Raw genomic sequence first — 72,089 nt, 5'->3', positions numbered from 1 at the left:
TGAGGGGATTCAGTAGTCTCATGAGCGGTGCTGGAGGCATTGGCATTGGTGCGTGCAGATCTTCTGAGAAACATCTTCAGTAGAGTTCTAATTGTCGAGAAAAACATGTTAGAACTTACCTTAATAGGCTCTAAAACAAAACTTAATCTAAGCAAACATAACTCAGACCTATTAATTATGATTTCTTATGAAATAAGCCTTCTTTATCATTAGGGTGTGTTTCTATACTTAGAAAAATAAGCCATCTTTATTATTTTCTAAGTCTGTTTCTAATCATCCTATATGACTTAATTCTCAGGCTCGAAACTTGTCGTTGTTCCAAATTTAACTATATTGAGGGAAGGCTGGGATCAGTAAAATCGTTCCCACTACTATGGCCCCCTAACTCTCAATATAGGACTCGGTCCATTGATTTGTATCCACCCTCACCAAACTTGGTCATTATTTATTAAATTTATTATTTATTATGATTGTAAAAAAAAAAATCAAACTCATACATGTCAACAAAAATAACAATGATATTTATTTGGAAAAAGGTTTTCACTATGTACAATCATAATTGCAAAAATAATAAATAAACTAATCTAAAAATCAGGATATTCTATATCTGACCCTTCATCTAACATATCATCATCTATCTCCTCATAATCATCATTATCTTGAGCCTCAAAATATACTCGAGGAAGATTTCTAAAGATTCTATGTTTTTGCTCATTTGTGAATTGCAATTCCATCTTAGATGAACCTAAGTATGATAAAATAATATCTCATAGCTACCGATAATTCATCTTCATCATCTATAGTCTCCCATATTTCTTCTAAAGCTGCAATTACAGTAGGATAATCTTTAAAAAGTCTAATCACTAAAACATATTGCTCCGTAGCTTTCATCATGATTTGCATAGTTGTTTGGAGGTGAACTATCTCCCTGTGGAATAAGAGTAATCTCCGAGTGATTCTTTCTAGCACTCCTACTGTATTCCTTGGCTCTCTAATCCTTTTTAGTGCCTTAATGGCTCGGATATCCTCATAGGTTAAGCTCCATCCATTCTTAACTGAAAGCATAATGACTAAAACGTTAGCTAAACACATAAACATAATAACTATAACATAAACACTTAAATTGGCGGTTAGATTTGGAGCTTGACCGTGTGTATCAAGGAGAACTTCATGCACATGAATCATTGCTCTGATACCAACTGTAATGACCCAACTATTTCTAAGACCTTGGACCATTAAAACTACTAGACAAAGCTACTATTTTTGAGAAAACATACATAAGAAAATAATCATAACTTTATTAAAACCCCAAAATAAATATTGTGCAAGTTAGAAAATAAGATGTCAAATATGGTATGGGTACCCATTGTTTAATAAAACATTAAAACATAAAACATAACTTTAAATACTAATAGCGGAATTACATCAAAACATAATTTAAAAGACATAAAAAAAAAACGTCGTCCTCGATCAACACGCAGTCCATTGAATCCATTCATCCTTAACACACAAGCCATGTCATATTATTTTATAATATAATGTAATATTATATTATAATATAATATAATGTTTTAGATTAAATAAATGTGACAAAGAGTGTCACATATTGTAACATATAATAGAGAGTTACAATATTTAGATATATGAGATATATCCAAATATGTAACATATTTGGTGTTACAAATTTGTAACTTCTAAATATTACCCTTTATTGTGTAAATTTGGTGTTACACAATATTGAGATGAATTTCATAAAGCCATATGAGAAATGGCTGTTAGAGATATGATTTTAACTCCAATAATGTGTTTTGGGGGTTACTAAACCAATTGGGAGGGTTTGGAACCATTCGGAAAAACAGCACAAAAGTGTGTGCTGAAAATGGTCAGTGGCCGCAGCCACTGAATGTTGGTGGCCGCGGCCTGGGGGATAGAGAGCAGTGGTCGCGGCCACAGGTGCATTACATGCCATTTTTTTTTAGTTTTTTCAATCATTGTTTAACGGCTCCAAGAACCCAAATAACTCCCAAATCTCATTTTTAATTCCATAATAATCCAATTAATTATTGGTAACAACCATGGGGGTTGACGGAATTTGAAATTCAAATGGTGTCTCTAAACTCTATAAATAGGAGCCTATAACTCAATTGAAAGACACAACATTTCTATCCATTAGAGCACTTGGCTAGAAACACCTTAAGGCTTGATAATTCCATAAATCATTTCCAATATCTGAGCGAGATCCCTTAGTGCTTGAGTTAGGGGGAAATAAGCTTTTGGACAAAGGTTTTAAACCTTGTTCAATTTGGTGATCCCCAACCTTCTTCACTTAGGTTGTGTAAGTGAGAGTTTACTTTTGTTTCTGTTCTTACATTTTATTCTATTGATTTTCTTCTTATTCTCTTGTTATATTTACTTGTAATTTTATTTAGAGTCGTAATCTTCCTTTCTTTTGTTTTAAACACATTTACTTTACTTGTAATCTTTTGCTTAGAGTTGTATTCTCACTATTCTCTTCTTCTTCTTCTTCTTCTTCTTCTTCTTCTTCTTCTTCGTCTTCTTCTTCTTCTTCCTTTTCTTTGTTTATTTGTATTTTCAGTTATAGAGTTGTAACTTTATTTAATCAATCATTATTTATTTGTAATATTATTGCTAAGAGTTGTATTATCTTACCATTTCCATTGAGGCAAATACTATTTTTCCTAACAAGCCAAGCTGCCAAGAATCCTTCCGCTTCCATAATCATTTTCCTGCATCACCCTAAAAATAAAGGAGTGAGCCTAATACCCAGCAAGGAAAATCTATTAAAACATTCATCATAATTTATAAGCATAAGACTATATCATATACTATAAAAAATATATATGACTACCAAAAACATATATCATATAGGACTACAATGGCCATCATACTTCTGGGGGCTTGCTAGCTAAACAAGTCATATGCCCATAAATTTGTGGGGCTTGTTATCTAAACAAGTCATATGCCCAAAGACTATAAAACATATTCTATACATATACATATCATAAAATAACATATCATAACATAAACATATCATAACATATAAGCACATAAAATCTATCCTATTTTCCTTACCAAAAGTCGGGATATTTGGGAACAAGAATGGGATTAGAACACTCCTATAAACCAACTGTAAAATGGTGAGAATCTAAAGAAAATGAGATGAAAAGAACACTAAACCACCCAAGAAGAAACTTAAGTTTCAAGAACTTAAATACCTAATCAAAAATCAATAACAAGAGTTAGGATCTGAATAAAAGAAAACTAAAGAACCATATAGAACTGAACTTAGGAATAGGAATACCTAGAATGACCTTATGGATTGGTCTAAACCTCAATATCAAAATCACACTATTTCTCACTTCCCAAGTGTTTATAAAAGCTTAGAATGATAAAGCTTTAACCCAAAATCCAAGTGTATCTCTCTATAGTAACACTAACACCTTGGAGGCTCTGATCAAATGCTTGAAGAATGAAGAAAATGGCTGAGCACTAGGTGCTATTTATAGAGTTCAAGGAGTGAAACTAACCCCTTTTAATTTGAATAAATAAATGATTATAAAATGAAAAAGATTTGAATTTTTATTCAACAAATGCCCAGAACTCGGTCAAAATCGTTCAAAGGCAAGTCTAAGTGGTTAAGGGTATTTTTAAAATTCAAAAATCAAACTTTCTAAAATACATACATGGAGCCGATATATCGCCCCCTATAGGCGATATATCGCCCCCCCTGTATTCCTGAGCCTTGTTCGTGCAAAGTCGACGTGTTTTTCGTATCTTCCGTAGGCGATATATCGGCCCTATGCTGCGATATATCGGCATACGGTGATATATTAAACACGTATTTGCACATTTTCAGCATAATTTTGAATTGGATAAACAGCTTTGACTGAGTCATAATACGATCCTAACCGCTGCTGGAAGGTTCTAGAGCTTCTAGATCTTTCGTTTATTAAAACTATCCATTAAAATACTTAATTCCTTAATAATCATAATAATGACATGTGTCACACTCTTATTAGCTCTATCTAAACCATAGGTTATAATAAATATATATCTATGACCAGCAATATTAATCAAACCTTATGTTATAATTAATATTCTTAAACTATAGGTTAAACTTATAAAATCCATAACTGTTGCTATGAGTTTCCAACTAAGTCCTGGCATAAACCAAAATCCACGGTAACTAACATACTACTAACTAATACTAACTACTACTACTACTACTATCTAGCTAGCTAAGTAATTATTCTGGGACACTACAAAGATATACGAGTGTGTGGCTCCCGAATCAAATAATACTGAACATACATTATTGAGGATAGGAATCTGACCTGTGACCACTTTATTTCTAGCTTCAGGTTCTCCCTAGGTCAAAGAAAAGACTCTGGTGTGAACCATCTAGTTGTCCATTTTCTCTTCTTTCTTGAGCTGGGGACATTCTTTCTTTCGGTGACCTTCCTGACCACAATTGTAGCATCCCTTGGTGTTTGCATGACACTCACCAAGATGTTTCTTTTGACACTTACAGCACTACGGGTATTCTACATAACCCGACCTACTACCTCCATTGTTTGTTCGTGCTCATTTATCATTGTCGGACTGCTTTTTGTCAGGATGCCTTCTCTTCTGACCATTATTGTTGTTGGACTGATGGTTGTTGTTGTGGTGGTTGTTCCGACCATTCTAAGGATGACTCTGTTGTTTAGGCTCAGGCTTACTGGCCTCCGCCTTACTAACATTCGCTTGAAGCCTTTCTACTTCTATAGTCATTTCTAGAGCATCGACATAAGTAGTAGTTCCAAGGTTTGCTAGCTTAACCCCTAGCTCAATCTTTGGTCTGAGTCCTCTTACAAACTTGGTAACCCTCAGAAAATCGGTTGGGAACAGCTCTGGAGCAAACTTGGCTAGTTGATCAAACTGTTGAGCATACTCTGCTACTGATAAGTTACCCTGTTTCAGACTGGTGAACTCATCGACCCTTGTAGCGATGATTGCCGAATTGTAGTACTTCTTGTGGAACAGCTCCACAAATCTAGTCCAGGTCATAGTGGCGACATCATGAGTCTGCTGAACTAGGTCCCACTATATTCTAGCATCTTTCTTTAAAAGAGACGAAACGCAGGATATGCGATTCGCATTGCCGAGGTTCGTGTGCGCTAGGATCGACTCTACATTTCTGAGCCATTCTTCTGCCTCAAAGGGTTCGGTTGTCCCTTCCAAGTTTGGAGCGTGTTGCTTACGAAACCGCTCATAGATTGGCTCCATGTACTGAGCTGAGTAGGGTGCGTAGTTCACCATTGGCCATCCCCCATAAGGACCTACTTGTTGGGGTGCTTGAGCCATTTGCTGAGGCTGCGGTTGCGGCTAAGGCTGAGGCTGAGTCTGAGTCTGAGTCTGTGGCTGTGGTTGGGCCTGCTGTCGTTGTTGCTGCAGCAATTCCTCCACTTGTTGTCGTAGCCTGACAATTTCTGCAGTGTTGTCAACCAAAGGCAGTGGTGCACTTCTGTTAGCAGTAGTATTGGTAGCACGTGCTCCCCCTCTGCGAACTGGAGGGGATTCAGTAGTCTCATGAGCGGTGCTAGAGGCATTTTCGTTTGTGCGTGCAGACCTTCTGAGCAACATCTTTAGCAGAGTTCTAACTGTTGAGAAAAAACATGTTAAAACTTACCCTAATAGGCTCTAAGGCAAAACTTAATCTAAGTTAACATAACTCGAACCTATTAATTATGATTTCTTATGAAAAAAATTATGTAAGCCTTCTTTATAATTAGGGTGTGTTTCTGTACTTAGAAAAATTAAGCCATCTTTATTATTTTCTAAGTCTATATCTAATCATCCTAAATGACTTAATTCGCAGGCTCGAAACTCATCGCTATACCAAAGTAAACCATATTGAGGGAGGGCTGGGATCAGTAAAATCGTTCCCACTACTATGGCCCCCTAACTCTCAATATAGAACCTGATCCATTGATTTATATCCACCCTCAACGAACTTGGTCATTATTTATTAAAATTATTATTTATTATGATTGTAAAAGAAAATCAAACTCATACATGTTAAAAAAATAACAATAATATTCATTTGGAAAAAGTTTTTCACTAAATACAATCATAAATGCAATAACAAATAAATAAATAAACTAAAATAACATAACTACGGTGAATCTAAAAATCAGGATCTTTTACATCTGACCCTTCATCTAACATATCATCATTTATCTCCTCATAATCATCATTATCTTGAGCTTCAAAATTTCCTTGGGGAAGATTCGTAAAGATTCTATGTTTTTGCTCATTAGTGAATTGGAATTCCATCTTAGAGGTGAACCTAAGTATGAGAAAATAATATCTCATAGCTACTGGTAATTCATCTTCATCATCTATAGTCTCCCATATTTCTTCTAAAGCTGAAATTACAGAAGGATAATCTTTAAAAAGCCTAATTACTAAAACATATTGCTCTGTAGCTCTCATCATGATTTGTTTAGTAGTTTGGAGGTGAACTATCTCCTTGTGGAATAAAAGTAATCTCCGAGTGACTCTTTCTAACACTCTTACTGTATTCCTTGGCTCTCTAATCCTTTTTAATGTCTTAATGGCTCAGATATCCTCATAGGTCAAGGTTCCATTCATTCTTCATAAGGACTAAAACATTAGCTAATAACATAAACATAATAACTATAACATAAACACTTACATTGGCGGTTAGATTCGGAGCTTGAGCGTGTGTATCAAGGAGAACTTCATGCATATGAACCGTTTCTCTGATACCAACTGTAATGACCCAACTATTTCTAAGACCTTGGACCACTAAATTTACTAGACATAGCTTCTACTATTTTGATACAAACATAAGAAATAACATAACTTTATTGAAAACCCAAAATATTGTATCAAATACAAGATAATATAAAAATATAAAATGTGATAGATATGGTATGGAATTCCATTGTTTATAAAACATAAAACATAAACTTTAATTCAATTGTTCAAAAACTAAGTGCGGAATTACAAAAGAAACATAATTCAAAAGACTAAATAACGTCATCCTCGATCGACACGCAGTCCATTCATTCCATTCATCCTTAACACACAAGCCAAGCTGCCAAGAATCCTTCCGCCTTCCATAATCATTTTCCTGCATCAAGCTAAAAATAAAGAGTGAGATTTTCCTAAAGCATAAATCATAAGACTAAATCATAAACATATACTATAAAATATATGACTATAAAATCATATATCATATAGGACTACAATATTAATGGTCATTAACTCATTAACATGGCATGTGATAAACCATCTAGGTCCTCTGTCTACTAACTGAGGTAGGTTAGATTACATTGTAGTATATGATAACCCATCTAGGTCCTCTACTAGTCGAGGTAGGGTAAATCATAACCCTAAACCATGAAAATGATAAATAATCTTGGGATTTGCTATCTAAGCAACTATAAGCCCCAAGCGACATAAAAGATTGGGGTTTGCTAGCTAAGCAACTATAAGCACCAAAGAATACAAGACATATTCATCATAAATATACATATTATAACGTAAAACATATAATAACATAAACATAAAAACACACATAATCTATCCTATTTTCCTTACCAAAAGCAGGGATATTTGGGAACAAGAACGGAATTAGAACACTCCTATAAACCAACAGTAAAAATGGTGAGTATCTCTAAAGAATAAAGATGAAATGAGAACTAAACCATCAAGAAGAAACTTACCAAGAAGAACCTTAAGTTTCAAGAAACTTAAATACTTAATCAAGAATCATAAACAAGAGTTAGGATCTGAATAAAAGAAAACTATAGAATCATAAAGAACTGAACTTAGGGATAAGAATACCTTGAACGATCTTATGGATTGATCTAAACCTCAATACCAAAATCACACTATATCTCATTCCCAAGTGTTTAGAAAAGCTTAGAATGATAAAGCTTTAACCCAAAACCCAAGTGTATCTCTCTATAGTAACACTAGCAACTTGGAGGCTCTGAAGACTGCTTGAAGAATGAAGAAAATGGTTGAGTATTATGTCCTATTTATAGATTTCAAGGAGTAAAACTAACACCTTTTAATTTGAATAAATAAATGAATATAAAATGAAAAATATTTGAATTTTCGTTCAACAGATGCCTAGAACTCGGTCAAAATCGTTCAAAGGCAGGTCCAAGTGGTTAAGGCTACTTTTAAATTTAAAAATCATCAACATTAAAAAATCATGCCTTGGAGCCGATATATCGCCCCCCCCCCCCCCCCCCCCCATAGGCAATATATCGCCTCCCCCAAATTCCCGAGCCCTATTCGATTGTTCGTGCAAAGTCGACGTGTTTTTCGTATCTTCCGTAGGCAATATATCGGCCCCTATAGCTGCGATATATCGGCACACATTGATATATCAAACACGTATTTGCACTTTTTCAGCATATTTTGAATTTGATAAACATCTTTGATTAAGTCTAAATATGATCCTAGCAGTTTCTTGAAGGTTCTAGAGCTTCTAGATCTTTCTTTTATTAAAATTATTCATCAAAATACTTAATTCCTTAATAATCATGATTTTTACACGTGTCATGCTCTTAATGGTTCTATCTAAGCCTTAGGTTATAATAAATATATATCTAAGACCAGTAATATTAATCAAACCTTATGTTATAATTAATACTCTTAAACTATAGGTTAAACTTATAAAATCCATAACTGTTGTTATGAGTGTCTAACTAAGTCCCGGCTTGAACCAAAATCCACGAAATCTAACATACTACAAACTAATATTAACTACTACTACTATCTAGCTAGCTAAGTAAACATTATGGGACACTACATAATACAGATTTTTAAAGGACAACAATATTTTTTTATTTTTAATTTTAATAAAATAAAAAGAAAGAGAAGTCATTGATGCTAATGCGATTCATTGGGTGTTTGGACGGAGAATTATTCTCATTCTTTCCCCCTCGCTCCATCTACTTCTCTCATTCATGAGTTTAGTAAACATATGAATGGAAGTCATTATAAAACATATTATTCCCATTCCCAAACAACTTATATTCCATATATGGTATATTCATTATAGTTGATGTCTTACTAAGAAGACAATACCTCTAGATCAGTTTGTATATTAAAATAATTTTGTCTTTTTATGCTTGAGAAGATTAGAGAATTTCATTTTAGTGTTAGCTAGCAGGTGATTAGTATCAAGATTAGTTAAATAATTTAATATTTTATAATAATTTTTATAATTTGTCCAGGTAATCACTCCAGCATTTGTAGTCTAACGGTTAGGATAATTGCCTTCCAAGCAATAAACCGGGTTCAACTCTCGGCAGACGCAACATTGCGTATCTTATTCTCCTTTTTTATATAAAAAAATGCATAGCATATTTAAGGGTATATAACTATGAGGAAATTACATTTTATATGAGATTTTTAATAGAATTTGCAAAAATATGGCTTTTTTTTCAAGAAAAGTTAATCTATGGCTTTTTTTAATAGTTTTCACTTTTATTGGTATAGTTTTCCATATTTTGTATAAAAGTTTGTTTATGTCATAGTTTTACTCTTAATCAAGTTTTATTAATTTGGAAGGGTATGTTTGTAATTTGATTATTTTGTAGCTTATTTGATTTTTTTTATATTAATTTTATATAACTATTTTTATATTAAATTTTTCTTTGATTGTTTTGCAATTTTTTTTATTTTTGTAATATGAATGGTGTTTATTATTATTTTTTATTTATTGCAAACATTTTTTTCCTTTTTTTATATTGTACGTTAATTTCAAAGTCTGGGTAAGATAACCAGTTACTTGATTAATTTTTCACAGTTATGTAAAAAAAAAAATCTAGAGCTAGGTTAAAAAACATGTATCAGGAGGGGTAACCAGTTACCCTAAGAAGAGTAACCTTCTGCCATAAGAGGGGTAACTAGTTACCATAAGAAGGGTGACGGGTCACTCATAATAGAAATGAAAAGAAACATCAAATTTGAAGGAAAAAAAGAAAGAACACTTCATTAAAAAAGGAAGAAGAAGTAAGTATGATTTTAGTAACATAGGTAACCAGTTACCCCCAGAAATATACACACAAAGAACGTTAAGGTAACCAATTACCACAAACCTGAAGATAGAAAAAAAAAACAAATTTGACAACGAACCACCCTCCTCCCTCGCCTCCAGCTACCACCAGAACCCCCCACCCCCTGCGCGCATAACCCCATCGCAACCCCAACCATCCCCGTTGTTTTGCACAGCTCCGAGCACCACAAATCGCACTCAACCCAGGCACCACCTTTCTCCCTTGCCTCCGACCACCACTAGTACTTCCCTTGCCTCAGCCTAGCCCCGTCATTTTGGATTTGGGGGCTCGCGAATGGAATCGCGCAGAGATTCACAGATTGGGGCTAGTTTTGTCGATGGTGCAACTGGTTAATCTATGGCTATTTTTTTTAACAATTTTCACTTAATGGGTTTATTTTTCCATATTTTTGTATAAAAATTTGTTTATGTCATAGTTTTACTCTTAATCAAGCTTTATTAATTTGGAAGGGTATGTTTGTAATTTGAATATTTTTTTTAGCTTATTTGATTTTTTTATATTAATATTATATAACTATTTTTATATTAAATTTTTCTTTGGTTGTTTTGCAATTTTTTTTTTTTTGTGATATGAATTGTGTTTATTATTATTTTTTATTTATTATAAACATTTTTTTCATTTTTTTTAGATTGTACTTTTTTTTTTCAAATTCTAGGTAAGGTAATTGTAATGCCCCAAATTTCCTAATAAGGTTTAGGACCTTGATTAGGAGGTTGGGAGGGCCACAATTGATTTATTATGCTATTTAATGATAATATGCATGTGTTAGGTATATTAAATATGCATGTGAACCCATTTTTGAGTAATTGGGTGATTTTCATATTTTGGTCATTTCGGGCATATTTGGCATATATTTTATATGTGTGTGGTACTTTATTATTATTTGGTTATGCTAGGGTTACTCAGCACGAGACAATCCTAGGAGGTAAGCTAGTGGGAAAGTCACAACGGGATTTATGCTTGACTCGGAGTGAGTCAAGGGACGAGTCAAGGGGTATTTAGAGCATTACCAGGTTATTGGGTAATGGGAATAAATATTTGGTGATAAATTGGGAGTAAGTAAGATTAGGGAGAAATTGTGGAGGTTTTGAGTATTTTGTCCCTGGGAGTGTTTTCGGGACCCCGAGCGTTAGGATTTGGTTGAGGCTACTTAAGCTTGAAGTAACCTTTTAAGAAATAAAAAGAGCGTTCTGTACGTTCTCTCTCCCTCTAAGTTCCATTTTCGTCTCTCGATCGCATTTTCGAAGGAAACTTGAGTTCTAGGACTCGGATTCAAGCGAGGATCGAGGCATAGTGATCCTAGGGAAGATTAGAAGCTTATTAGCCGAAGGATTTAGTTGGAAACAACTCAATTGGAGGTAATTCAAGTTTTAAGTTCTAAGTATTTTAAAGTTTTTAAGCTTGAATTGGACCTTGTGTTTTGATGAGTTTTTATTAGATTTGAGACTTGGGTTTTGTTTGTTTTTGATGATGGGGATGTTTGGGAACTTTGATTTTTGAGTTTGGAGATGTTTGGATAGGTTTTGGGAGGTTTTAAAAGGTTAAAGCCGGAGAAAAATGGCTGGTCCGAGGTTGGGCCGCGGCCCTATTCTTGGGTGCCGTGGCCCAAGCTCGATGAAGCAGGTGGAGGGTTTTGTGAGCTCTGAGGGCCATGACACTAGGTATAGGGCGTCGCGGCGCTTGCCCTTGGTGCCTCTATTTTGGCTGGGGGTCGCGGCTCAGTGAGTTGGGGTCGCGACGCTTGAGGGTATTTATGGCCGAAATGATGTTTTAAGCTTGGGAACTCAAACCTTAGGCCTCAGGATCATTCCTACTACCCGGTTTAGTGGGATTGGATGTCTCGGAGGCTAGGTCTTGGTTCCAGGATTGGTTTTAGAACTTGAACTCATTGGAACACCGTTCATTATTGTGACTAGGTTATCACTAAAGGCTTGGAATCGGAATCGTGCTTGTGGCTCGTTTATTGGTAACCTGTGCTTGGACCAAAGGTAAGAAAAATGCACCCTGTGTATATGACATGCATGGTTATTCTTGATGCATGTGGGATATTTAAATGTTACATGCATGGTTATTGTTGAGGCATGTCAAGTGATTAAAGGTGATGCATGTGTTGCACGAGAAACATATGATTAGGGCATGCAATGAATATTGAATATGAGATTGTTCAGAGCTTGAGTCTCTTTGTTTATGCATGATCCTAATTATGCTAGCAATTGTTAAGTAAGCATGCTAAATGCCCTATATTCAGATATTTGACATATGATATATGTTTGTAGCATTGCTTACTTGTGTATGGCACTGACTAGTCAGAGTCGGCACTGGTCGCGTATTACTGACCTAAGAGCCAGAAACGGCACAAGCGTCATGAGCGCAGGGCCGATAAAAGATTAGATCTAATCGATATCAATGTTGAATGACTCTAGGAGCATTAATGCTGGACTGGCCCTAAGGTCGATGAAAATTATAAACGCTTGACTAGTCTAGGACTAGTTACTCTCTGCCAGGGCCAATGGCCTAAGTGACTGTTTGTCACGTGGCTAGGGAGCAGAATCCCATGGCTGTGACTCTATGGTCATGCAGTAGGTTATATTGGTGACTATTTCATCGAACACCTATCTTGTTTAAGCTAGTGAAATGATCACTTATCTACAAAGCCCCGGTGACCCTATCGTCACATGGCTAATGGGAACAGAACCCACCTTAGTGACTATTTCAATTGTCACTTTCTTATTTTGGACTAAAAGTCATGGATGATTATTATGATCATCGGTTGATTTTGTATATTCATCATTACGTGAACTCATTTGCCTGCTTGAATAGGGATGTATTTGCTAGGCTTGTGCCTTATGATTTGATGACATGTTATTACTGTTCATGAGCATATTAAGTTTTCTTGCTGGGGTTCGGCTCATAGGTGCTATATGGTGCAGGTAAAGGAAAAAGAAAGTTGGACCATCCTTGAGTTGGAGAGCTTAGGTGACGATGTGTACATATGCAGCTGCTCAACCGCCACGGCCAAGGTTTGAAGGAGAGAAACTAGGGTTAAACCCTGTTTTGCCGCTTAGATCGGCTGGTTGTAAATATTTTCTTGTAATAGACCTTTAAATTATATTTTTAGGATTCCAACGTATACAGTAAACATTCTAATAAAACGTTATATCTTAACCACAAATTTTAATCCCTAAACCGCTAATCTTACTTAGTTACACGTTTATGGCCAATTGACTCGATTAGCGAGTTTAGAACTGTTTATAATGCGCACCGTAACAGTCCCTGGAGTTTAGGGCATTACAATTTGGTATCAGAGCGAGCCAAGGTTTATGGTTCCTGAAGAAAAGCTGGGCATGTCATTCTTCACTGAAGATAGCTTCACTCAGGGAATGGTTACTAATTCTGTAGTTATGTACTTAACTGCTTAAATAGAATGTAAATGCTTTACCTGCACATTGTATTAGGGAGCATGAGATTTCGATAGAGCCTGGCTCTTGACTATATGATTATATGCTCCGTGAATATATATATATATATATATGAATGCGATTGTATGATTGCCTGCTCCATGAATATATAAATGTGATATATGCATGCTGGAGTTGGAGGCATGGTGGGATTATTTTTTGAAGTATGAATGCCATGGGCATGTTTATTGCATTGCAAGTGGTTTGTAAATGTGGTGTGGTAAGAATGTTCCCGTGGGGAAAGCTCTTGATATGCTTATCCTAATTAATGGGTCAAGTTATTGTCTGCAAATCCAATCAGTAGGTTTATATCCAAGGCAGATAATGAGGCCTGGTGGTGGTTATACAAAGGCTGGGAGTTACAGCTAGGGGTTGAGTTCTTCATCTGCTCCTATTAATTTTTAGTAGATGTTCACATATTTGCAATCAAGATTGCAGAGGCATGAGGAAGAGATCAGGTGTCTGAAGCAACAGCGGAACCTATCGGGAAACACTTCTTCCTTGGTTATGCCAGGAGTGGCATCAGCTTTGGCTCAGCCTAGGGTTGAGAACAGATGGGAATTTCTCTGTGGAAGATTCCAGGAGTATTACCCTCCAATCTTCGAGGGAGGCCTAGATCCATTCAGAGCTGAGCAATGGATGGGCACGATCAGTTCCATTCTTGATAGTATGGGGCTGGTGGGTCACGATAGGGTGGCTTGTGCGACAATTGTATTGCGGGATGATGCCCGGACGTGGTGGGAAGTAGTATCCGAAACACGAGACACAACTGTGATGGACTGGAAAGAGTTTAGGCAGCTGTTCAATGAAAGGTATTACTGTGATGAAGCCAAGACTGCTAAGGTGAATGAGTTTGTGAATCTCGTTCAGGGAAAGGCATCAGTAACCGAGTATGTTAATAGATTTGATGGAGGGAAAAGTTCTCTTTTGACAAGGTACCCACAGATGTAGCACGGAAGGAAAGGTTTATTCAGGGGTTGAATCCCATAATAGCTCGGGGCATTAGAGTAGCCCTAGTGCATGAAATCTCTACCTATGCTCAGGTGATAGGGAAGGCTCTTGCTGTTGAGAGCATATGAAATGAGAAAAAGAGTGTCAGAGAGCACGAAGCTCTGATAGTGGTATCTCCACTTATTGGAGCAAGTAAGAATGAAAGTTGGAAGACTCGTCCAGTATGCACTCAATGAAAAAGGCATGTTTCTCATGTAAAATGTTTGGACATCATAAGAAGGATTGCCCAATGCTATGGAAGGATGAGCAAAAGGGGATGGACAGCTCGACTCTAGATCGAGTGTTTATTTTGAGGCAGTCTGAGATTGAGACTAGTTCCTTAGGGTGGCAGGTCAGCTTTCTAGTTCTGATTTTTGAGTTATGCTAACTGGTTTTGGTGCCATGCTATTCCTTTGTTTGTTGCATATAGAGAAGCATAAAGATGATATGCAGATCACTTGGTTATGATGTGATGGGAAGGCAATACTATATTGGTGACTTAAGAGATGAATTGGATTATGACTAAAAAGGAGAAGAGACTCATCAACAATTTAATAAAGCTGGTTATGACAGGCTTGGGTATGGTTTGGGATATGGATTGGTTAAGTAATTATGGGACAATGCTAAATGGCAAGGAAAGTATTGTAACTCTTGAGCTTGAGAGTGGGAAGCCTTGTGACAGTTGGCACCGTGCATGGATTTGGTATGCTTATGACATCTGTAGTGAAAGCTAGAGTTTTATGGTAGAGAGATGCATGGAACTCTTAGCTGGTGTGGTGGATACCACTTAGATGGTGCCAGCGGGATCAGGACAGACTTGACTAGTCTGTGAGTTTCTGGATGTGCTTCCAGGGAACTTGCAAGGGTTTCTTTTATATGGAGAGATAGAATGGCAATTGGATTAGTGCAAGGAATGGAGTCAGATTTAGGGCACTTTTTTGAATGGCTCAGTGAAGTTGTAAGAATTAAAGGTTCAGCTAGTGAGTAAGATGGTATTCTCTAAGGTGGATCTTGGATCTGGTTAGCACCAGCTAGAGATCAGGGAGAAGGATAAGCAAAAGATTGTTTGTAGCAGATAAGAGCACTGAGAGTGTTGAGTTATGATTTGAGGGTAATTAATGTTGAGTTGTCTTGATGAATTAAATGGACAAAGCATTCAAAGGTTTATTTGAATGGGATTTGTGATCGTCTTGGACAATGGTATTATGGTGTATTCTCTGCGGAGATTTGCCAAGGTCAAGGAACGCCTTAGGGGCAAGAGTTTCCTTGGGTGGTAAGGATATTACAGGTGCCTTGGGAAAGAGTTATGAGTCTTCTTGCAAATCAGAGTCAGTTTGTGGGTTGTTATGACACCTCAGTGACAGAGAGAAGTAATTGCCTATGCAACATGTTGGTTAAAGGTTCTGACCAGAATTAGAGTAGAGTTTCTGGTGGGCCAGGTGGCCAATTTTATGTTTGAGATTATCATTTCGGAAAGGATCAAAAGGAAAGATGACTAAGTGAACCACAGATAGGAAAGATTGAGTGAAAAGTCTTAGCTAGATTAGCTAAGGGTTTGACAGTTTCAGGCATGGGTTTATTATGGTATAAGGATCAGATTTGGAATCCTATGGACACTGGGATTAAATGGGAGATTCTGGATGAATCCCATGATATTATTTTATTATCTTCATTCAGGCATCATAGGAATGTAACAGAATATGAAAGCTTTATAGTGGTGGCCTAAGATGGAGAGGGATGTAATGGAATGCGTGGTAAAGTTCTTAACCTGTTAGCATGTTAAGACAAATTATCGGAAGTTAGCAGGGCCATTGCATCCTTTGAGTATTTCATAATGGAAATAAGAAAACATCGCGATGGGTTTCGCAGTGGGATTGCCCAAGTTAGTGGGGCAGCGTGAATTGTTTTGGGTCATTGTGGTTCGACCTTATCTTCGGCAATGTCAAGTGTACGCAGTGTATTATGTATTTCCATGCTGAGGACATGGGTTGAAAGAAACTCATGAGTTGAATTATGAGAATCTGGGGAATTGAGGCTAAGTTATCCTGTAAAGAATAACCAGTTCAGATATGAAACAGAAAGAATAAGGTTCTGAGGAACAAAGTTATACCTTGGGTTGAGGTATGTTACAGAATTAGTGAGGTCGAGGGAATGACCTGGGAAACTGGAATCAGTTGTGCGGAATTCTTATTCCGGGCAGTTCAGATAAATTTCGGGGACGGAATTTCTGTAAAGAGGGGATAGTTGTAATGCCCCAAATTTCCTAATAAGGTTTAGGACCTTGATTAGGAGGCCGGGTGGGCCATAATTGATTTATTGTGCTATTAAATGATAATATGCATGTTTAGGTGTATTGAATATACATGTGAACCCATTTTTGAGTAATTTGGTGATTTTCATAGTTTGGTCATTTCGGGCATATTTGGCATAAATGTTATATGTGTGTGGTGCTTTATTATTATTTGGTTATGCTAGGGTTACTCAGCACAAGACGATCCTAAGAGATAAGCTAGTGGGAAAGTCACAACAGGGTTTATGCTTGACTCGGAGTGAGTTAAGGGGTATTTACAGCATTACCAGGTTATTGGGTAATGGGAATAAATATTTGGTGATAAATTGGGAGTTAGTAAGATCAGGGGGAAATTCTGGAGGTTTTGAGTATTTTTTACGGTGAGAACTCATCAACGAAGTTAAATTATAAAAATCAAAGTATAGAGCTTATCAATGAAGAACTTCAAAAATCTAAACAAAAACTTAGAGAATTGTTGCAGAAAGAAAATGGTGAAAAGAACTTGTATTTCTTGTGGTATGATGCTAAAGTCTTTTTTCCAACCCCCTCTTATGTTGAAGAAGGGTTCCCTTTATAGTAGGCTCTAATAGCCCTTGATACAGTGTGGTCCAAGGGACCGGATTGTACACAAGTACACTATCAGGAAAGTGGTATCTGGTGTAGTGGTGTTGGGAGAGTGGTGGTCGGCTCTAGTGCATGTCAGAGGCATGGAGGTGGTGTTGCCACTCCTCGTACTACCCCTTACCACCACTACTTGTTGGATATAGGTGTCAGGTCTATGCCTTGATCCTTGCAGACGTGTATGTACCTATTTAGAGGTACCTTGGTCGTATTTCTTGTCTCTTGTGGGCCACCTTGAATGACATGTCTGGTTGGCCTTCTTGTAAGTGGTCCCAATTGGCTAACTGGAAAGGGTGTATTTCGTTGGGGGCCCCAACCTCACCAAGTCACGTAGGGCCTTTTCAACGAGGTGGGTATAGCATGCTATGAGGCTAGTGAGGTCTCGCGAGGACATGGGGAGGTCCTAGAACCGTGAGCACCCGCGAGGCGTGGGGTGTCATATACACCTTTGAAGCATCATGGGCGTGAGGCTGTGGGAGCACCCATGCGAGATGGCTCCCGAGCGAGGCCCTTTGGAGAGAGGCCCTTATGCATGCGAGATGGCTCCTGGGCGAGGCCCTTTGGAACGAGGCTGCGCGCACGCGTCCCAGGTGGTGTCGCGAGGACCAGCGCGCGCGCATCCCAGGTCGTGTCGCGAGGCCCAGCGCGTGCATATCCCAGGTGGTGTCGCAATGCCCAGCGCACGCGCATCCAAGGTGGTGTCGCGAGGCCTAGCGCGTGCATCCCAGGTGGTGTCGCGAGGCCCAGCGCGCGCATCCCAGGTGGTGTCGCGAGGGGAGGCGTGCGAGATGATGGGTCTCACGAGGTGCAGGGCAAGGCGTGGTGAGGCGTAAGACTGGGCTCTTGGGCCATTGGCGGGAGACACCCGCAGCACCCCAGGTGCCATTTTGCTAGACGTGGCCTCGCGAGACGTGGCCCTGGGACACCTCCGACACGCCCGTATGACCTTCTTAGCACGAAACGCCCAAAGCACCCTTGGTGCCATTCATGAGATGTGGGTTATAGGCTCGCGAGATGGGTGGCCCCCACGTTTCCACTAGGAGCGACGTGAGACCATTTTCATTTTCCTCAACAAGGTGGATTTTTAGCATCCACAAGTATTTTGTCCCCGTGAGTGTTTTCGGGACCCCGAGCGTTAGGATTTGGTTGAGGCTACTTAAGTTTGAAGTAATCTTTTAAGAAATAAAAAGAACGTTCTGTACGTTCTCTCTCTCTCTAAGTTCCATTTTTGTCTCCCGATCGCATTTTCGAAGGAAACTTGAGTTCTAGGACTCGGATTCAAGCGAGGATCGAGGCATAGAGATCCTAGGGAAGATTAGAAGCTTATTAGCCGGAGGATTTAGTTGGAAACAACTCAATTGGAGGTAATTCAAGTTTTAAGTTCGAAGTTTTTTAAAGTTTTTAAGCTTGAATTGGACTTTGTGTTTTGATGAGTTTTTATTAGATTTGAGACTTGGGTTTTGTTGGTTTTGGATGATGGGGATGTTTGGGAACTTTGATTTTTGAGTTTGGAGATGTTTGGATAGGATTTTGGGAGGTTTTAAAAGGTTAAAGTCGGAGAAAAATGGCTGGTCCGAGGTTGGGTCGTGGCCCAAGCTCGATGAAGCAGGTGGAGGGTTTTGTGAGCTCTGGGGACGGGGGCACTAGGTATAGGGTGCCACGGCACTTGCCCCTGGTGCCTCTGTTTTGGCTGGGGGTCGCGGCTCAGTGAGTTGGGGCCGCGACGCTTAAGGGTATTTATGGACGAAATAATGTTTTAAGCTTGGGAACTCAAACCTTAGGCCTCAGGATCATTCTTACTACTCGGTTTAGTGGGAATGGATGTCTCAGAGGCTAGGTCTTGGTTCCATGATTGGTTTTAGAACTTGAACCCATTGGATCACCATTCATGGTTGTGACTAGGTTATCACTAGAGGCTTGGAATTGGGATCGTGCTTATGGCTCGTTTATTGGTAACCTATGCTTGGACCAAAGGTAAGAAAACTGCACCCTGTGTAATGACATGCATGGTTATTCTTGATGCATATGTGATATTTAAATGTGACATGCATGGTTATTGTTGAGGCATGTCAAGTGATTAAAGGTGATGCATGTGTTGCACGAGAAACATGTGATTAGGGCATGCTATGAATATTGAATATGAGATTATTCAGAGCTTGAGTCTCTGTGTTTATGCATGATCCTAATTATGCTAGCAATTGTTAAGTAAGCATGATGAATGCCTTATATTCGGATATTGGACATATGATATATTTTTGGTAGCATTGCTTACTTGTGTATGGCACTAAATAGTCAGAGTCAGCACTAGTCGCGTATTAATGACCTAAGAGCCGGAAACGACATAAGCGTCATGAGCGCAGGGCTAATAAAAGATTAGATCTAATCGATATCAGTGTTGAATGACTCTAGGAGCATTAATGCTGGACCAACCGTATGTGGTATTATTTATAATTCTCCCACATGCACGAAAATACACAATTACGCCCTCAACGGGCCAGATTACCAAAATGCCCGTATAATTAGATGAACCCATATGCATGCATTTACCATCATATAATAATATAATTCACATAAACATGCATATAATCATTAAATAGCATAATAAATCAATTATGGCCCTCCCGGCCTCCTAATCAAGGTCCTAAACCTTATTAGGAAATTTGGGACATTACAACTATCCCCTCCTTACAGAAATTTTGTCCTCGAAATTTATCTGACTTGCCCAGAATAAGAATTCCGCACCACTAATTCCAGTTATTCAGGTCGCTTCCTCGGCCTCACTGTTTTTGCAACATACCTTAACTCAAGGTACACTTTGCTCCTCAGAACCTTATTCTTTCTGTTTCATATCTGGACTGGCTATTCTTTACAGGATACCTTAGCCTCAATCTCCAGATTCTCATAACTCAACTCATGAGTTTCTTTTAACCCATGTCCTCAGCATGAAAATACAAAATACATTGTTCACAACCGACAGTGCCAAAGATAAGGCTGATCCAAAGTCAACTTGACCAGTCCTATCCAGAATTCAAACTGTCAAATTACTCTAGGGCTCAACTTGCCTCAACTCCTCATCCATTTCCATGGTGATACTTTTAAGGAAAATACAATCTTCTACCTGGAACTCCATAATTCCTACTTTTCAATTCACTAAAACTTTTCCATTTACTCTGAGAAGTGAGCATCCAAGTTCCACCCTCTAATAATCTCAATAGTCCCCTGAACCACCTCAGGATCCAGATATATATTAACTCATTCATCTTATAAGATGTTCTTCCAATAATAATTGGATAACCCTCTCTCTCTGATTTACAATCAATCTGAGAGTAATAAACTATACTGATTCCCATCTATATACTCGTCGCCTTCCTTAACCCTTCTAAAAACTGGAAGTCGCAATAGAGTCTTCATCTGATAAGATAGACCTTGAGTTTAATGAAGGCGTACTATTTCTTTCTCATATAGAGATCTGAATACTGATCAACTGTACTATTTACTCTTACTGATAGAAGTGGCTCACTTTAAATACTAGTCATAATGAACCGATGCTACTCAAACTGGCCCACTAACCTGGGCAGCGCCACCACGAAACCCATCGTGATGTTTCCTTATTTCCACTATGAAATACTCAAAGGCTACAATGGCCCCACTGATTTCTGATGCTCTGTCTTGACCTGCTAACAGGTTAAGAACTTTACCACGCATTCCATTACATCCCTCTCCATCCCAGACCATCAATATAAAGCTTTCATATCCTGTTACATTTCCATGATGCATGAATGAAGAGAATAAAAGAATAGCACGAGATTCATCCAGAATCTCCCAATTAATCTTAGTGTCCATCGGGTTCCAAATCCGGTTCTTATACCTTAATAAATTCATACCTGACACTGTACAACTCTTAGCTAATCCAGCTAAGACTTTCCACTCAATCTTTCCTATATGTGGTTCACCTAGTCATCTTTCCTTTTTATCCTTTCCGAAATGATAATCTTAAACATAAAACTGGCCACCTGGCCCACCAGACACTCTACTCCAGTATAGGCGATTACTTTTGTCTGTCACTGAGATGTCATAATAACCCACAAATTGATTCTGATCTACAAGAAGACTCAAAACTCTTCCCAAGGCACCTATAATATCCTTACTACCCAAGGACACTCCTGCCCCTAAGGCGTTCCATAACCTTGGAAAATCTCCGCAGAGAAAATCATCGTCCAAGACGATCACAAACCCCATTCAAATAAACCTTTGAATGCTCTGTACATCTGATTCATAAACACTTGGCATTAAACAATTTCTCAAATCATAACTCAACACTCCCAGTGCCCTTCTGTTATAACGGCAGACTTCTGCATATTCTTTTCCCTGATCTCTAACTGGTTTTAACCAGATCCAAGACTCACCTCAGAGAATTCCATCTTACTCACTAGATGAACCTTTAATTCTTACAACTCCGCTGAGTCAATCAATACAGTGCTTAAATCTGATTCCATTCCTGGCACCAATCCAGTCACCATTCTATCTCTTCATATAAAAAGAAACCCTGGCAAGTCCCCTGGAAACACATCCAAAAACTCACAGACTAATCCAGTCTGTCCTGATCCCGCTAGCACAATCTAAGTGGTATCCACCACACTAGCTAAGAGTTCTATGCCTTCACCTGCAATAGAATTCTAGCTCTCAATACAGATGTCATTGGCATACCAAATCTATGCACAACGTCAACTGCCACAAGGCTTTCCACTCTCAAGCCCAAGGGATGATATTCTTTCCTTGCCATTTAAAATTTCCCTATACTTACTTAACCAATTCAAATCCAGAATCATACTGAGCCAGTCATAACCAGCTTTACCCAAAACAACTGATGAGTCTTTTTTATCATAACCCAACTCATCTCTTAAGTCACTAATACGGTATCACATTTTCATCATAACACAACCACATGGCTTGTGTAGCAACTTTATGCTTTTCTATATGCAACAAATAAAGAACAGCATGGCACATCTTCCCCATAGGACACCAAGGCTTGCAACGAACCTTTGCCTGGACCAAAAGCTGACCTGCCACCCTCGAGGAACTAGTCTCAGACTCTGATTGCCTCGGAATAAACACTCGAGTTGGAATCGAGTTGTCTATCCCCTTTTTCTCATCCTCTGTCCCTCGACTTGGGGAATCCCTTTTTATATGCCCAACCATTCCACATAAGAAGCATGTCCTTGGTCGACACCCCTTCAAATGACACCTCTTGCACCGAACACATATTGGATAAGTCCTCCAGTTCTCATTCTTGCTTGCTCCAATAATTGGAGGTACCACTATCTGAGCTCTGTGCTCTTCAGCACTTTCCTACCCAATCTGATTTCCTGCGCTCTCAATAGCAAGAGCCTTCCCTACCACCAAACTATAGGTAGAGATTTCATGCACTGGGGTAACTCTAATGCCCCGAGCTATTCCAGGATTCAATTCCTGAATAAACTTTTTCTTTTGAGCTACATCTGAGGGAACCATGTCAACAGCAAACTTGGCCAATTCATCAAATCTATTAACATACTCGGCTAATGTTGCCTTACCCTGAACGAGATTCAGAAACTCATTCAACTTAGCGGTCTTAGCTACATCACAATAATACTTTTCATTGAACAGCTGCCTAAATTCTTTCCAATCCATCACAGTTGTATCTCGTGTCTGGGATACTACTTCCCACCACGTTCGGGCATCATCCTGCAAAACAAACCTCGCACAAGCCACCCTATTGTGACCTACCAGCCCCATACTATCAAGAATGGAACTGATCATGCCCATCCATTGCTTAGCTCTTAATGGATCTAGGCCTCCCTAAAAGACTTGAGGGTAATACTCCTGGAATCTTCCATAGAGAAATTCTTGTCTATTCTCAACCCTAGGCTGAGCCAAAGCTAGTGCCACTCCTGGCACAACAAAGGAAGAGGTGCTCCCCAACAGATTCTGTTGTTGCTTCAGACACCTGATCTCTTCCTCATGCCTCTGCAATCTTGATTACAAATCTGTAAACATCTACTGAAAATTCATAGGAGCAGATGAAGGACTGAAACCCTGGTTGTAATTCCCAGCCTCTGTATAACCATCACCAAGCCTCACTATCTGCCTTGGATATAAACATGATGATAGAATCTACAGTCAATAACTTGACCCATTAATCATGATGAGCATATCAAGAGCTTTCCCCACGAGAACAATCTTACCACACCACATTTCACAAAACCACTTACAGTGCTAAAAACATGCCCATGGCATTCATACATCAATCATAATTCTTGCTCTTCCAACCTTCACACCATGCCTCCAACTCCAACATGCAAATATCATAATTGTATAATCATGGAGCAGGTAATCATATAATCACATCCATATATATATATATATATTTATGGAGCATATAATCATATAGTCAAGAGCCAAGCTCTATCAGAATCTCATTCTCCCTAATACAATGTGCGGGTAAAGCATTTACATTCTATTTAAGCAGTTAAGCACATAACTACAAAAATAGTTACCATTCCCTGAGTGAAGCTATCTTCAGTGATGAGTGTACATGCCCAGCTTGTCTTCAGGAACCATAAACCTTGGCTCGCTCTGATACCAAGTTGTAACACCCCAACCCCAGGGACCGTTACGGTGTGCCTTGTAAACAGTGCTAAACTCGTTAATCGAGTCATTTGGCCAAAATCGTGTAACTAAGTATGATTAGTGGTTTAGGGATTAAAATTTTTGGTTAAGATGTAACGTTTCGTTAAAACATTTATTATATACATTGGGATCCCAAAAATATAATTTAGAGGTCTATTTCAAGAAAATATTTACAACCAGCCGATCTAGGCGGCAAAACAGGGTTTAACCCTAGTTCCCCTTCAAACCTCGGTCGTGGTGATCGAGCAGCTGCATATGTACACATCGTCACCTAAGCTCTCCAAATCAAGGATGGTCCAGCTTTCTTTTTCGTTTACCTACACCACATAGCACCCGTGAGCCGAAGCCCAGCAAGAAAACTTAATATGCTCAAGAACAGTAATAACATGTCATCAAATCATAAGGCACACACCTAGCAGATATAGCCCTATTGTAGCAGGAAAATGAGTCCACGTAATGTTGAGTATAACACATCAACCAATGATCATAATAATCATCCAGGGTGTAATGTTCCAAATTTCCTAATAAGGTTTAGAACCTTGATTAGGAGGTCGGGAGGGCCATAATTGATTTATTATGATATTTAATGATTATATGCATGTTTACGTGAATTATATTAGTATATGATGGTGAATGCATGCATATGGGTGTATTTATACTTATAAGGGCATTTTGGTAATTTGGCCTGTTGAGGGCATATTTGTAAATTGGGTGCATACTGTAATTTTTGAATGAGATTTCATTATTATGGAGATATATTCGAGCTATTCGGCATGAGACGGTCATATATAATGGATTAGCGGTTTCGTCATAACGGGGTCAATTTTGGGGTAATAGAAATGTTTATTTGGTGATAGATTGGGAATATTTGAGATCAGGGTGACATTCTGGAAGTTTTGACTATAGTGTCCCCGGGGGTGTTTTCGGGACCCCGAGCACTAGGTTTTATTTGAGGTTACTTAAGCTTGGAGTAGCTTGTCAGATAAGAACGTACGTTAGAAAACCTTTCGTTTTCTCTCTGACGGTCCGTTATACCGTTTGAGCATTTTTGAGGAAATCTTGAGTTCTAGGAGTCGGAATCAAGCGAGGGTCGAGGCATAGTGATCCTAGGAAAGATTAGGAGCTTCTTAACCGAAGGATTTGACGGAAAACAACCCAATCAAAGGTAATCTAAGTTTGAAGTTTTAAGTTTTTAAAGTTTGTAAGCTTAGAATTGGACTTTGTTAATTGTTTAGTTTTTGGTCGGTTTGAGCCTTGGGTTTTGAGGGTTTTGGAGTATTGGGAAGCTTGGGAACTTTGATTTGATGATTGGGGAATGTTTGGGTATGTTTTTGGAGGATTTGGAGTGCTTAAAACACGTTTGGAAATGGCCCAGGGTTGGGGGCCGCGGCCTTGTTCTTGAGCGTCGCGGCCCTAGTTCGATGAAGCAGGTGTCAGGAAATTGGCCTTGCTGGGCGCCGCGGCCCTTGATGGAGGGCGCCGTGGCCCTTTCCTCAGAGAACCCTGGGGGCCGCGGCCCAAGGTGCTAGGGCTGCAGCCCTTGCCCTGTTTTCACCCTGTTTGCTCGTTTTGACCCCGAGAACTTAGCTATGGGCCTCAGGAGTGTCCCTACTACTTGGATTAGTTTGGATTGGTCTCTTGGAGGCTAGATATTGGTGTGGAAACCTTTGATTATCATGTTATTGATGGTGTTCCATATTTGGTTATGATTAGGTGACCGCTAAGGGCTTAAAGGTTGATCGTTCTCAAGGGTCGTTCTTATATTGGTTCTAGCTCGAATCTGAGGTAAGAAAATTGCACCCTATGTATATGTGACATGCATGGTTATTATCGAGGCATGTTGGTTGATTATTGAGTATGACATGCATGGTTATTATTGATGCATGTCGGTTGATTATTATGTATGACATGCATGGCTATTCTTGATGCATGTTGGTTGACGATTAAACGTGACATGCATGGCTGTTATTGGTGCATGTTGGATTGCTGGATATATTGCATATGATGCATGAGAAACTTGTGATTAGGACATGCTTCGTATATTGAGTATGATATTATTCAGAGCTTGTGCCTCTGTGGTTGTGCATGGTCCTAATTGTACTAATACCTGTTTAGTAAGCATGCTGAATACCTTGAACATGTGATATATGATTGACGGCATGACTTACTTGTGTATGACACTGACTAGTCAGGGACCGACTCTAAAGTCGAGAATCACGCATTGAATGGCTCTATGGCATTAATGCTAGACCGACCCTAAGGTCGATGAATCATGCATTGAATGGCTCCATGGCATTAATGCTGGACCGACTCTAAAGTCGAGAATCGTGCATTGAGTGGCTCTAAGGCACTAATGCCAGACCGACCCTAAGGTCAATGATCACGCATTGAATAGCTCCATGGCATTAGTGCGAGACCAACCCTAAGGTCGAAGAACTTATAAGCGCTTGCCTGGTCTATGACCAGATGTTTATAGCCAAGGTATATGACCCCGGCGACTGTTTGTCACATGGCTAGGGGACGCTGTCCATAGCACGACTCTAGAGTCGGGAGGAAGGTTATGTTGGTGACCATTCACCATGCACATGTCCTGATCAAACATATGAAAGAATCACCTATCAGTTAAGCCCTGGTGACCCTATCGTCACATGGCTAGAGGGGAGCTATGCTCATTACTGTGACTTTTGGCTATTGTCACCTATTTTCTTGGACTGATAGTCCTGAGCGGTTATTATGATCGTTGTTGATATTATATCATGTTTTGTTGTGTTTTCTTGCTGGGCTTTGGCTCACGGGTGCTACGTGGTGCAGGTAAAGGCAAGAGGAAGTCGGACCATCCTTGAGTTTAAGAGCTTAGGTGATGATGTGTACATATGCAGCTGCTCGTCCACCACGACCAAGGTTTAAAGTGGAACTAGGGTTGAACCCTGTTTTGCCGCTTAGAACGGCCTGTTGTAAATATTTTCTATAATAGACTCTGAAACTTTATTTTTGGGATCCCAATGTGTATATTAAACGTTCTAGTGAAACGTTACATCCTAACCAAAGTTTTTAATCCCTAAACCGCTAATCATACTTAGTACACGATTTTGGCCAAATGACTCGATTAGCGAGTTTAGCACTGTTTACAAGGCACACTGTAACGGTCCCTGGAGTTTGGGGTGTTACAACTTGGTATCAGAGCGAGCCAAGGTTTATGGTTCCTAAAGACAAGCTGGGCATGTACACTCATCACTGAAGATAGCTTCACTCAGGGAATGGTGACTATTTCTGTAGCTATGTGCATAGCTGTTTAAATAAAATGTGAATGCATTACCTGTACATTGTATTAGGGAGCATGAGATTCTGATAGAGCCTGGCTCTTGATTATATGATTATATGCTCCGTGAATATATATATGACTGTGATCATATGATTACCTGCTCTGTGAATATATATGATTGTGTTATTTGCATGCTGGGGTTAGAAGCATGGTTTGAGTATTGGAAGAGCAAGGATTATAAGTAATGTATGATTGCCATGGGCATGTTTGCAGCACTGCAAGTGGATTATGGTTGTGGTGTGGTAAGATTTATCCCGTGGGAAAAGCCCTTGATATGGTTATTGTGACTAATGGATCAAGTTATTGACTGCAGATTGAATCAGTAGGTTTATATTCAAGGCAGATTATGAGGCCTGGTGATAGTTATACAGGGGCAAGAAGTTACAGCTAGGGTATTAGTTCTTCGTCTGCATCTCTAAATGTTCAGCAGACGCTTACAGATTTGCAATTAAGATTGCAGAGGCAGGAGGAAGAGATCAGGTATTTGAAGTAACAGCGGAGTCTGTTGGGTAGTACCTCTTCCTTTTCTATGCCCGGGGTGGCATCAGTTTCAGCTCAGCCTAGGGTTGAGAACAGATGGGAATTTCTCTATGGAAGATTCCTGAAGTACTATCCTTCAGTCTTCGAGGGAGGCCTAGATCCATTCAGAGCTGAGCAATGGATGGGTATGATCAGCTCCATTCTTGATAGTATGGGACTGGTGGGTCACGATAGAGTGATCTGTGCTACATGTGTACTGCGGGATGATGCCCGGATGTGGTGGGAGGTAGTATCCCAGACACGAGATACAGCTGTGATGGACTGGAAAGAATTTAGGCAGCTGTTTAATGAGAAGTATTATTGTGATGTAGCTAAGACTGCCAAGATGAATGAGTTCCTGAATCTTGTTCAGGGCAATGCGTCAGTGACCGAGAGTTGGCCAAGTTTGCCTTAGACATGGTACCCACAGATGTGGCTCGGAAGGAAAGATTTATTCAGGGGTTGAATCCTGGAATAGCTCAGGGCATTAGAGTTGCCCCAGTGCATGAAGTCTCTACCTATGCTCAGGTGGTAGAGAAGGCTCTTGCTGTTGAGAGTATAATTTACACCCTCTAATTCCCGTTATTCTCAACATTCTCAAATGCTAATAATTCATATCTCGTTACCCTTTAATTCCCGGCAACATTCTATTCACCAAACTACCCCGAGACTCACCACGAGCCCCGAAACTAACCCCGTTATGACTAGACCGAAAACTTGCATTCCATGATCGTCTCATGCCGAATGGCTCGAACCAATCCACATATAATGTGATATTATTTATAATTCACCCACATGCACGAAAATACACAATTACGCCCTCAACGGGCCAATTTACCAAAATTCCCTTATAATTAAATGAACCCATATGCATGCATTTACCATCATATAATAATATAATTCACATAAACATGCATATAATCATTAAATAGCATAATAAATCAATTATGGCCCTCCCAGCCTCCTAATCAAGGTCCTAAACCTTATTAGGAAATTTGGGACATTACAGAAAGAAGGGGTTGACTATAAAGAAACATTTTCTCCTGTAATAAGGGGTTGACTATGAAAAAACCTTTTCTCCTGTAATAAGGGGTTGACTATAAAGAAACATTTTCTCCATTAGCCATGCTAAAATCCATTGGTATACTCTTGTCCATAGCTGCGTGCATGGATTACGAGATATGGCAAATGGATGTCAAAACAACTTTTCTGAATGGCTACCTTGACGAAACCATTTACATGTCTCAAGCAGAAGGGTTCAAATTAAAAGATCAAGAGCAAAAGGTTTGCAAGCTTCTTAGGTCCATTCATGGACTGAAACAAGCTTCTAGATCTTGGAATCTTAGATTTGATGACACAAGTAAAACATTTGTTTTTTGAACAAAATGTTGACGAACCTTGTGTCTATATACAAATCAAAGATGGTATAGTAGTATTCCTCATTCTTTACGTTGATGATATATTACTGATTGGAAATGACGTAACATCATTATCAAGGGTAAAGAACTGGTTAGCTGAACAATTCCAAATGTAAGATTTGGGAGTAGCCAAGTATGTTCTGGGCATTAAGATTCTTAAGATAGACAGAAAAAAAACTTTGGCACTGTCTCAAGCAACTTATATTGATAAGGTGCTAGAATTCTTTAATAAGCAAAAATTCAAATCGGGTGATATGCCAACCCATTCTGGAGTATTCCTTTCCAAGGAGAAGTGTCCCAAAACACCTCAGGAAGAGGAACACATGAGACAGTATCCCCAGGCCTCAGCAGTAGGCAATTTGATGTACACCATGTGTGTACGAGACCTGACATTTGTTATGCAGTAGGGATAGTCAGCCGTTATCAATCCAATCCTGGAATGAGTCATTAGATTGCAGTGAAGAATATTCTCAAGTATCTTAGAATACTAGAGAAACTATATGCTAGTATATTCAGGTGGAGACCTGAACCCCACTGGTTACACTGTATCTGATTTTCAATCAGACAGAGATAGTCGGAAATCGACTTCTGGATCAGTGTTTATTCTTGGAGGAGGAGCATTAGTCTGGCAAAGTATTAAACAAACCAGCATTGCAGACTCCACCATGGAAGCCGAGTATATAGCGGCTTGTGAAGCTGCTAAGGAGGCTTTGTGGCTCAAAAAGTTCTACTCTGATCTGAAAGTTGTTCCAGAAGTGGAGAAACCACTTGTTCTTTACTATGACAACAGTAGAACAGTGGCTAATTCTAAAGAACCAAGAAGCCACAAGAGGGGAAAGCATATAGAGAGCAAATACCAGTTAGCCAGAGAAATCGTACATAGAGGAGATGTGCCCATTCTGAAAATCGCATCAGAACACAACCTGGCAGACCCGTTCACGAAGACGCTTCCTACAAAGCAATTCGAGGGTCATGTACGTAATATGGGATTGAGAGAAATGCCTCACTTGGTTTAAGTACAAGTGGGATATTGTTAGGAGTGTTTCCTAAAAGCATGTAAAAGACACTTGTTATTTCTATGAATAAATAAATACAATGGTCTATTATTGTTATATTTAGATTATTAAATTATTGTTTGAATAATTTTGTAAATATTATAAAAATTCCACATTCATTATTGAGGATGTGATCTTGTATTAGTACGAGAGAATTAAGATCACATGAATGAATAAAAATAGTCAACAACAACAAATTAAAGTTATGGAATTCTTTAATTGGGATTGTAAGTACGGTTTGCTGAGTATCATGTTGATACAAATAATTTAGATTCGGATTATTGATGTGGTAAGACATCTCGGTAAAGGTGCTTTATATAATATGATTATATATGGCATTGACCGATATGAATAAAAGTCTTTATCCAAAAACCATTTAACAATAAAGACTTGTAATTCATATCATAACTGATGATCATTTATAGATCAACCTAAATCCTGAGTGTTTATGAACTCCTATTCATGTTTATTAAATCTTTTGATTCATTCGTGAAGGTCTCTTCATAGAATGAGGCTAATGACTTTTGTTTTGGAGATTTAATATCATGGATGGCTGGGAACATGTATCAACAATACAGAATCTAATATTTCCTAACGGATCGTATATTAGTTCCCTTAAGGGTTAATTCTGGAACTGAATGATTTTGAGCTCAAATCTATAATTAGATTATAGATTAATTATTCACTAGTGAATTAATGGTACTTAAAGAATAAGAAGTAAATTAGAAAGGTAAAATGGTAATTCTTCCATTCTAATTTATGAACTAGTTAATTAGAGGGTTGAACTATTATAAGATGATTATATCAATGGACAATTTAGAATAAGATTTCTGTAAAAGTATATCTATAACATAAATAGTGCAATTCTAAATTTATAGTGGAGAAATATCAGAATTAATAAATTAACTATTATAATTAAAGAGTTTAATTATTTAGTTACAATTTATTGGAGCTTAATGTTATAGGTCCATTGTAATGCCCTAAACTCCAGGGACTGTTACGATGTGCCTTGTAAACAGGGCTAAACTCGCTAATCGAGTCATTTGGACAAAATTGTGTAACTAAGTATGATTAGCGGTTTAGGGATTAAAAATTTTGGTTAAGATATTACGTTTCATTAGAACGTTTATTATATACATTGGGATCCCAAAAAAATATAATTTAGAGGTCTATTACAAGAAAATATTTACAACCCGCCGATCTAGGCGGCAAAACAGGGTTAAACCCTAGTTCCTCTTCAAACCTCGGCCGTGGTGGTCGAGCAGCTGCATATGTACACATCGTTACCTAAGCTCTCCAACTCAAGGATGGTCCAGCTTTACCTGCACCACATAGCACCCGTGAGCCGAGGCCCAGCAAGAAAACTCAATAAGCTCATGAACAGTCATATAATGACATCAAATCATAAGGCACACACCTAGCAAATAAAGCCCTATTCAAGCAGACAAACAGATTCACGAAATGATGGGTATCCAGGATAGAGAATCCTTCCCTCCTGAATGGATGACTATCAAGTCAATCTCAATCAGATAAGTGATAACACTGGTGGTTCCGGTATCCATACCGGGCTTATAGCCCTAAGTAGAAGAGTGACAATTGAAATAGTCACTAAGGTGGGTTCCGTTCCCAATAGCCATGTGACGATAGGGTCACTGGGGCTTTACAAATAAGTGAACCTTTCACTAGCATATATAGGATAGGTGCATGATGACTAGTCACCAACATAACGTACCTCATGACCATAATGTCATAACCATGGGATTCCGATCCCTAGCCATGTGACAAGCAGTCACCTAGGCCTTTGGCCCTGGCTCTGAGTAACTAGCCTAGACTAGTCAAGCGCTTTTGATGTTCATCGTCCTTAGGGTCGGTCCTGTTGGATTAGCTTATACAGGATCTTTATTTATTTTCATGTATATCTAATATTAAACAAATTAATACGAGATAGCCTAAAACATGTTTCTAAAATTGAATTCAATGAGAAACAAATAATATAATACTTACAGTATACGCAGCGGAATTAAGAGTCCTTCCTTCAGTTTCTCTAACTCTTGTATCCTTTCTGTCGCAGAGTATTATCAAGAAATTGAACCGATCTTCTATTTTCTTCACGATCTTCCAATGTATCCTTAGAACCACCTAGACTAGTGTGGGCAATTCTCAACACATGAGATAGATATAGAGAGAAGAAGAGAAAATAACAAAGTGGCTTAGAAAAGGACTTGTGTTTAGAGAGAATATAAAACTATCAGAAAATCTGACTTGTGACTTATCTGTCGTCTCTCTAAGCACTCCTTTTATAGACTCAATTAGGCCATTTAATTTAATTAAAAAATCAATAAAATAACAGCCATTTTGAAGCCCTAGGTCGAAATTATCATGGGCTATAGGCCCGTGAAATTTCCCATTTGATTATAAGCTCATTGAACTTAAAATCAAGGCCTGTATTATTTTCTATTGATTTAATTAATTAAATAATTATTTTAATTATTTATAATTTGAACCTTGATTTAAACTTATTTATTAATTTAGATACCAATTTATCTTAATTAATAAATCTGCCATAATTTCTCTTTTCTTCCCAAAATTACACAACTCTGTGAAACTATCCAAAATTGACCTGGTCAACTTTGATAATTCTAATTGATGATTAAATCAATTAATTGAGACTATCTAGATGATTTTATCCAAGGTACAATGGGGACCATGAGCCTATGAAATCAAGCTCCAATAAGTTATCATAAATCTAACAAATAAATTTACTAACTTATTAATTCCTCGTGACTCCATGTTCCCGAGGTCAAAACGCTCAAACGGGCTCAACACCCAACCTGAGTCGCGGCCCTAGCACCTTGAGCCGTGACCCCTAGCCATCCCAGGAGCAAGGGTCTCAGTGCCCCTCACACAGGGCCGCGGCGCCCAGCAAGGCCAAAATGCCTCCACCTGCTTCTTCGAGCTAAGGCCGCGGCGCCCAAGAACAAGGCCGCAACCCCCCACCCAGAACCAACCATAAACCCGATTTTAACCTTTTAAAACCTTCCAAAAACATATCCAAACATCTCCAAACTCAAAAATCAAAGTTCCCAAACATCCCCATGATCCAAAACCCATAAAACCCAAGCTTCAATTCAATAAAAAACTCATCAAAACACAAAGTCCAATTCGAGCTTAAAAACGTAAAAAACTTAAAACTTGAATTACCTCCAATTGAGTTGTTTCCAACTACATCGTTTGGCTAATAAGCTTCTAATCTTTCCAAGGTTCGCTATGCCTCGATCCTCGCTTGAATCTGAGTCCTAGAAACCAAGTTACCTTCGAAAATGCGATCGGGAGACGAAAATGGAACTTTGAGGGAGAGAGAACATACAGAACGTTCTTTTATTATTTTAAAAGGTTACTTCAAACTTAAGTAGCCTCAACCAAATCCTAATGCTCGGGGTCCCGAAAACACTCCTGGGGAAAAAATAGTCAAAACCTCTAGAACTTCCCCCTGATCTTACTAACTCCCAATTTATCACCAAATATTAATTCCCATTACCCAATAACCCGGTAATACTCTAAATACCCCTTGACTCACTCCGAGTCAAGAATAAATCCCGTTGTGACTTTCCCACTAGCTTACCTCCTAGGATCGTCTTGTGGTGAGTAACCCTAGCATAACCAAATAATAATAAAGCACCACACACATACCACATATATGCCCGAAATGGCCAAAATATGAAAATCACCCAATTACTCAAAAATGAGTTCACATGCATATTTAATACACCTAAACATGCATATTATCATTTAATAGCACAATAAATCAATTATGGCCCACCCGGCCTCCTAATCAAGGTCCTAAACCTTATTAGGAAATTTGGGGCATTACAACTATCCCCTCCTTACAGAAATTCTGTCCCCGAAATTTATCTGAACTGCCCGGAATAAGAATTCCGCACAACTGATTCTAGTTTCCCAGGTTGTTCCCTCGACCTCACTGATTCTGTAACATACCTCAACCCAAGGTATAACTTTGTTCCTCATAACCTTATTCTTTCTGTTTCATATCTGAACTGGTTATTCTTTACAGGATAACTTAGCCTCAATTCCCCAGATTCTCATAATTCAACTCATGAGTTTCTTTTAACCCATGTCCTCGGCATGGAAATACATAATACACTACGTACACTTGACAGTGCCAAAGATAAGGTCGAACCAAAGTCAACCTGACCAGTCCTATCCAGGACTCAAACTGTTATACTACTCTAGGGCTCAACTTGCCCTTAATTCTTCACCCCTTTCCATGGTGATACTTTTGAGGAAGATGTAATCTTCTACCGGGAATTCTATGTTCCTACTTTTCAATTCAGCAAAACTTTTCCATTTACTCTGAGAAGTGAGCATCCAAGCTTCACCCTCTAATAAGCTCCATAGTCCCCTGAACCACCTCAGGATCCAGATATATATTAACTCATTCATCTTATAAGATGTTCTTCCAATAATAATTGGATAACCCTCTCTCTATGATTTACCATCAGTCTGAGAGTAATAAACTGTACTGAATTCCATCTATATACTCATCGCCTTCTTAACCCTTCCAAAACCTGGAAGTCGCAGTAGAGTCTTCATCTGATAAGATAGACCTTGATTTTCATGAAGGCGCACTATTTCTCTTTCTCATAGGGATCTGAATACTGATCAGTTGTATTATTTACTCTCACTGATAGAAGTGAAATCACTTGGAAAAACTGGTCCATAATGACCCAATGCCAATTCACGTTGACCCACTAACCTGGGCAATCCCACCACGAAACCCATCGCGATGCTCTCTTGTTTCCATTATAAACTAATCAAAGGCTACAATGGCCTCACCGATTTATAATACTCTGTCTTGACCTGCTAACAGGCTAAGAACTTTACCACGCATTCCATTATGCCCTTCTCCATCTCAGGCCACCACTATAAAGCTTTCAAACGTTGATACACTGACATGATGCCTGAATGAAGAGAAAAAGAGAGTAACATGAGATTCATCCAGAATCTCCCAATTAATCTCAGTGTCCATCGAATTCCAAATCCGATCCTTATACTTCAATAAATTCATATCTAACACTACACAACTCTTAGCTAATCCAGCTAAGACTTTCCACTCAATCTTTCCTATCCGTGGTTCACTTAATCATCTTTCCTTTTGATCTTCTCTGAGATAATAATCGCAAACATAAAATTGGCCACCTGGCCCACCAGAAACTCTACTCTAGTTCTGGTCGGATCCTTTAACCAACATGTTACATAAGCAATCTTTTTTTCCCTGTCATTGAGATGTCATAACAACCCACAAACTGATTCTGATCTGCAAGAAGACTCAGAACTCTTTCCCAAGGCACCTGTAATATCCTTACCACCCAAGGACACTCCTGCCCCTAAGGCGTTCCTTAACCTTGGCAAATCTCCGCAGAGAAAACACCACAATACCATCGTCCAAGATAATCACAAATCCTATTTAAATAAACCTTTGAATGCTCTGTTCATCTGATTCACAAACACTTGGCATTAACAAATTCTCAAGACATACTCAGCACTCCCAGTGCCCACATCTGATACAAAATAGTCTTCTACATATCCTTCTCCCTGATCTCTAGCTGGTCCTAACCAGATCCAAGATCCACCTTAGAGAATTCCATCTTACTCAATAACTGAACCTTTAAATCTTACAACTCCGTTGAGCCATTCAATTCAGTGCCTTAAACCCGATTCCATCCCTGGCACTAATCCAATCACCATTCTATCTGTTCATATAAAAGAAACCCTGGCAAGTCCCCTGGAAGCATATCCAGAAACTCACAGACTAATCCAGTCTGTTCTGATCTCACTGGCACAATCTAAGTGGTATCCACCACACTAGCTAAGAGTTCTATGCATCTCTCTGCCATGAAACTCTAGCTCTCACTACAGATATCATAAGCATACAGAATCATGCACAGTGCCAATTATCACAAGGCTTCCCACTCTCAAGCCCAAGAGTTACCATCCTTTCTTTTCCATTTAGCATTGCTCCATACTTACTTAACTAATCCATATCCCAGATCAAACCAAAGCCAGTCATAACCAGCTTCATCAAAACCACTGATGAGTCCTTTTCATCGTAATCCAACTCATCTCTTGAGTCACCAATACAGTACCATCTTCCCATCACAACATAACCATGTGATTTGGATAACATCTTTATGCTTCTATATATGCAACAAACAAAGGGACAACATGGCACCAAAACCAATCAGCATAACTTAGAAATTAGAACTAGAAAACTGACCTGCCACCCCAGAAGAACTAGTCTCAGACTGCCTCGGAATAAACACTTGAGCTGGAATCGAGTTGTCCATCCCCTTTTGCTCATCCTCTTTTAGCCTTGGGCAATTCTTCATGATATGCCTAACCATATCACATGCAAAACATGCCTTTGCTCGACATTCTCCCAGATGACGCCTCGTGCACTGACTGCATATTGGATGAGTCTTCCAACTTTCATTCTTAATTACTCCAATAAGTGGAGATACCAATATCTGAGCTCTGTGGTCTCTGGCACTCTTTCTCTCATTTCTTATGCTCTCAACAGCAAGAGCCTTCTCTACCATCTGAGCATAGGTAGAGATTTCATACACTGGGGCAACTCTAATGCCCCGAGCTATTCCAGGATTCAATCCCTGAACAAATCTTTCCTTCCGAGCCACATCTGTGGGTACCATGTCTAAAGCAAACTTGGCCAACCCATCAAATCTGTTAACATACTCGGTTACTGTTGCATTACCCTAAACGAGATTCAGAAACTCATTCATCTTAGCAGTCTTGGCTACGTCACAATAATATTTTTCATTGAACAGCTGCCTAAATTCTTTCCAATCTATCACAGCTGTGTCTCGTGTCTGGGATACTACCTCCCACCACGTCCGGGCATTATCCCGCAAAACAAATGTCGCACAAGCCACCCTATCGTGACCTACCAGTCCCATACTATCAAGAATGGAACTGATCATGCCCATCCATTGCTCAGCTCTAAATGGATCTAGGCCTCCCTCGAAGACTGGAGGGTAATACTCCTGGAATCTTCCACAGAGAAATTCCCATCTGTTCTTAACCCTAGGCTGAGCTAAAGCTGATGCCACTCCTGGCATAACCAAGGAAGAAGTGCTCCCCAACAGATTTCGCTGTTGTTTCAGACACCTAATCTCTTCCTCATGCCTCTGCAATCTTGATTACAAATCTGTGATCATCTGTTGAAAATTCATAGGAGCATATGAAGAACTGATACCCTGGCTGTAATTCCCAGCCTCTATATAACCACCACCAGGCCTCATTATCTGCCTTGGCTATAAACCTGCAGATTGAATCTGCAGTCAATAACTTAACCCATTAATCTTGACGAGCATATCAAGAGCTTTCCCCACGGGAACAATCTTACCACACCACAATCACAAACCACTTGCAGTGCTAAAAACATGCCCATGGCATTCATACTTCAATCATAATCCCTGCTCTTCCAACATTCACATCATGCCTCTAACTCCAACATGCAAATATCACAATTATATACATTCATGGAGCAGGTAATCATATGATCACATCCACATATATATATATATATTCACGGAGCATATAATCATATAGTCAAGAGCCAGGCTCTATCAGAATCTCATGCTCCCTAATACAATGTGCAGGTAAAGCATTTACATTCTATTTAAGCAATTAAGCACATAACTACAGAAATAGTTACCATTCCCTAAGTCAAGCTATCTTCAGTGATGAGTGTACACGCCCAGCTTGTCTTCAGGAACCATAAACCTTGTGTTGACCGCGTTTTTGGCCAACGACGTGTAGACGTCAAAAACGATAAAAACCTTCAAGAAAAATAAACGACACAGACGATTTTATAGTGGTTCAACCCCAATATGTTGGTAATAGCCTAATCCACTTAGAGTTGTGATTATAGATCTGCACTCAAGATCATATGAACCTGAGTCAACTGAGTTTCTTCAGTGCAGATTACAAGAATACAAGAATTCTCTCAAATACGAGTACTCTCTCTCTCTCTCTAGAAAATTCGGATCAAAAGTTCAAAAGTCCAAAAGTCCTCTCTATGATGCCATAAGCCTTGTATTTATAGGCTCAGGATTGTATAGATGATATCCCCCATAATCGAGATATTTTATTATTCTCATTATATTAAAATTACAATAATATTCAAAATATAACAATACACTAAATTTGTGGGATAAATTGAGAGATTCCCGCGTATGCCAAGACCGATTCTTGTTGAAGCCATTTCTGGGAATCTTGACATAGTCCTGCTCTATCTAGTCGATCCATATCACATTCAGTCTGGTCGGCCAAACCTTCACTGGGCAAACACGCACTTGGCTGGGCATACAGGTCATGACTGGGCAGACATGCACTTGACTGGGCAGACATGCACTTGGCTTGGCAGACATGCACTTGGCTGGGCAGACAGGTCATGACTGGGCAGACATGCACTTGACTGGGCAGACATGCACTTGACTGGGCAGACATGCACTTGGCTGGGCAGACAGGTCATGACTGGTCGGACATGGTCATGACTGGTCGGACATGGTCATGACTAGGCAAACAAGGTCATGCCTGGGCAGACAATCATATGACTGGTCGGACAAGGTCATGCCTGGTCGTTCATGACACTTGACTGGCCAGTCAAAATTCTTCATTGGTCTACCAGGTCACTCCTAAGCCAGATCACTTTATCACAACTCTGAGGAGCCAATATATTTATTGATTATTAATGTGTCGTTTACGTACCATGTACTGCCACTTGTCACCTCTATCGCCACGTCATCGATCTCCAATTTTTGGGGATAACATTTGCCCCCCAATTTTATTATACGATTTTCTCATATGATAAACTTTTCTTCTAGCAAAATGTTCTTGAGGTCACTCAAAAGCTCCCATCCGGTTGATAACTTTCACGTAAACTCCCACGACTGAACTTGTCTTGTGATTTCTTCAAATTCTATTTTTTTTTTTTTTTGGTCTTGTTGTAGTATGTGTTTTGGATGAGAAATGGTGTTTGTGCTAGATGGAATTTAGGGCCTTGCTTTTCAGAATGGGTTTATGGTATGTTGGGGTATGGCCGATTGGCCATTGTTCTTGGAATTGTTCGAAAATTCTAGTCCGATCGGATGCCTAAGCATGGGCTCGGACTAGGGCCCTCGGCACCTCGGACACGCACCCTCGGATGCTTGAGCTGCTCGGACTAGATCCCTCGGCTCCTCGGACCAGGCACACAACTCGGATGAGGCGTAGCTCCTCGGACCCCAGGCGCGCATCTCCTCGGACCTAGGTGCGGCAGCAGCTCGGATGGCACGCAGCATCCGCTCGGACAGGCGCGGCAGCAGCTCGACACCCAGACGCAGCCCCTCGGACACAAGTGCTGCTGGTCAGACACCTTCGGCGTGCCCCTCGGACACCATGCAAGCCACTCGGACACCACGCACATGGGTCACTTTTTAGGCACTTTTAGGCATTCTTAGGCACTAAATTTATTTTTTCCCATGCATGATAAAAAATTTCTTCTTAGATAAATTTTTTCTAAGTAGAAAAATAAACATTGCTCTATTGAATTATATTTGTATGGTTACTCACCTCCCCATTTTTATTTTTTGTAGAGGAATCGCTTCGACTATAGGGGAGGTGATAACCACACACATCCTGATACTTTGATCCCGCAATCGAGCGATACTCCTCCAAGTAGCGACTCTTCATTGTTAGTCATGCTCAACAATAGAGGTTCCTACTCGACCAATGATACATGCTCAGCTGACCAGGGAAATTGTATCCCTCCCGACCAGGAAAACGTTGCAACTGATCAGCTAGACTTTGTACCTTGCCAGGAGTTCTCTTTTTTGTTGTGAAGACAATTGTTGCTTAGCAGCTTTGATATTTTTCTCGTACAACCGAGCTGTTGGCATTTATACTTTACTTTTATTTATTAACTTAAAACATTCTAAGTCTTTTTAGACTTAAAAAGTTATAAGTTTTTTTTTTGAATAGTAAAGTCACTCTGATGTATGCCTTATATTTTCGCATGAGTACTTAGTTTTCTAACTTAGAAATTTTAGACATTTCATAAGTCCATACTAAGTATACTTTCTCACACTCTTATTACTCTAACATTTTATGATCATAATGTTTATTGTCACACGAATATCTCATTCTAACTTGAAATTTTAAAAAATTCCAAGTTACTTAAGCTTTGTCAAAAAAGTTAGCTTAATGGCCTTTTTGGACTTTGAAAATTTACAAGTCAGCCTAAAAACAGATATATTAACTCGTGCTCTTATTGCCTGTGTTAAATTATATACCAGTATACCCCATGTGCCCCCCAGGTGATCCTTAGTCACTTGCTACTTGACCGAATCTGTTCGAGCAATTAATTACTCGTGAAACACATAGACTATATGGAAAATATTCGAGCAGTTGAACACTGCTTGAACGTATCGACCAGTTGAACACTGTCCGATTTTACCGACCAGTTGAACACTACTCGGATAACTAACACACATGCATATTTGTAACCACGCTGCGCGTAGTCTCTTTTATTACTCGTAAATTAAAAAGGACAAAACATGTCTAATAACGAGTCTTAAACAACCAAAATTGTTCAAAAATAAAATGATTGGTTAGCAAATAACCAGTTCATAAACCAAACTTAAATAACAAGTCAAACAACTCGAAATCAAGCTACCACTCTGAAAGCGGTATTTAGAAATAATATATCCTTCGATGCTCGCCACTCCAGTGGTTTCTGATCCTAGCACTCCCGCTCAGCATACTTCTCCTTTGCTTCGTTGCTTTCCTCAGCCAAGTGTAAACCTCCACATATAGTGTCTAAGGTAAAGTCCACAGGTCCGGGCTGCAAGGGTGGAGATCTTTGTCGCTTGAAACCAGGATTGATGCTACCTCCTTCTCCTTGGGGTGTCTCTGCCCGGTACTTCCTCAACTTGCCCGACCGGAGAAGAAATTCTATCTCGTCCTTGAGGTGATTGCATTCATTCATGTCGTGACCATAATCTCCATGGAAACGACAAAATTTATTCATGTCTCTCTTCCTCATCTCTTTCCTGATGGGTGGAGGTTTCTTGTAGGGAACCTCTTCATGACTAGCAAGATATATTTCCACTCGGCTAGCCGAGAGAGTGGTGTAGTTAGTGAATTGAGGCTCATACTTGGTTGGATTTTCACTTGAATTCAACTTTGCTTTCTTTTCCTCATGGTGGTCAAACCCGTTATTTCCACTTTTCCTTCCACCAGAGTCAATTGATCCGCCCAGATTGTTTATGCCATTCTCCTCCTTCTCTATTGCATCATCCAATTTCATATACTTGTCCACCCAGTCAAGAAATTGTTGAAGTGTTGAAATTGGATTTCTATGTATACTGTCCCACAAAGGGCTCCGATAAGTTATCCCAGCAGATATGGCAACCATCTCCCCTCGTCTCCTACAGTAGTTGCTCTATTGGCTTCTCTCATGAATCTCTGTATATAGTTCTTTAGAGACTCATCTTTTCCTTCTTTGATATCTGCCAAGTGGTTTACATAAACTGGTGGAGTCCGGGCAGTGTTGAATTGTCTACAAAACTTCTTCCTGAATGCTTCCCAAGAGGTAATGGAGTTCGACTTAAACTTCCAATACCATTCCTGGGCAGTATCCGATAATGTAGTCGGGAAAACTCTACACCGATAATCGTCACTTACTCCTAGCAATTCCATCTGGTCCCTCAAACTTCCCAATATGTCTGATGGGATCTACCTTTTTTGTATATACTGGCAGTACCGGTGCTTTATATTTTGCCGGTGGCTGGGCTGCTCTAATCCGGGCACAAAAAGGGCTGCCACTGCGGTGATCTATTGCATCTATCCCGGAAGGTCGTTTTGACAAACCTTGCACTGCGGCTGCTAGTACATCCAGCTGGGCTTGGATGGCTAGTGCAACTAATGGAGTTCCAAGATCTTGACCGCCTGCTCGGGCATTACCATCTGGTGCACCATCGTCAAGTATTTCTACTTGACTGGCAGGGCGGTCCAGATTTTTCCCTTCGACCGAGACGGTCCTCCTCTTGTTGGTGATAACATCCCTTAGATCCTTCCGGGAAGCCTGTTCTCCTACTCGATCGACCACCGTACTCTTCGATTTCCCAGAGGGCTTACTACGTGGGACTTGCGTTCTCCCACTACGCTGCTGGCCGGGGTACAGTGGAAGCCTTTCGGTACGCCCTGGGCAGTCTTTTCCTCCTTGTTGGTCATTGCCCTCCTTTTCCTTTGACTGGTCAGTGTGATGACTATCAACCTCATCACGACCATGCCCATCTTTGAATTGTGAAGTCCTCTTCTCTCGAGGAGTCTTGGTTTGATCCTGCTTGGGTGGAGTCTTTTTACTCCCCGACTGGTGACTTCCTGATCTAGAAGTCTCTGATCGGTGGCTCCTGGAGGGGGTTCTAGAGTGCTCCCTTTGCATCGAGGCAGTTCTAGATTGGTCCCCATCATCTTCCTGACCAGGGGGGTTACTCCTGATTCTGCCCAGTCCTCGAGAATCGGCTCTGTCAGTGGTCCTCCGACCAGCGTTATTATTTCTTGTTCCTTAGGTGGCTGCTTGTGCAACGACTTGAGCATTGGCTTTGCCCAATTGGGTAGCTGCTTCTAGAGCAAGTGCTGCTTCACGATGTCTCCAGTTGACCTCCTCCTGTTGTTGTCTGAGCTCTTCGCTTCTGGCCTCCATATCGCGCCTTTGCTGCTCTAACGCGGCTTTTTGCCTGGCCATCTCTTCAGCGAATGCCTCCTGTCTGGCGTGGAATTGTGCCATCTCCTCCTGGAAGGCCCCCATGGCCTCCTGGAGTTCTTCGACTTCTGGAGTCACGTCCTCGAGCATGACCCTAGGCTCAGTTTCACGATCTTGAAGGCTAGGACCTTCTGATCTGGTAGGCTCTTTAGAGGAGCCTGTCTTCTTGGAGGCCGCATTGGTGTTCTTAGCCGCCATAATACTTCAGGGACCGTCTGTCTTTCTCTTCAGGCTCTCAATGAAAGCACCAAAATGTTGACCGCATTTTTGGCCAACGACGTGTAGACATCAAAAACGAGAAAAACCTTCAAGAGAAATAAACGACACAGAAGATTTTATAGTGGTTCAGCCCCAATATGTTGGTAATAGCCTAATCCACTTAGAGTTGTGATTATAGATCTGCACTCAAGATCAGATGAACCTAAGTCAACTGAGTTTCTTCAGTGCAGATTACAAGAATACAAGAATTCTCTCAAATACAAGTACTCTCTCTCTATAGAAAATTCGGATCAAAAGTTCAAAAGTCCTCTCTATGATGCCATAAGCCTTGTATTTATAGGCTCAGGATCGTACAGATGATATCCCCCATAATCGGGATATTTTATTATTCTCATTATATTAAAATTACAATAATATTCAAAATATAACAATACACTAAATTTGTGGGATAAATTGAGAGATTCCCACGTATGCCAAGACCGATTCTTGTTGAAGCCGTTTCTGGGAATCTTGACGTAGTCCTGCTCTATCTAGTCGATCCATATCACATTCAGTCTGGTTGGCCAAACCTTCACTGGGCAGACACGCACTTGGCTGGGCAGACAGGTCATGACTGGGCAGACATGCACTTGACTGGGCAGACATGTACTTGGCTTGGCAGACATGCACTTGGCTGGGCAGACAGGTCATGACTGGGCAGACATGCACTTGACTGGGCAGACATGCACTTGGCTGGGTAGACAGGTCATGACTGGTCGGACATGGTCATGACTAGTCGGACATGGTCATGACTGGTCGGACAAGGTCATGCCTGGGCAGACAATCATATGACTGGTCGGACAAGGTCATGCCTGGTCGGTCATGACACTTGACTGGCCAGTCAAAATTCTTCATTGGTCTACCAGGTCACTCCTAAGCCAGATCAATTTATCACAACTCTGAGGAGCCAATATATTTATTGACTATTAATGTGTCGTTTACGTTCCATGTACTACCACTTGTCACCTCTATCGCCACATCATCGATCTCCAATTTTTGGGGATAACACCTTGGCTCGCTCTGATACCAAGTTGTAACGCCCTAAACTCCAGGGGCCGTTACGGTGTGCCTTGTAAACAGTGCTAAACTCGCTAATCGAGTCATTTGGCCAAAATCGTGTAACTAAGTATGATTAGCGGTTTAGGGATTAAAAATGTTGGTTAAGATATAACGTTTCATTAGAACGTTTATTATATACATTGGGATCCCAAAAAATTATAATTTAGAGGTCTATTTCAAGAAAATATTTACAACCAACCGATCTAGGCGGCAAAACAGGGTTAAACCTTAGTTCCTCTTCAAACCTCAGTCGTGGTGGTCGAGCAGCTGCATATGTACACATCGTCACCTAAGTTCTCCAACTCAAGGATGGTCCAGCTTTCTTTTGCCTTTACCTGCATCACATAGCACCCGTGAGCCGAGGCCCAGCAAGAAATCTCAATATGCTCATGAACAGTCATAGAATGACATCAATTCATAAGGCACATGCCTAGAAAATATAGCCCTATTCAAGCAGGCAAACAGATTCACGAAATGATGGGTATCCAGGATAGAGAATCCTGCCCTCCTGAATGGATGACTATCAAGTCAATCTCAATCAGATAAGTGATAACACTGGTGGTTCCGATAACCATACCGGGCTTATAGCCCTAAGTAGAAGAGTGACAATTGAAATAGTCACTAAGGTGGGTTCCGTTCCCAATAGCCATGTGACGATAGGGTCACTGGGGCTTTACAAATAAGTGAACCTTTCACTAGCTTAAACAGGATAGTTGCATGATGACTAGTCACCAACATAACCTACCTCATGACCATAGAGTCATAACCATGGGATTCCGCTCCCTAGCCATGTGACAAGCAGTCACCTAGGCCTTTGGCCTTGGCTCTGAGTAACTAGCCTAGACTAGTCAAGCGCTTTTGATGTTCATCGACCTTAGGGTCGATCCAGCATCAATGCTCCCAGAGTCATTCAATGCTGATATCGATTAGATCTAATCTTTTATCGGCCCTGCGTTCATGACGCTTATGCCGTTTTTGGCTCTTAGGTCAGTGATGCGTGACCAGTGTCGTCCCTAACTAGTCAGTGCCATACACAAGTAAGCAATGCTACCAAACATATATCATATGTCAAATATCTGAATACAGGGCATTCAGCATGCTTACTTAACAATTGGTAGCATAATTAGGACCATGCATAAACACAGAGGCTCAAGCTCTGAACAATCTCATATTCAATATTCACATCATGCCCTAATCACATGTTTCTCGTGCATCACATGCATCACATTTAGACATCCAAGATGCATCAAGAATAACCATGCATATCACATATACACAGGGTGCAGTTTTCTTACCTTTGGTCCAACCACAGGTTACCAATAAACGAGCCACAAGCACAACCCTGATTCTAAGCCTCTAGTGATAACCTAGTCAAAACCACAAATGGTGATCCAATGAGTTCAAGTTCTAAAACCAATCTTGGAACCAAGACCTAGCCTCTAAGACATCAAACCCCACCAATCGGGGTAGTAGGAATGATCCCGAGGCCTAAAACCATGTTCCCGAGGTTAAAACGCTCAAACGGGCTCAACACCCAACCTGAGCCGCGACCCTAACACCTTGAGTCACGGCCCCCAGCCATCCCAGGAGCAAGGGTTGCAGTGCCCCTCACATAGGGCCACGACGCCCAGCAAGGCCAAAATGCCTCCACCTGCTTCTTCGAGCTAGGGCCGTGGCGCCCAAGAACACGGTCGCGACCCCTCACCCAAAACCAGCCATAAATCTAATTTTAACCTTTCAAAACCTTCCAAAAACATATCCAAACATCTCCAATCTTAAAAATCAAAGTTCCCAACACATCCCCATGATCCAAAACCCATAAAACCCAAGCTTCAATTCAATCAAAAACTCATCAAAACACAAAGACCAATTCGAGCTTAAAAACTTAAAAAACTTAAAACTTGAATTACCTCCAATTGAGTTGTTTCCAACTAAATCGTTCGGCTAATAGGCTTCTAATTTTTCCTATGATTGCTATGCCTCGATCCTCGCTTGAATACGAGTCCTGGAACCCAAGTTACCTTCGAAAATGCGATCGGGAGACGAAAATGGAACTTTAAGGGAGAGAGAACATACAGAACGTTCTTTTATTATTTTAAAAGGTTACTTCAAGCTTAAGTAGCCTCAACCAAATCCTAATGCTCGGGGTCCTGAAAAAACTCCCGGGGACAAAATAGTCAAAACCTCCAAACTTTCCCCTGATCTTACTAACTCCCAATTTATCACCAAATATTAATTCTCGTTACCCAATAACCCGGTAATACTCTAAATACCCCTTGACTCACTCCGAGTCAATAATAAATCCCGTTGTGACTTTCCCACTAGCTTACCTCCTAGGATCGTCTTGTTCTGAGTAACCCTGGCATAACCAAATAATAATAAAGCACCACACACATACCACATATATGCCAAATATGCCCGAAATGGCCAGAATATGAAAATCACCCAATTACTCAGAAATGAGTTTACATGCATATTTAATACACCTAACACATGCATATTATCATTTAATAACACAATAAATCAATTATGGCCATCCCGGCCTCCTAATGAAGGTCCTAAACCTTGTCAGGAAATTTGAGACATTACATCCATGGTCTCCGAAATGGCTCAAACATACACTGACAAATGTAAATACAAAAATGGGCAAAATGACTTATTTGATAAGTAAAATATTTTTCTATGCACCAAACATAATTATTGTATAATTATGTGTAATTAATTAATTTATTATTTGATTTAATAAAAATATAATTAATTTTGAATTAATTTATTTTTGGGATTTTTGGTATTTAAATAATAAGAAAAAATTGGGAAAATCATATGCCTTCCCTGGCATGTGGTACACATGTAGCACAGTGCACAGTCACTGTGCTACACGCATAAGAGGCTCTTGGTAGTTTCTTGGTTCCACAATTTTTGTTATTTAAATATTAAATAAATAATGAGATATTGTAATATGATTAAAATATTATTATTTAAACATAATCTGATAACTGATTAGTTATTTTCAAATTGTTTAAAATAATTAATATTTTATTTTTAATATATTGGATATATTAAATATAGAATGATACTTTTTAAGGGATATAAAAGATATCGTGAAATCTCTCTAAGAGGAAAAGAACAGTGATACAAGCATAGGTCACTGTTCTTCACAAACTTAGGTCCAAACTTTATCAGATCTCATATGTTGAGAACATCTGATAAATAGATTTTGCCTATTATTTTGTATAGCGAGCCCACACTTGTTCTTTGTGTGCTGAGAACATTTTGGAAGATCTTGGTGTGAGATCTCAAGGATTTTTTCCATACAAAAAGATAGCAACAAGGAAGGACTTGAGGTAATTTTCTGTTCATATCTTTGATTCAATAAATATATATATGCATGTGAAGAAGTAGATCTAGAAATCTTGTGGGAGTAAATTAACAATTTTGATTGTTGTTCCGCTGCGTATAATCTCTGATTTGATCTATAAAAACCAACAGTTTTGCGCAGCTCCGAGCACCACGGATCACACTCAGCCCAGGCACCACCCTTCTCCCTTGCCTGCGACCACCACCAGTACATCCCTCGCCTCAACCTAGCCCCGTCATTTTGGATTTGGGTGCTCGCGAATGGAATCGCGCAGAGATGCGCAGATTGGGGTTGGGTTCATCGATGGCGTGATTGGGTGTTCTGGGCTGGGTTTCGCGGAGGTGCGCGCCTGAGGTGAATCGCAGGTAGTGAGGGTGGGGGGCCAAAGATGGTGAGGCAGGCTAGTGGAAGACATGGGAGGTGGCGGCTAGGGCAAAATGAAAGAGAAGAGAGATGGGAGAGAAAGAACCGTGCAACTGGGTTTGGAGAGAGAAATGATTTGTGTGAATGTGGTTTGAGATAGAGAATAGTGAAATGTTAATTTATAGTAGTATCCCTGTTGGCTGATGTGCTATGGTTTTAAATTTAGCTTCTATATTTTAGTTAGCTAGTAATTATGTTTCTCATACTTTATTTTTTTTCTTTAATAAATTTTCCCATACATATTAAGAAAAATATAATTCTCTTATTTTTGCACGGTGATGGCATAAAAGCCATATTTTTAAAAAATTCTCAATAATTATGTATTTTGATAAAACACCAGGTACCAAATAAATATTTACCATATATATTTAATCTTATTGTAAGATTAGCTAATAGTATTTAACTTTTTTCAATCTTACACATTGGATAACGTATAACTCAATTGGTAATCTAATCCTCGTGTACATGCTTGATCTATGGATATTGAAAATGAAATTGATTTTTTTTTTTCTTCGATATTGGTCAAAATGTTAAGTAAATCTCCTTATAAGCTCAGTTCATATTACAACAGGAATTTACAAGTTTGCCCTTAGGCCAAATATCAGTACAGACTCATTACAAAGACTCGAACAACTTCAACAGCTTTCAGTTACAACAAGAATCAACAGAATCAAGAAAGCCTTACTAATTACAACTCAGCAACCTAAAACTAAACTCTTCTGTATTTACATCTATATATATTAAGGAGATCAAGCCAGAGAGAGACTACCAGATACGAAGCTTCATTTGTCCATTCCTTTGTGCTGAGCTAGTGAGAGAGTCTAGAGAGAGAAGCTCCAAGGAGCTCAGTTGTTTTGTACATGCAAAGAAAGAACAGAAACGGAGTTAGAAAGAGTGAGGAAAAGAAAGTAAAGTCAGAGAGATAGAAAGATCAGATTATCAATCAAAGATTGTGATTCGAAATCTGAAGCAAACACTGTGTATTACCTGTTGAGATTAGTGAATGCTCAAGCACTTTGAGGTAGCTTGACGGAGACGTAGCCCATCATTCTGGGGTGAACTCCGAGATCAATTTCTGGTGTTTTTGGCTCTCACTCTCTGTTTGTTTTCTCTTAAACTCTAGCCCTAATTTCTTTGCTATTCGTGTGTGTGTGCCCGTGTTCTTGAGATAAAGGGTTTTATTGATTTATGAAAGTCTGAGTTGATAACTCAGTGTGTGTTCAGCTTATGAAATCGGTATTGGGCTGGACTGGGCCTTAAACTTTTATGTTTTTCAATTTTGCCATTTTTCATGGACGCATGAATTAATTGCAAAAATACTATAAACATTATTTGTGTATTAATTTGTTTCTTGGAGTTGGAAGCTGCAGATTCCCAACACAAAATATAGAAAAACTAGTTACATTCCATGTATACGTTATTAGTGTGCACATTAAAATGATTTTTTTTTCTTTTTCTGCTTCAGGGGATGTAGAGAAGATTAGCGAAGTTTGTTTTAATGTTAGCTGGCAAGTGATTGATTTGAGAGTTTTATAGTAATTCTTACAATTTGTTTCGATTATCACATCTGCGTTTGTAGTCCAACGGTTAGGATAATTGCCTTCCAAGCAATAGACCCGGGTTCGACTCCCGGCAGACGCATTTTTTTTAATTGTTTTTTATTTTTCAAATTTGTTCGAACATTTGTGGCTGTCATTAAAATTAAGGAGAACATTTCAGGTGATTACGAAGAACATTGTGTGGAATTGAGGCAAGATGTCTGTGTTGATTTTTTTAAGTCCAAAATGTCCGTTGAAGTCCTAACACGACAATGCCTCATTTCACTTTCACAAAATAAGTTTTTCTTTTTTAATAAAAGAAATAAATAAGAAAAAAAACACTGCGTCTGCCGGGAGTCGAACCCGGGTCTATTGCTTGGAAGGCAATTATCCTAACCGTTGGACTACAAACGCAACACAACAGTGATCGATTGTTTCTACATTTCCTTGAATAAATTTTGGGATAAAAGAGTTACAGAGCATTCCCGAAGAGACGGGCTCAATCAGAATTTCTCTCCTTCAGAGCAGGGCCCATTTAGCTAAATTATGGTGGAATCTGCCGTTGAGATTTTCAATTAGCATAGAGAGATAGTCTCCGCAGAAAGCAGATCAGGCGATAGTATTGTCTGTCAGGGGTCTGCCTATGGCAATGGCATTCATGAAACCACTATAAATGCTATCTTCAAATCATCAAGTTTAAATCAGCTAGCACACAAATGCCCATGTTTTATGTATCTTATGTACCCGATTACAGACTTCAAAGTACAATTACATACAAAATACATTTATTTATAACAATTAATAATTATTAATTTCATTGAAGAAAAGAAATTGAATTCTATTTAAGACTTGATCCAGTTGGAATTTAAATAAACTCAAAACATAAAATTGTATATTTATTTATATAAAAAGAGTGTAGATACCAAGTACCAACCATCATATATATATATATATATATATATATATAAAACATAAGAATCAATTCACTGCCCTCCAATTTCCACTAACAATTCTTGTTGTCGTTCAACAACCAATACCACAGCCACACACACTCATTCCCACAAAAGTATCACAACTTACACGTTTAATATTTGTTGGAAAACAACACACCGACCGCTACACAAAAATATTCACCGTCCACGAATAAATTGATAGGAGATCAAAATAAAGTAATATTAAATTGTCCTCACAAAGTTTTATAGTAGTTGTCAGTGATGTAATGCATGATTCATCGTACGAAACGAACCAGCCTTTTCTGTCTTCAACTTGACTTATCTTCATATCGATCTAAATTTTATTTTTTAAATTAAAAACATAAAATGCTAAACATTATCTCCAAGGTTTCTCAATATTCTTTACTGATATCAAATTTATTGGTAAACATTTTAATATATAATATATGTATTATATACAGGCCTTCTAATCAACAAGGGATCCGTGGCGCAATGGTAGCGCGTCTGACTCCAGATCAGAAGGTTGCGTGTTCGATTCACGTCGGGTTCAATACCCCAAAGTTAATCCCAAATTGTTATCCTTTAATTTTTAATTTTTATTAATAAAAAATGAAAGCATACGTGATAATATGAAAGCATTATGTAACCATTCTAAAAACGAGTCAAAATCTATGAGCAAAGGTCAGTTTATAACAAAAGAAAAGCCAAAATCCAATATCGGTTTAGACTCTACAGCTTGTACACATGTTTGATGCATGGTAATAATCTTTTTATACTGTACAATACATGAGCAACGAACCCTCCCTTGCTGATGAGGCCAGCCATGACTCCCAAATTCAAGTTTTATGGGAAAATCAAACTCAAAATTACACATAAAAACACTATTAAAGATGATGAATCGATCTTATTTTTTGTTGACCCTCAAACAGATTCAAGGTAATCACCACTGACATCAATTTCGGACTCATCATCAGGGTCTGATGTCGACGTTGTGGCGCCTAGACCAGTTGTAGCCTTGGACCCTTCCCCTGGCGTCTTTGCCTCTTGTATGATTCTCATTATTTCTTCAACGCTCTGTGTGTGTTGGTCTTTTTCCTGAGGTTTCAAATGATTGGTCTTTTCCACTTCCAGTAGCTCCTTTGACAAGTTTTTCAGGAACCAAGGATGTTGTTTGATTTCTGGGATAGTAATTCTCTACATAAAAAAAAACAGACAACATTGTAAGAGACCATATTTTTGTGCTTGATAAACAAAGATGAGAAAACATCACAAGTGTTTGTAATCAGTTACCTTGGCAGGATTCGCAACGAATATACGAGAAAGCAGATGTTTGCATTCTGCAGATACACGTACGTAATCCGGTATTGAGTATTGGACACTCATGATTCTCTGTTTAAGAATTTGAACATGTCAGTGACAGCCAAAGAAGTATTAAGGTACTAAAGTTTTCAGTTCAGAAGCTCAACTGACCCCGATTGTCTTTCGGAAATTCCTTGGATCTTCAGGATCTTCAAAGGGATAAGCTCCAACCAACATCACATATAACGTGACGCCACAGGACCAAACATCTGCAATCTATAAGCTCTACCAATTTAGCAAGCAAAGTGGGGAATTGGGATTGTGGTGTTTATGCATTTGATGGATGAATTAAAAATAATGCTAGATTACACAATGCATACCTTTCCATCGTATTCTTTTCGTGACAAAACTTCAGGCGCAATGTAAGCAGGGGTTCCAACAGTGGATTTAGGTTGAGAGTGCAACAAGGCAGACTGCCGAGAGTGAAATGGAATGCAAATTAGTTTGCAAGTTCGAAAACAAATGATTGCGAAAGACTAATGAAACCATCAGTAATCTTCTTCTTTTTCAAGAGTGGAATCATTAACCTTGGAGTAACCGAAGTCACATATTTTAAGGCGAGGTGTTGGACTTCCATCCAGCAGGGTGTTTTCCAGCTTCAGATCCCTATGGCAAATTTGCTGCAGTGATGGTTTTGGTCATTTTTTATTTGGAAAAGAGAGTGTAAATACTATGCCAACAAAAGTCAAAACAAAGCATTAAATTATACCATTGAGTGACAGTAACTGACTCCAGAAATTAGCTGCTGGAAGAAAAATCTTGCCTGCCCAAAGTGTCAATTTTTTTCAATCATCAAACATAGTACATACAGCAAAACAAAGAACTTTAATGGACATACCAAGAGCCAAGAATCTATCAGTTACTAAATATCAAATGAAATTGTACAAACAAACCTCATCTTCACTAAATCTTCCAGCACTGCATATCCTTTCAAAAAGTTCACCACCAGCTGCATATTCCATCACAATGGCTAGGTGTGTTGGAGTCAAACAGACCTGCAGGGGAAGCAGTTTCTTCAAAAGTTATCCTGATAACGTACATAACTTAAGGTTTTGCTTTACTTCTTTTTCTTTTTGTTTGATCAAAGAAGTTTTCGACAAACAGAACTAAGACTTCCTCTTCAACCTCTTTCAATTGAAATATTAGTTTCTTACCTCCTTGAATCTGACAATGTTTGGATGCCTCAAGGACCTATGGTTTATGATTTCTCTCTGCACATTCTCATCAATCTGAAACCGAAATGGGATTCATAAACTTAGCGAAATTTTGGGTACAAAGCATAATGTGACCAAGAAGAAAACTTCAAAGGAAGCTGCAAACTTCAGAAAACATATAAGACTGAATATTACATATATATCAACAGTTAGAATAAGTAACATCTTTGGAGCAAAATTGTTTGGCCAAGATACTTAGCTAGAACAAAGTTAGGTACACAATGACAAAATTGTATTTATATAAAACCACATGATACATTTTAATCAACTGCAGACACTTTGGAATGCCTAAGCAGTCATTCTATGACAAAATTTAGGAAACAGTTCATACCAAACCAAATGTTGTAATAAAACATTTCTATTATAATGAACACTAAAAGCTCTTCTCATCAAGTAATACCGTGAAAGTTAACAACCGCTGAAAACTATAAAACAAGTACAAAGCGTAGAAAAATAGAATTTTTTCCAGCCAAAATGAGAGTAAATGGATCAAATAATAATTGGTTCAGTTTTTCTATCTTGATACAATATAAAAGCATGCAATTTCTTACTTTAGTAACTTTACATGACAACTCAAAAGGAAAATAAGAAGACCCGTAAAACGAAATAGGAAAACACTGAGAAAGTCTACATAAAGTCAACTTCAGATAATTAAAGATGATCCAAGAAGAAAAATCAATTCAGTGCTTAACAATTAACACATAATTCTCTTAATCTTGAAGAAAAAGGTACCTTCTTTCCCCTTTCTATGTATTTCACTGCAACGTGCTCCTTACTCTTCTTATCTCTGACCAGTCTGGCCACTCCAAAATTCCCAGAACCGAGCTCCTTCAAGGGCTCGTACCTCTCCTCCATTGCAAACTCAACTCCAAACAACAACCAAACCAGAACAAAAAGAACCAAAGATGATCACAGCAAATGGAGCTTAAAGATCCCCAATACCAAATGGAAAACGACAATATAACAAATCAGTAATCCACCAAAAGCAAAAAGCAAAAAGCAAATAAAGAATGAAAAAAAATTAAAAAAAGTGACTGACTTTTTCTCCTACCAAAGAAAACAAAATCCCAACAAAGGTAAAAGTGCAAAGCCCAAAACCCAGAGAAAAACAGACACTTGGGGTTTGTTTCAAAACCACAAGACAATCATCTGAAGACTAAAAATAAACAAAACATATGTTTCAGTTTCAATATTCAAACAGATTCTACCCAAAATTCCCCAAAGTCATAAATAATTTTTTTTTTTAACTCAAACTACAAAATCTATTTGGAAGAATGAGAATTAAATACAGGACACGTATGCGCATAGGAAGAGTTTCTTTCAAGTGTCGCTCGTAAAAGTCAGTGACATAACAAAGACCGTGTCTCGCGCATTTTGACACGCAGTCCGTAGGTTAAGTTCCGGTGGGTCCCACTCGCTACGTGACGTCACCTTGAAATGTACCATTTTTAGAAAAAAACGATAAATTCAGGCCCTTGTGGGTCCCAACTCTTCTTTTATGGCTCTCGGGTGTTGTACTTTACTGTTGCTCACCAGTTGTACTTTTGTCACCTGCGAATGGTTGAGTAAGACCCAATCAGCGTTTGACAACTCGGATAGCTCTCACAGCGCTCTGCCGACATTTCACTGTTGCTGAGCCGAAAGGCCTCGTTGTTAGTGGAATTATAGTGGCTGTGTTGGTGGGTCCCTTCTATAAGGGTTGGTAGTGACTTTAAATGACTAAATTGCCCCTGGTTTGTTTCATTGTGTTCGTTTACTGTTGGATTTTTTTTTAAAAAAACTAACGGATGGTCAGATATGTGAGAGAGTTGGGATGATGCCATCTTTGATCCACCGGTGGGGTTACTACTATTAATTAATTTATTTTTGTTGGGTGAATTATGACGGTCAAGATGAACGACTCCAATTAGAGTTGCGTGCTAATATAGTCAATCCAATTTTTTTTTGTTGACTATTGAGTGAATTTTTAGTTTATTTAATGTCTAATTAATGCTTTTTTTAAAAAAAAAAAATAGGAAAGTCTAATTAATGCTTCAATCCTAAGAAACAAGGGAAGTGTAAAAGTGTAAAGTAACGTAAGTCCTTCATTGTTTACGGGTTAGACTCTTTCTTGGAAATATCAATAACCGAAAGCAAATGGATAAGCCTAATTTTTTTTTTTAATCCAATATATGGTTTGAAATTAGAGTAAGATTGAGTAGGGTGTAATTCTCTTTTTAGACAGTGAGGTAGCTACAGTAGGTTTACAATCTGTTTTACACACGTTTGGGATCTTTTATCTTTGGCTTGAATCTTTGGGTTTAGACATTTTTTTTGTGATCTTGAATTATTTCAAAATAAAAGCAACATACCATTTTGATTTTGAGGGAATTTTATTTATTAAAAAATCATACGAATAGTTGATTTCTGTGTATTATATTTTTAATTTGATCAAAAGAGTTTTATCAATTATTTATGTTTGAATTTGAAATAAAAAAAATATGAACGAGTATAATATACTATTTGAATCCTAATTTTACTATTGTAAATTCTTTAAAAATTTTCAAAAATTTACAAAAATAATACTAATTACTATGACTATAATAAATACCGTAATTAAAAAAAATAGGGTTATAATTAATTTATGTACCTAAAATAGAGTTGCTCTTACCAATAAAATAAAAAGGCATATCTTATTATAAATTTATCCTATATATGTATAAAAAAAAATACAATGTTACTTGTTAAAAACTCAATAATTATTTATTTTATAAAAATTACTAAAGGCACTGCTAGACTCAAAAATAAAAGTTAGTAGTGTTATACTTGAAAAATAATCTTAGATTGAATAATTTTATTTAACAACTTATTTATTTTAAGTGACAGTGATAACTTAATTCTATAGTAAAATTTGAGATAATTTTAGTTTACTTGGCCCATATATTTATGTATACTAGATACAAATAACGTGCAATGTATAATGTTTAGTTTTATTTTTAAAATTTATTAATTATTTTTATTAAATTTGTATAATTTTCATATAAATTTCAAATAAATAAATAAAATTATATATAAAAAAATTATGAAAAATTAAACTAAAACATTGTTTATAGTTTTTAAATATATATATATAACATAATAATATTTTAGATCGCAAACTACCTTATTTAAGGTACAAAACATTCATAATATTATTCAAATTACACCTTAATGATCGGAGAATAATCGTTTTTATTATTGATAGAAGATAAATATTATTTTAATTTTTTATGTAATTACACAGTCATACTATTTATATACACACAACACCTATATATAATATATTTATAATTTTTATTGTTATTCAATATGAATATATATTTATATAAGTTAAATCAAATAAAAAACACATGTTTTCTTTTTTAATATAAATGATAATTTTTTTAATATAAATTAAGATTATGTATTATATATTATATATTATTGTTATAATGATATTTTATAATATTAAATTTATATTAATATTAATATTAATATAACTATTAAATATCTAGTCTTGTATTAAATGTTATTATAATATTTGAATTCATATTAATATTATTAGTAAAAAATTAGGATTATATATCATTATCATAATAATATTTTATAATATTTAAATTTATATTAATATAATTATTAAATATATAGTCTTGTATTATATCTCTTCTATATAAAAAATGTGTAGATAACGAAAATTCTTGATTTTAACGGTTTTTTATTTTTTTTCGTTAACTTTAACGAAATATTCTTATATTTAATATAATATTTTTATATTTAAAGGTAGATTGTAAACATGATTTAAACTTAAATAAATAAATAATTAAACAAATTAAAATAGGATATTTTTTAGATATTTTACAATGATAATTATTTAAAAATAATAAAACCATATATTTTATAACTTAAATAAAAATTAATTAAACTTAAACTTAATATTATATTAAACATGCAATATATAATATTTTGTTGTCACTGCCAAATTCAAAAACTATAACAAATATAAACTTAAACAAAAAAAATTCATCAAAATAAGATATTTTATGCTAATTTAAATAATTAAATCATATTTATTTAAAAATAATAAATGCATAAATATTATTTTTTTTATCTTATAAATTTGTGTGATAGTTTGTTTTTTATCAAGAGATTAGAGCTTTTTTTCTTCATCAAATTTACCAAAGAACATTGTGAGATACATCAGAAACTAAAATAGTTTATGCATGTATATTACTGTCTAGACTATGACTTTTTCTATATTATTTTATTTCTATTATTAATTTCTTTTTAAATGTTATTGTATTTTATACATATATGTCATATAGCCATGTATATATATATATATATGTCAACGTTGTGTTTAGATATCATATATGTAGAGATTATTGATATAAATATGTATATATACTATAGAACTATAATTCATTCTAATATATATATACTATTTTTTTTTTAAAAAAAAACACTGAACCAGTTTTTATTAAAATTATAGACAATGTTTACAACTTTAAAACTAAACAAACGTGTATTGCACGTTGTTTCTACCTAATATTATTATAATAATAATATTTTATAACATTTGAATTTATATTAATATAATTATTAAATATGCAGTCTTATATTAAATATGCAGTCTTATAATTAATAAATATATTTTTTTAATTAGTTTTAAAAATATATTCTGTTAAATATTTAGAATATTCCATTAAAGTTAAAAACAGTTAAAATCAATAATTTCATTATCTAGAAGAAAAAAAAAGTATAATTTTATTTCTAATTTATTTCATTTTTAATTCATTGAAAATAATTAATTATTTCATTTTTTATTTTTGAATTAAATCTTACTGAATAATACTAACAATTAATATAAGTATTGAACTGCATATATATTGTTATGCGGTCCTCAACATCATATATTGTACAAACGAATTCCATGATAGTAATTTTTCATATGAACTCTGAGGTATTATTATAGTGTCCAATTATTTGTTATGATTGATGTCCTAAAAATATAAAATCACATTTTATTGATTTAAATAAAAGTACAATTTTAATATATTTGAATGACATAATTATTGTTTGAATAAATTATATAATAATACTAAGAAAATTACTTATTCATTCGTGAGAATATCATAGTACGAGAGAATTAAGATTATATATAATAAATAAAATAATCAGTAACATATTAAAGTAATGAATCTTTAACGAATGGTTACTAGTACGGTTTACTAAGCATACGAGAAGCAGTTGATCTAGATTCAGATTGCTGATGTAGATAGACATCTTAGTAAATGTGTTGTATATAATAGAAATTATATATGACAGGACCGATGAGAATTAATTATTTTTATAAACTTTTCGATTGACATAAATATTTAATTCTTATCATAATAGATGATTATTTGTAGATCAGTCTAAATCTTGAGTATTCATGAACTCTTGTTTGTGTTTATTGGATCTTTTGATTCACTCGTTAAGATTTCTTAGTATAATGAAATTAATGGCTTTTGTTTTGGAGATTCAATATTATGAATGGTTAAGAACATGATTTACAATAGAATAAATAACATTTTTTCCCCCTGAACTTTTGACACTACCAGATTGTGCCCCCTAAAATATACGGTCAGTTAAAATTTTCTCCTCAACTATTGATATTATCATATTGTGGCCCTTGTTATGATTTGTATAAAATAATTAGTATTTTTGTTCCCGAATTTTGACAACTAAATTGTGCCCCATTTAATTATAAAATTTTAAAAATCTATTTTTCTATTAGTTCATAAAAAAATTAAAGAAAAAATATTTTAAAAAAAATCAATGAAAGACTAAAATTATTTAAAATTCATTTTAAATACATTTAAGTTTAAAAGTATTCTTTAAAAGAAAAACTAAATTGTTAGAATTAAAAATATATATATTCCCTTCTTCTTTATTCTTTTTTATTAATTATTCAATTAACTTTCTATTCTTTCATTTTTGCCCCTGAAATCATTTTAAAAATTAAATATATATATAAAATATTATAAATTTAAAATGTACTAATTTTAAAAGAAATATATAAAATTTAATTAATTAAAAATATTGGGAAAAATGAAAGAATAGAAAGTAATTTAAAAATATTAAAAAGAATAAAAAAGAAGGGAATATGTTTCTTTTATTTGAAACAATTTAGTTTTTCTTTTAAAATTTATTTTTAAACTTAAATGTATTTAAAATGAATTTTAAATCATTTTACTCTTTTATTGATTTTTTTTAACTTTTTAAGAATTAATTAGAAAAATAGATTTAAAATTTTTATAATTAAAGAGGGGCACAATTTTGTAGTTGTCAAAGTTCGGGGGGTAAAAATGCTAATTATTTTATGCAAATCGTAACAGGAGGCACGATCTGATGGTTTCAATAGTTCAGGAGAAAATTTTAACAGGCCTTATATTTTAGGAGGCACAATCTGATAGTGTCAAAAGTTTAAGGGGAAAAAATATTATTTATTCTTTATAATAATGGAATACATACTTCCCTAACATATCGAATATTGGTTCCCTTAAAAGTTAATTATGAAACTGAATAGTTATTGAGTTCAAATCTATAATTTGATTATAGATTAATTATCCGCTAGTGAATTAATGGTACTTAAGGAACAGGAGGTAATTAGAAGGGTCAAACGGTAATCTTGACCAACTATAATTAACGAACCAATAAATGGAGGACAAAACTACATTTATTGATTATATCAATGGACTATCAAAGAAAACTTTGTAAATATAATTCTATAAATACTTAGAGTGCAATTCCATATTTATAGTGGAGTAATCATGGAATTAATAAATAAGATTATTAGATTAAAGAGTATAATTGTCGATGTAACAAATATGCCTTTCTATAATTGGAGGTATGAGCCGACAATAGATGGTGCTCCGGTGGTGAAGATCGCCTTTAATCCGTCGGGGATACCTGCAAGAAAGACACTTCGATGCCTAAGTCAGAAATCTCTTCGATCCCCTTGTTTGAATAAGAATCTCATATTTATAGAACAAAAATGTGAAGCGTTTAGTTGGTTCAACCGAACCCTTGACTGGCGAGGGAAACATAACTGAATTTCCCTCCAAAATGTGTTGGATTTAGATTAAATACTCAGAAGTCAGAGGCGCAGATCGCCTCTGACCCGTAGCTTCTGCCTTCAGAGCTTCTGCAGATCAAAACGATCCGTTTTGAATATACGGAAAATGAGGAAAGAACTTTGGGCCGAATATCTTGGGCCCAACAGATGCCCCCTGGCCCAAGCTTCGAACGGATGAGGCACGCTTATTTACTCGAACCTTGGGCCGACTCTTCAATGCCAAAGATTTCGCCCAAAGCCGTCATTCCTCATAGATCGAGGCAGTTCGTAGGTACACGATCGTGTAATCTCCTGACATTTTACGCTTGAAATTTAATGCAAACACAGTTACCGAGTGAAGCCCTCGATTAAGGAATTGCATTTCTCATTTAACTGGTTTTAATTCAAATAATTCCCTTTTCAAACTTTACTCTAAATTTTTCAGGGAAGAACTCGGAGGGAAGAAACCCTAAAGTTAACCATCCTTCTATCCACACAGCAATCATCTCAATTTTCTCGATCATGTCTTTGTTGGGGTTTTATGCCCTAATTAAAACTCAAATTCTTTGTAATCTCATTTTATTATCAATAAAAGAATAGAAATCATTTTTTGACTTGGTCAATCACTTTGCTCACATGTTTTATTTTCATGATTATTTGTTTAATATAAACTTCTATTAAATCCCGAGCATATAGCTAATCTTATTTATAGTGACGTAATCACAGTGGAATATAAATATGATTATATGTTCAAAATAAGTTAGTCCTAAGATTAGTCAGTGCACCGGATTTACACTGACTTGCCAATCTACGATATGATCTACTTACACATTACAGTGTTATGTTCTTTCCAGAACATTAGCAAAGTAGATAAGATCGGATGTATTTGTTACATCGGACAGGACCGATATTGACAGTTGATAAGATAAGTAAACATACCGTTATTATCTATTCTAGTCATATCATATAGTTGACCATAGGTCAATTCAATCTCAATTCTGAGTGGTTAGTATTCTAACTGATTGTATTATTTGAGTTCTTTGACTTGTTCGTTACCAGCTTACCCTACGGACTAGCCCATACTTACATCTTGGGAACTCGGTAGTATAATTGAGTGGGAGTGTTAATCATAGATATGAACATCTATAGCTTATGATGAAGAAGTGAAACGATGGTTTCCTTTTAGTTTGGTTCAAGGTGTTAAATGATAGAGATCTCATTTCAGTAATTAAATTAGTTTACTGAAATATCATTTACAAGGAACTAAGTGTTTTAAGGATAAAATACAATGAGGGGTAAAACGGTATTTTAGTCCTATCTCATTGTAGACCATCTATAGAGGATTGAGTGACAATTATGGTTGTAACAATGGATAATTAATAGCGTATCTATATTTGTTATAGAGCGTTCTATGAATTCAAGAGTGCAATTCCAAGTCTATAGTGGAGTCACGAGGAATTAATAAGTTAGTAAATTTATTTGTTAAATTTATGATAACTTATTGGAGCTTGATTTCATAGGCCCATGGTCCCCATTGTACCTTGGATAAAATCATCTAGATAGTCTCAATTAATTGATTTAATCATCAATTAGAATTATCAAAGTTGACCAGGTCAATTTTGGATAGTTTCACAGAGTTGTGTAATTTTGAGAAGAAAATAGAAATTATGGCAGATTTATTAATTAAGATAAGTTGGTATCTAAATTAATAAATAAGTTTAAATCAAGGTTCAAATTATAAATAATTAATTTGATAAAGGATTTAAATAAATATTTAATTAATTAAATCAATAGAAAATAATACAGGCCTTGATTTTAAGTCCAATGGGCTTATAATCAAATGGGAAATTTCACGGGCCTATAGCCCATGATAATTTCGACCTAGGGCTTCAAAATGGCTGTCATTTTATTTATTTTTTAATTAAATTAAATGGCCTAATTGAGTCTATAAAAGGAGTGCTTATAGAGAAGTCAAAACATGGTTTTTGATAAGTCAGATTTTCTGATAGTTTTATATTCTCTCTAAACACAAGTCCTTTTCTAAGCCTCTTTGTATTTTCTCTTCTTCTCTCTATATCTATCTCATGTGTTGAGAATTGCCCACACTAGTCTAGGTGGTTCTAAGGATACATTGGAAGATCGTGAAGAAAATAGAAGATCGGTTCAGTTTCTTGATAATACTCTGCGACAGAAAGGATACAAGAGTTAGAGAAACTGAAGGAAGGACTCTTAATTCCGCTGCGTATACTGTAAGTATTATATTATTTGTTTATCTTTGAATTCAATTTTAGAAACATATTTTAGGCTATCTTGTATTAATTTGTTTAATATTAGATATACATGAAAATAAATAAAGATCCTGTATAAGCTATTCCAACAGTCTTCACGTTCATCTCCCGAACCTATGGATCGCGATGGATACAAAAATGCATATGAACGCATACGCAAATTGTTCTACATTCCTGATAACGTCACGGTCCAGATGCTTTCGAATGCTGAACTACGGGAATGGCGATTCAAGGATGTAGTCAAGCCCACTAAGATTGTTATGAGCCTGAGACACATTGAGTGGCTTTGCTTCCCTCTCCTTGCTCTGTTAGTTCAAGTAATTTCAAATTCTAGAGCTCACATTTCTCAATTTCTTCCGAACGCTATCCGATCCATAGTTGGTTCTCAGATGATAGGAACTCTCAGGAATGTCGACATTCAATCAGATGACATATACGCATGCTTCACTAAGTCGACTAACAAGGCAATAGAGGGTAAACCCTGGAAGACCTTCTATCTTTCTCCTAAAAAGGATCGAACGATCTTTATTGATGTTGACAGCTCCCACTGAAATTGGGACAAATACTTCTTCGTCGTTGGTGGAGCGTGGTATCCTGAATTTCTGCCTCAAGAAATTTTTCCTTTGGCCAGGGTGTTCATAAAAGGTGAGTCATGTATTTATTTTGTTCCTTTTTTCTTTTAGTGTGGGTGAATCATGTCTAGATGATTGCCTATTAATCTGATTCTGCGTGTTACTGTTTTATTTCCTTGTACCAGATTTCTCATGGCCTCAAGTTAACATGAGTCTTGAACGACAGAGCATGTTGACAGAGAAGGGGCTTCTGCATGAGTCCAAGGAAAACGCCATTAGCATCAGAGGTGTGATGAACCCCTACTGTATGTAAATTATGACACGACTCTGCTTCATGGATCGAGTCGATCCTGGGGCCATGTGGGATAGGTCGCAGAAGGGTGACATGTCCCTAGGCAAAATTACAGCTACATGCGTGAAGCAGCTGGGAGCTTTTTTGAAGAAGTCTCCCCCTGCTTCTTCAACTCTGTGGCTATCGAAGACCGAGTGTGAAAGGGCGTGCTCTGAGACCTTTGCTGCATGTGCCAAGCACCTAGGGATCCCAGAAAATAAAAAGAAAGAGGGCTCTGGCTTAGCTCATGCTGCAGAATCGTCTCCTGATAAGTGTGCTTTGGCACGCAGATCTTCTCCTATACATGGGCGATCCTCTACACCTTCTGACGCCCTCCAAATCCAACCTCTTCAATAGGTGCCTCTGCCAAAGGATGCCTTAGGGAAGAGAAAGATGCGCGAGGAGTCCTTTGATGAAGATTCGGATGATGGGAAGTGTACTTCGTCCAAGCTTCAGATCCCAAGGGGATCTGCTTCTGCTGCTAAGGGTTCTCCTCTAGCGATCCCCAAGCTTACTCCAGGGAAGTTACCAACCAGGCAGGCTCTATCGTTGTGCAAGAAACCTCAAGGGTCTGCCCCCGTTGGCTCTTTACCTGCATCATCTTCTTCTTCACCTGCATCTGGATCCTTGTTGAAGGCAGGTCTAGAAGGGGCGGCGCACGCTGCGGCTGTACCTTCTACATTGGCCGATCCGTCAGAGGAGGCGACTGTAGATGGTGTGCAAGGTGTCCACCAGTTGAGGCAAAGTCTCCTAGCGTCTGCATGAAGTCGTCAGAGACGTTACCCTCTGCTTCTGCTTCAGCTGGGGGTTATGATGCTGGTCGTAAGCATGGATCAGAGGGGAGACGCCCTACTTCTGCCTCGCGTAAGAACCGACTTTTGGAGGATGCCTTCGGAGGGGGTTTTGAATCCGCGAACAATCCTTCTCAGTCAGTTGAGGCAGGTCTGACCGTCACTTCTGAGACTTTCCCCGTATGTCAAAAATTGGGGACTGCCGAAGTCACCGGTGTTCATAATTTAAGTGTTGACGTTTTCGCAACATCAACTGTGGCTTCTGATTCCCACCCAGGAGAGGTCATCATTGTATCCCTGAAGGGTACAAGTACCTTTGAGTCTCCTAGTGCTTTTCTGGAGCATCTAACGTCTTCTGCAATGCAGACACCAATGTATCTGCCGAGTGACTTGGGCGAAGACGTTGGAGATGCGTTGCTTGTACGCCCTACCATGCCATATTTTTCTCGAGTGGGAACGATCGCGTTAACATCTGACAGTGTTATGGTGTCAACGTTATCAGAAGGTGGGGAGCCGGTTGTCCCCGTTGCTTCTGTCGCTACGTTAGCAGGGAGAGAAGCAAATGACAGAGCGGGAGAAGTGCCCGAACATGGACCTTCTGCGTCTACAGAGGTGATGGAGGAGATGCTACGCATAAGCAGACCTCATCTTCTTGCAGAAGCTATCGGGTCGCTGAGTGGGCAAGGGGACTTTTTGCAACAAGTGTCAGACCATATATGGATGGTAAGTTGGTTGAAAACTAGCATGATTTGTTATTATAGAATAGAGTGAGTATCGTGTGATACATATGTAGTGTGATCGGTGATAAGTGTAATTGATGTTTTGTAGAGCTACGTATGTGCTTCTGCTGTGAGACGAGAGTACACAGCGGCTGTGCAGAACAACTCTAAGCTAGCGAAGCAGGCGGTTAAGCTTGAAGAGGAGCGAGCGAGGAGAAAGATGGCTAAATCAAACCGAAATGTGCTTGTGGAATCCATCAAGAAGTTAGAAATGCAGCTGGCAGAGGCTAAAGAGAAGGTTGCTGCCACAGAGGAGAAGCTAGTAGGTACTATCGGAATCGAGGTGGAACGAGACAGACTGAAAGCTGATCTGTTGGCGATGACCAATAAATGGATGGAGAAGAACCAAGTCTGCATTAAGCATGAAGCCCGGATGGAAAAGCTCGACAGCATGATAAATGACCTTCAAGAGGATGTAGTGTCATTGCAGACAGATAAAGAGATTTTGGAGAAAGAAAAGAAAGAGCTGCAACGAAAGTCAGAGATGCTGGAAATGAGTGTTGCAGATGCCAGGAAGCAGAAGCTAGAGGTGGAACTCCAGTTAGAGAAGAGGTTGAAGGAAAAAGAGGAGGTGGTTTTAAAAACCGAGAGGCAATTGAAGGAGATGGCTGAGGTATGTGTTCTTCCTGTATTCATTGGTGTATTGGTAAGACGGTGGAGTAATATGTTGCATGTGTTGATGACAAGATTGATTTATTTTGCAGAGGGCAGAAGAGGCAGCAGTGGAAGCCACGAGGCAGCATATTCGAGATCGTGAGATCACTGAACGGAAGTTTGTGAGGATGGATGAGGTGGACACTGCGAAATACCTTGATCTGGCACTGCGTAATAAGAAGCAGACCCCAGAAGAGAAATGGGCTAAGCTCGAGATGTACTGTAAAAGCATCGACGTGAAAGTTGGAAATTACAACGTCGATGAATATCTGAATGAGCTCGGAGATCTGCAGATCACCTACCCAGCGCATCATCTGGAGAAGCTGAAGTTGAAAGGCGACGCGTTGTGGTCGATTTACAATGCTAATGGGGAAGCAATAGAAGATGGTGATGTGGCTGAGACTTTTGAACAGAAGGTGACAGAATCTGCTCCAGTTGCAGAAGTCAGACCAGATGACGAAAAAGGTTCCATAGAATGAATGACACATTATCTCTTCTTTTTGGTTTTGTTATTTTCTATTTTGTATTGATGCTTGTATATGCATTCTTTGGTCTTTTTGGTCGTTAATATATAGACAATTGTAGATGTAATGGTACAAATTATCAATACAAGTTGAGTTTTGTTCACATTGGTTGTCTGGTGTATTAGTGGGTGTGTTTTTCTCTGTTCGGTACTTAATTGAAGGTATTGTAGCAGGTGAGAGTCAGATGGTTTATTCGGATTAGAGGCTTCATAGACCCTTCAAGCCATTGCGTGTGAGATACAGTAAAAACCTGTACAGATGGTGGGTGTAATATCCGTTTTCCCGGAAGGGCAATTTCGTAATTTTCCCATTGTGTGCATCCTTGTCATTTTTTTTCTTTTCCTTTGATGAATTATTGGATATGTATGACTTCCAATGGAAATAAAATTTATGGTTTCTCATGTTTGAGTTTTTGTGGAATCACAACATGAGAATAATGTCAAGTGAATAAATAATGGCTCGGGTTAAGTTATTTTATTTATTTACAAATTATAATAGTAATTATTATTATTATTATTATTATTATTATTATTATTATTACTATTATGAGCATAATAGTAATAATAATATGCTTGAAATTATTTTATCTTATTATGTGTAATTTTGGTTTGCCATAATATTAAATATTAGAATTTGTGAAAAGGCCATAATACCCTCAAGTTTGGGATTGGTTCAAGGGGCATTTTAGAGACTTTATTTCTTCTATTTTAACATGATTAAATATTCATAAAATTGATTAAATTTTCGAAATTTAATTGATAATATCAGTTGTGGAACTCAGTCAATTTATTTTATTTTTTTAAAGAAAAAAAATAATAAAATTCCTTGAAAAGAGGATTTTACCACTTCAAACGCTAACTTATTTTTTTAAACCTATTTCTAAAACGTGTTACCATGATAATCTGATGGAGAAATCGTGGGAATATTGAGGGAATCAAAGGATTGAAGAGAGAGAGTGTTATTATCGTTTTTTTTTAAAAGAGAAGAAATTTTTGAGTTCTTGCACTTGGGAAAAAATCTGGGCAGTAATGAACATTGTAGAATCATTCTAGGGGAGGAAATAAACATTTTGAGTGTGAGAAATACATTTATAAAGCCTCGGATTGTGATTCACCATTTTTATCCAAGAAAATGCATATTCTTGGATAATTTTGGATTTAAGTGTGTTCAAGAGTTTATGGTGTGCGTGGTTGGTCATAAACAAACTTAGGGGACTCCAATAATCGGTTTTGACGTGAAGAAACGGGCTGAAATGGTCTAGAGCTAGAAAAACTAATTTTGAGCTCCATTTTTGGCGGTACACCGGACTTGGAGAAGAAGACTTCGGAACAAGGGTTTACGGACATCTTTTCGGGCTGGGGTCTATTGTTTTGAAGTTCTGGACATAAGGGGATCATTTTACAAGCAAGAGAAGGGTTGGAAAGCAACAAAACTCAGCCATAGAGTCGCCGTCGCCGGAGAAGAAGACAAAACCGGCGATATTTCCGGTGAACCCGATCTGGGTGTTTACTGAGGTGTTTTTTTTGGTTTTTCAATCTTAAAAATTAGTACATTAATTTTAGAGCATTTTCCAACTGGTTTCATATTTTTCTGATTTTTCTTTGAATTATTATGATTTATTGAAGTTTAAATAAAGATTAATTATGAAAAATATTTTTATTGTTTAGAAAAATATGATTTTATGTTTCAATGATATCTGTATGTTTTAGTTAGTAGACATGCTTAGATGATAGAGTAGGCGTGCTACTAGATTTTAGCTGCTTGTGTGAGTATAGTACTTGCAGGAATTATCTTGGGTGTGTATAACTCAGGATAATAGGATGCCACCATGAAACTGCCGAGTGTGAGTACAGCGCAGGCAGGGCAACGATGTCTCGAGGGAACGGCCGAGTGTGAGTACAGCGCAGGCTAGACTATGTGCCACCGTGGGAATGCCGAGTGTGAGTACAGCGCAGGCTAGGAAGATTACATTTCATGTCCGATCAACATGACTTGTTAGTATTTATGTGTGTGAGTGTAACACACATTATGTTAGTGTGATATGGTGTTTATATATCGCACGATGATTATTATGCTTAAGATGTTTATTTATGTTTAGTTGAAAGTTTATGTTTTCTGGTTTGGGGAGTTATGTCCTACATAGCTCTTCTTACTGGGCGTTAGCTCACGGGTACTCTGTGTGCAGGTAAAGGCAAAGCAAAGCAGTGAGTGGTGCGGGCTCAAGGCATGGACGAAACATGTTAGAGGCTGGGCTCCAGTTATTTTATGTTTTTAGAAATAAATGTTATGTTTTTAAATTTTCAGACTTGAATGGTTATTTTCTTTATGTTGTTGTTATTAAACTTAGCGTCCAACATTTTTATTTTTAAATAATGAGATCTCATTGTCTGTTTAAATTTTAAATAAATATCTTCTCTTAGTGTCTTAAAGTATTTATTGTTTATTATTTTTAAATGGACTCCCTAAGTAACATCTCTGGAAATCGGGGCGTTACAGTGGGAGAGAATGCCCAGTTAAGTGTTGTGTGAGCAATTCAGCTTAGTGTTGTGGTGATTGGTTGGTGCTGATGATATTGCTGTTGCAGGTGAGCATCGTGAGTGGATGAAGGTGCCTTTTTTGAGGCGAATCTTCGATAACACATAGTGGTTATACTCAACGTGGGCGCTGGAGGAATTAATAAGAAACGGTATCCCGTATTACATATCGTGTGAGCGCTATGGATTGGGCCATCCGAAGCTAGAGAGTGCGATGTCAGAGTACATGCGTCGTATTGAATGGGATTAGATATTACCAAGAGAATACTTGTATATAGTAGTTAAAGCAATATGTTATATGTAACTGAAATCGTTATTAATGTAACATAATTTATAAATAACAACTTCTGATCAATTGCCATTTTTGATTATCGGTGTTCTTCTGATTGCATGAACTACAAATTTTTCATCATTTTCGTGCATTGATCATTAAAAGAGTCGAGTATATAGGTATGCCCGTGCTTAAAATCTATCGAACCGGATTGTAGCACTGAGAGTGTTGTACTTTGTGAAGCCCACATTATTGATTCATGTTAAACTTTCTTACGTTTAGAGAGTCGTGTTGGTGTCTCATTGGAACGGGATCGGCCCGTCGGGTGTATGAAAAAGCATGGCTGATGCTCTACCATTTGTTAGAGGGGGCAGGGCGTCTTTCTAGTGCACCCATACCGAGGAGTATGTGTGAAGGCTTGCTAGGGTAGGCTCGTACTCCGACAGAGGCACCCGTTGTACAGGATGTGGGTGCGACTGCGGGAAAAGTTCCTCCCAGCCTTGGATTGCCAAACCAGTTAGTGTGTACTAGATTCGAATCCAAAGTGTGGCAGCTGATGGTTCTACTGCAGTAGTCAGGGCAGAGTAAACTATCGGGGCGGGGGGGGGGGAGAGCTCCTCTTACTTAGATAAGAGGATAGGGGAGGTGATGTAGTGTACCCTGGGTGGACAGCCAAATCCGCATAGTCAGGCCAGATTAGACTGCGAAATGGCTGGCCTTAGCTCCTCGTAAGCTTAGTCAAGTCAGATTAGAATGCTTTTGGGCATAATATCGAGTGTAATGGCAGAGGCAACAGGACTGTGTATGCAGATTGCGTGTAATGGCCTTGCTGCCACGATCCATCGAGGTTCTGCCCTGTTCTGATCGGGTTTGTGTGTGAGGCAAGATGTTGCATCTTATCATGTATCATTTTTCATTTGCTGGTAAACGTTGTCTTAGGTGTAAAGAAATACTTAGGTGTGGAAAATGGCTGTATTGAGGCCAAAGGTTTATGTGGTATTGTGGTAGGATATTTGAAAGGATGGGAAAATGATAACCACAAGTGTTTAGATAGCCACTTATTTATAGCTAGAGTGGTTTGAAGTGCACGTGAATAATGTTGCTTCTCATATGGGTAGGTAAGGATATATATATATTAAAATATACGTTTGATAGGAACTTTTCGAGTGAAGTGACAGTTGTCATACAATTATTGTTGTTATGTTATTATAGTAAGGCATCCTTATGCAAAATCACGTCAGCAAAAACTGAGCGTGTAAGAGATACCCAAAATAATGTGAAAAAGGAAAGTTGTTGCAGTACTTTCGAATTATACAGTATAACTATTAACAATAATATTGTTTCAAAGACATTGAATTCCAAGTACGAGGTACAATTTTCCCACTACATACATTCTTAAGAGTATAAGACCCTCTGCCTAATACTTCTATGATTTCAAAAGGCCCTTCCTAGTTTGGTTCTAGCTTCTTCTTGTTGCCAGAGACCTTGTGCAGAACCCAATCGCCCTTCTGTAACGTACGTGAGCGAACTCTTTTGTTGTAGTAGCGTTCTGCAGCCTTTTGATAATTTTCTCGTCTTAATTGTGCTACTGTTCGCACCTCTTCCAGAAGGTCAAGGTTGTGCATCAGTTGAATGTTGTTTGTGGTTTGATCAGAAGCGATCTCTATTCGAAGTGTAGGTAGGCCCACCTCTGTCGGGATGATAACTTCTATTCCATATACCATGGCGTAGGGAGATTCACCTGTAGAGGTCCTTTTTGTCGTCCTATAGGCCCATAACACCTTTGGTAGTTCTTCTGCCTAGGCTCCTTTTTTATCTTCCAAGTTTTTCTTAATGTTGGAAAAAATGACTTTGTTGGAAGCTTCTGCTTGGCCATTGCCTTGTGGGTAAGTGACAGAGGCAAAACTCAATTTGATCTTGTACGTGTCACACAGCTCCTGCACATTTTGGAACGGGGTTCTGTTGTCGACGACTATCTCCCATGGTATCCCAAATTGACAGATGATGTGCTTCCATACGAAGGTTGCAGTGTCTGTTTTGCTCACCATGACGTATGCTTCTTCCACAACCCACTTAGTGAAGTAATCGGTGGCTACCAGAGCATACCATTTTCCTCCAGCAGCTTTAGGCAGTTCACCTACCACGTCCATACCTCACTTTGCAAATGGCCAAGGTGCGATGATTGAGTGTAAAGTTTGTGTGGGTTGATGGATGGTGGGTGCAAATCGTTGGCATTTATCACATTTTTTGGCATAGTCTCGTGCTTCTGTCATCATGTATGGCTAGTAATACCTTGCTGTTAGTGCTTTGTGCGCCAGACTTCGACCCCCAGTGTAATTTTCGCACGCTCCCTCGTGTATCTCTTCTAACAATTTTTTAGCTTCTGATGGATGCAAACACCGAAGATAGGGGCCATCGAAGGATTTACGGTATAGCCTTCCACGGATTATGGAATAGCGTTGTGCTCGAAGGCGCAGAATCTTTGCGTCTTTTGGATGAGTGGGTAGTTCAGATGTGGACAAGTACCGAATGATCGGATCCATCCAACACCCAGGCTCTGATGAGGTTGTGAAAACTTCCAGAACTTTGGGTGATTGGCTTGTGGATATGAAAGATTGCCGCGTATATTCCCCTGCAGAGGCTAATTTGGCGAGAGCATCAACCTTCTGATTTTGTTCCCTTGGTACTTGTACGAGTTCAAACGGGTGGAAATGTGATCGTAAGTCAGTTACTTTTTGTAGTAGGTTAGCCAGGTGGGGTGCCTTGGTATCAAA

General features: G+C 38.0%; 1 protein-coding gene and 3 non-coding genes across 5 annotated transcripts; 2 read left to right on the top strand and 2 right to left on the bottom strand.

The window, feature by feature from the left end:
* Window positions 1–49,983: 49,983 nt before the first annotated feature.
* On the top strand, window positions 49,984–50,055 carry TRNAG-UCC (transfer RNA glycine (anticodon UCC)). The gene has a single exon. It is a non-coding gene; the product is annotated as a tRNA-Gly (tRNA).
* Window positions 50,056–50,294: 239 nt separating this feature from the next.
* On the bottom strand, window positions 50,295–50,366 carry TRNAG-UCC (transfer RNA glycine (anticodon UCC)). Its single transcript has one exon. It is a non-coding gene; the product is annotated as a tRNA-Gly (tRNA).
* A 1,017-nt stretch (window positions 50,367–51,383) lies between these two features.
* TRNAW-CCA (transfer RNA tryptophan (anticodon CCA)) lies at window positions 51,384–51,455 on the top strand. Its single transcript has one exon. It is a non-coding gene; the product is annotated as a tRNA-Trp (tRNA).
* A 120-nt stretch (window positions 51,456–51,575) lies between these two features.
* Window positions 51,576–54,784, bottom strand: LOC133778052 (serine/threonine-protein kinase SAPK3-like). Of its 2 annotated transcripts, none has more exons than XM_062217872.1 (10): window positions 54,518–54,784; window positions 54,211–54,402; window positions 53,419–53,493; window positions 53,158–53,259; window positions 52,974–53,027; window positions 52,792–52,884; window positions 52,585–52,677; window positions 52,376–52,480; window positions 52,196–52,294; window positions 51,576–52,099 (listed from the first exon to the last, which is right to left on the bottom strand). In XM_062217872.1, exons 2-10 carry the CDS (start codon window positions 54,331–54,333, stop codon window positions 51,827–51,829), a joined length of 1,017 nt encoding a protein of 338 aa, XP_062073856.1. In that variant the 5' UTR covers window positions 54,334–54,402; window positions 54,518–54,784; the 3' UTR covers window positions 51,576–51,826. The 2 variants fall into 2 exon arrangements, with proteins under 2 accessions (XP_062073856.1, XP_062073857.1); XM_062217873.1 differs by having other exon boundaries at window positions 54,530–54,784.
* Between the last annotated feature and the right edge of the window lie 17,305 nt (window positions 54,785–72,089).

Source organism: Humulus lupulus, chromosome 5 (assembly GCF_963169125.1).
Source record: "Humulus lupulus chromosome 5, drHumLupu1.1, whole genome shotgun sequence".
NCBI lineage: Eukaryota > Viridiplantae > Streptophyta > Magnoliopsida > Rosales > Cannabaceae > Humulus > Humulus lupulus.
This window is presented reverse-complemented; position numbering and strand designations above follow the sequence as displayed.

Bases quoted from the DNA above. Each gene is read 5' to 3' on its own strand.
- LOC133778052 (XM_062217872.1), bottom strand. From the start codon at position 54,333: ATGGAGGAGAGGTACGAGCCCTTGAAGGAGCTCGGTTCTGGGAATTTT. The intron at 52,678-52,791 runs GTTAATGATTCC...CACTCTCGGCAG, and splicing joins GTGACTTCGGTTACTCCAAG to TCTGCCTTGTTGCACTCTCA. The intron at 52,295-52,375 runs GTCAGTTGAGCT...ATTCTTAAACAG, and splicing joins ATTTCCGAAAGACAATCGGG to AGAATCATGAGTGTCCAATA.